This window comes from Silurus aristotelis, assembly GCF_946808225.1.
Source record: "Silurus aristotelis genome assembly, chromosome: 9".
Classification (NCBI taxonomy): Eukaryota; Metazoa; Chordata; class Actinopteri; order Siluriformes; family Siluridae; genus Silurus; species Silurus aristotelis.
Genome location: NC_139582.1, coordinates 16,675,153 through 16,747,241, shown reverse-complemented (window position 1 = coordinate 16,747,241; position 72,089 = coordinate 16,675,153). Strand labels below are relative to the sequence as shown.

The following is a 72,089-nucleotide window of genomic DNA, read 5'->3' as shown; positions in this document are numbered from 1 at the left end:
GATATGTGCTGAGGATGGATGGGATATGTGCTGAGGATGGGTGGGATATGTGCTGAGGATGGGTGGGATATGTGCTGAGGATGGGTGGGATATGTGCTGAGGATGGGTGAGATATGTGCTGAGGATGGATGGGATATGTGCTGAGGATGGGTGGGATATGTGCTGAGGATGGGTGGGATATGTGCTGAGGATGGGTGGGATATGTGCTGAGGATGGGTGGGATATGTGCTGAGGATGGGTGTGATATGTGCTGAGGATGGGTGGGATATGTGCTGAGGATGGGTGTGATATGTGCTGAGGATGGGTGAGATATGTGCTGAGGATGGGTGGGATATGTGCTGAGGATGGGTGGGATATGTGCTGAGGATGGGTGGGATATGTGCTGAGGATGGGTGTGATATGTGCTAAGGATGGGTGGGATATGTGCTGAGGATGGGTGGGATATGTGCTGAGGATGGGTGAGATATGTGCTAAGGATGGGTGAGATATGTGCGAGGATGGGTGAGATATGTGCTGAGGATGGTTGGGATATGTGCTGAGGATGGGTGGGATATGTGCTGAGGATGGGTGAGATATGTGCTAAGGATGGGTGAGATATGTGCTAAGGATGGGTGAGATATGTGCTGAGGATGGTTGGGATATGTGCTGAGGATGGGTGGGATATGTGCTGAGGATGGGTGGGATATGTGCTGAGGATGGGTGAGATATGTGCTGAGGATGGGTGGGATATGTGCTGAAGGTCCCTGTGTCCTTTTTTGTGCCTGTATATATTTACACAACATTTAACTATTTCTTTATCGCTATTTTTGTCAGCTCAAGTGCACAAGTGTTGATGTTTCCAGCCCTGCACGCCACTCAGATAGCTCAAGAATCATTTTCTTTTGTATAATTGGTCTGAAAACACTTAAAGGTGTTTCAACATCGAAAGCTACATTTAAATTAAAAAAAGGCACTTCACAGAAGTTTCCTACATTCTCATGACCTCTTTTATTTACAAACCCAAGAGAGCGGGTACAGTACATGTCGTGATGTAGTGTAGTGAAGAAAATAAAATGTTGCCTGAATGTAAAAATAATATAGGTCCTGTAAAGTAATTATTAGTACCTTTCTACCCATCTATGTGTAATAGAAGAAAGTTAAGATTCTAGAAGTGTGTAATTACACATTTAATGCATGGATGAACCAGTCAAGCTGTGCTGTATTGCACATCACACTCCAGTGAAATTTGGAAGCCTGTGTAATTGCTTCAGGTGTAAATGGGGTGTTGTCTTACATTTTCTGATCTAGTGCCAAAACTTTGAGAGATAATAATGCACCATTAGATATAAAATGTGATTAACTGCTTCTTGCTTCGTTTCCAGTTCTTAAACTATAGAATAACACCAGTCTAGGATCGCCGATTAAACATATTTTTTTGTCTAATTATTAAAACATAATTCCTATTTGCAATATCTTGGCCGTGGTAAAAAAATAAAATAAATGGTATGTTGGCCAATCACGGCAAACAATTTATCCCATATACAACAACAGAATTATTACTCCTGCTGCAAGGATACACAAATGTCACGTGATTCATAATTTCATCAGCTTCCCATAATTACGTTACATCTGAGTTAAATGTTTTAAATGTACCGTATTTTCCGGACTGTAAGCCGCTACTTTTTTCCAACGTTTTGAACACTGCGGCTTAAACAACGAAGCGGCTAATATATGGGTTTTTCCTGGTTTCACAAATTTCAAGATAAAAATCAGAACCCTGTAACATTAGAACAATGAAATTGCCGAACAGGTTCAGGTGAACCAATGAGACTCTTTATATTAAATCAGATGCGCTCACACTGAATCGGGCCGCACCACATCATAAATATGGATGATGTTCCTCTGATGTTTGACCTGCCGCTCCCTCGGACTGTCTACAGGAAATGAGAATCATTTGTCACGCTGAAAACAACCGGGCATGAAAACACACTTCACCTGTGTTCTGAGCTGCATGGCATCGGGAGAAAAACTTCACCGATGGTGATTTTTAAACGCACGACGAGCCAAAAGAAAAACTCTCGAGAGAAATAGTTGTGAAAGGAAGGAGGAAGACAGTGAACAATGACTTTTTAGGTAGGCTACTGTTTAGATACAAGCCGTGTAACAGACACTGTCTTTCATTAAAGCCTGTGTAAAGTTCATTAGTTTTAGTGTAGACACCTGCGGCTTATAGACAGGTGCAGCTTATTTATGTTCAAAATAAACATCTTTGTCAAATTCAGTGGGTGCGGCTTATATATGGGTGCGTTTAATAGTCCGGAAATTACGGTAATCTAAAAACAACAATTCTGGTTTATGTTACTATTTCAACATTTATGTTTGATGACCGACTCGGTCCTCCATGGAATGAAGGATGGCAGTGTTGCACACATTTCTAAAGAGATGTTCTACCATTTTTCAGAAATCTTTTTCTTGCATTGGCTCTTTTATAGATGGGTTGTATTGCTCTGCTTTTTCCTTTTGAAATACCCTGAAGGGATTCTGGGGTGTTACTCATGACCCCAGAATGTGTTACTCAAGGCATTTGCTTTTTTTTTTAATTGCTGCATGGTTTTTGGTTATGTGCTTCTAATCCTTATCATGCTGGAATATTCCACTTCGACCAGTATTTTAGTAAAATCTGCGAACATCAATTAATGTCATCATTATCGTGATAGAGGAGCCCATCTTTCCTGATTAAAAACCTCTCGGTCTCGACAAAGACACTCGCTCTTGTCTGAATCGCTGCACTGAGGCGTCGACGCTCAAAACTAACCTTATATTTTATTTACCAGGTACATTAATTACGGTTTTATAATGAAGGTGTGTCTGAATATGAGGAAATGGTTGACAACTTGTTAGTTGTTGGAATGTAATGAATATTATCATGTACTAGTCATTAGTGTGGCATTGTTGAAATGTTATGGTGTAGTGGACATTTTGTTTTTCATCATTAATAAGTCTATTATATTAAAAATAAGAAGAAGAATTTATGTCCATAGGAATGCGTTGGACTACTGTTGGTTTTTGTTCCTAAACAGTAACTAGTGAACGAATATTGCTGGTGTTGATGGAATATAATCTAGTATCTGAGTGTGTGTGTGTGTGTGTGTGTGTGTGTGTGTGTGTGTGTGTGTGTGTGTATGCGTGTGTGTTCTCTCACTCCTGCATTCTGTATGCACCGTGTTTGTATTGGCGTAGTCATGGAGGAAGCCCTTTCTGAGGAAATTCTGTTTGTGAGTGCCGTTCATTTCCCTGGGATTAAGTGACCCTGCACTGTAAACAGAGTTCTGCGACTGCTCCTGCCAAATATTTACCCTCATCACCATGATAGCACTAAAACCAAGAAGCACTATTCTCCAGCAATGCAAACTTGGCACTGTATGTGAATACGGAACAATGTATATTGGGGATTTAACCAAGAATGCAATCATGCTGTCATGTGCGGGTCAATTGCAAACGTTCTGTAGCTGTATGCGCGTTCCGCGAAGATCTGCGAGTACTCCAGCCTCACAGTGGACTCTTACTCGTGGCTCTTGCTCGCTTCTTCCGTATAAATATACTGTATATACAGTGCATACACACTGTGTATATTTACATTTACCTTTATGGCATTTAGCCAACGTTCGTGTCCAGAGCAACGTACAAAAGTGCTTTGAGTCTCTATTAATAATAAATCTACACTGGTACGCTGGACAAACCTGAAAAAGTTTAGTTAGTTCGTTTAAGTGTCTTGGGGAGATGTAGGTTTTCACCCGTCACATGAAGATAGTCAGGGACTTCGCTGTTCGGACATCTAGGGGAAGTTCTTTCCACCATCTCGGTGTCAGAGAAGAGCCTTGATGTATAGTTAGGATTTAGTGTAGATTTTGTAATGAAATCTTTAATACATTACATTTCAAAATAAGTAGACCCTCCATATAAACAGGCGAAGTGTTTTTGTAATTGTGTATATTAAAAGTCGGCCGATAGTGGATTTTACCTATAACGATAGCTAGGTCGGATCAAACTTGTGGATAACCATTTAAAGTTTAGGATACTGGACAACTCCATAAAACTCCATGAGAAAAAGTACTGAACCTTTCTACAAAAAAAATAAAAAATACTGATTCATGAAAATGTGCGAAATGAATTAAATATGAATGTTTTCATTCATAAATATAAGCATGGAATTAATATATTATAAATAATAAATATGAAATAGCACTCTCCGTGCAGCACACAGTCTCACGTGTAAAAACAAACAGCATGTGGCATCAGTGATTGACCTCTAGAGGCTGCTATCCTAATGGCAGCCAACTGCAAGCCAGAAAAACGATGATAGTGCCAGCAATCCACTATTTGTGCTGATTAATTGGCAAAAACGATGAATCGTTCAACTTGTAGTGTATATGTAAGATTTCTGTAGGGTGGTGTTTCACTGTTTGCGGAAGTCTCCAGTGTCAGCATTTTGTATGAAAGGTAACGATTTCCGATATGAGAAAGTCTTCAGGAAGAAGGTCTTTTTAAAAGCTGATGCTCTTAAAATTGTTATCAAATGTTCCACACTGAACATTTGTTGTTTTTAAGCTAATTCTTTTCAGTCACATCAGTTCTGTTTTTTTCAGAGTAGTGGTGAAATGACGAGTAGACATGTATATGTCTTCTGTACATTAGTTAACAGAGATGATATAAAGTTATGCCCAGTTTAAGAATCCAATTGCTTGTATTCTGGGCAAAAAACAAGACTGTCTAGTGTTGTACCCTTTCCTTGTTAGCTTTTCACACTTTCACCCATTTCCTTCCTCTTTCAGTCATTGATGCTTGCTTTAAAATCTCTGGTCTTTTCATCCTTCGTTGCTGCTTTCTAACTGCTGGAGTGAATCGTCTATAGCTTCAGGCCGTACGTACTCTGGATGAAGTCATATGTGCAGGGAGTCTGGAATTTCTATACAGTAAAACTTCAGGATTGTGAACTGCTGCATTAGGGGGATAATAAAAGCATACATAAAATACAAGCTTGTTTATTAGATTAAAGCGGTGTGGAGTTGATGGCACGACAGTATTTCCAAAATATTCTCCACATTAAAGCTGTTTATTTAAATTTTATTGATGTCTTCCTCTTCTTGCCCAAGAGCTTTTCCAAAGTCAACGAGTTCACCATGGGAAAATTTTCCTATCCAGCAGATTCTCTTACGGCTGATTTAAGTCCCACATTAAACATATCCTAAACGTCTGTGTTTAAAAGGTGGACGTTTTCTCTGTCACGATGAGAAATCTGGAAACTTCCCATGAGTTATGACTTTATTCATAATGCAGAAATCTAACACGATCCACATCTGTAGCCACATGCACTTCCCGAGCTGTGTGAACTAAAGAACTTCTCAATGTATGCATTTCAGGCTGAATTTAGCTCGAATTTGGCATCAGCTAACAAAAGATTAAAATAAGCATATGGATTTTTTTCTCTCTCTCTTTCTCCCTCTTCGTCTCCACCCACCCCCAGTCTGAAATGTTGGTTGTTTAAATAAAGTACCGTTCTGATCCCTGGTCTCACGAGAACATAAGAATTGTCAGTACATTTCCTTGAAATGCTGGCAAATATCTGCAGTTTGTTTTCCGACAGTTTATCTGCTGGACAGTCTGCGTAAACACACCCATCTGAACACACGTCTAGCCTTGCTTCCAAATCATTTACCTCATGTCAGTTTTAATTATTAGGGGTCCAGGCACTGAGGGTTCACAACCCTGTTGTGATGGTTTGGTTTTATTTGATTTTTTTTCCCCTTTATTTTGTGGATATTGTGGTTGTAGTGAATATTGCAGAGACTGTTCGATAAACAGGAAATTAACAATGAGTAACTGACATGTCTGACACTCTGGCCAATGTTTTGTTTAGTTTTGCTCTGACTGCTGAAATCGATCCTGAAGAAGCTCCATTTTGTAGCGAAGCAGTCCAGCTGGTCGGCTTATAGCTGTTTTTTTTTTCTTCTTAATAAATCCAAAATACATTAATTCATGCCTAATTAGTTAATTGTGGTTATTGGAAACTGAGTAATTAGGTATTAATTAGTTATTATTTATTAATTAGATATTAATTAGTAATTATATACACCAGATAATTTGATATGCGTAACCAGATTAACGCATATGAGAACTGATTTTTCCTCTTCATTTGTATATTTTAAACCAGAATTGGTCAAAGGCTGTATCATAACTCAAACCATAAGAACTGATAGCTATGTGTCAAGATACAGTATGTTGTAATGGAGGCCACATTAATCCGGATTGATACGAATTTTCTAAATAAATAAATACCTTTGTTCAACAATCACTCATCCAACCGGAAAAACCGCTTACTCTATAGCACATGAGTAGAAATGTAACCCATGACAGTGTCACATGATTAATAACTATCATTATTTTATAAAACAATTTGTATTTCTACATTTTGGCATTCTGTCTACTCAGATGCTGATTTTTTGCTGTGAAAAACATTTTTATGAACAAATTTATGAGGATTTATGTGGACATAATTGTAAATTAAACCTTTTTTATGCATTATTTTCTTTGATATTTAGCCATTTTAATGTTTTTGCAGGTGTAATTTCAGCGTGCCGATATTTTTTATATCTAATGTTAAAAAAAACGTAGCTTCTGTCAGCAGAAACTGGAACTATCAACCGTCGTGTCCTTGCTATCGCTCTCTGCCTTGAAGACACTAGAGACTCCACACAATTTTTTTTTCTATTTGACTCTAATGGTGAGTCAATTTCTTTAATGTTTCCGTAAAAACATTAACGTATTTGAACAGGTGCATTATTATAATGGTGGGATTTGCAGCTGACCAATTCCCCAGCTTTACTTCATCCACGCAGCCGGTTCTGACGTGCCTGACGAGCTTAAAAAACCACAGGCTACATGAATAGTGAGTAAGGGATCAGGAGATCGGTTAGAAGCTTGACCTGGTCTTAAAGATCAGGTTGCGTTCTCTCGTTTCCTCTTCCACTTATTGATCCTGCTGAGAGCGAGAGCACCTGCCAACTGCATAATCAACAGTACGCTAATGCAATTAAAGACTCCGATACATGTAAAAGGTCACCGACGTGAGCAAGACGCCGAGCAGACGCTAAATCCCCGGCTGATCGTATCTTCTGGCCTTTTGCATTATTACGTGCTTTATGCTCAGCAGTGTGATCACACAAGGTACAGCACCACAGGGACGTGCATTAGCTGAATCAATAGCTACAAACACATGCGGTTCTGACTTCAGATCAATTGTCTGGGGTGATGCTTTTTGTGCCAAGCATAATGTTTTGAAGGATTAAGTTGAATGTACATGAACTTTTGGACGTGCTTCATCAGTATGTAATTGTATTGCTTGGCTATCGCAGACAACTCGTCATTCTTTGATGGAAATACCTTTAACGTTTTATGCTAAAGGATACAATTCAAAAGTGATTTTTTTTTTTTTAAAGAAAGCTTATATCCGAAGCAGATTAAAAACGTTGGCAATGTAACAGAAATATCATATTTTGTACAATACACAAGAATTGTCTTCAAAGATGTTTTTCTTTGATCTTTACCATACCGCCGATATCTCAGAAACTAGTATCACGTTTATCCCAATCCCAATCTTATATCGCACCAACCCTGGTTCTGAAGATGCTTATATGTTTGGTAAAGCCAACTGATTTGTTTCAATGCTTATCAATCTATTTCAAAGGGATTTAACACTTCACATAAGCCATTGTTATAAACAAAAATGGCATTTAGAACAAAGAATAGCATGTGTGTATTAATATAGTGATCTTCCATGGAAGGAGTCTCCAGTGTCTGCAAGTTTTCATGACAGGAACGTTATCAGGACGTCCCTAACATGAAAAAATAAACCAAGAATCTTCGTTAACAAATTGATATCCAACTCTTTTTTTAATTAAAAGCTTTCAAATTTCTTCAGCTGCCAAATTTGGAGGCATTACGAATGATCCGTGTCTCTGCAATAATGATGTGAATATCAACACTGTGGAGATGTGTGAGATGCGGAGACGAAGAAAGAGCGAGTGTGCAGACAGATACGATGAAAGTGTTCCAGCTCTTATTTACAGACACCACTTTGTAGAATAAGTGATGCTCTTCAGCTAATGATGCATAAGTGCTGTCAAACATTTGGCCTCTTTCCTGCCATTCATATTTGCACCTGGGAGAAAAAAAAATCCCACACCGGACACGTAATTACGGTCTCCGCATTCCTCCAGCCGCATCGCACTCACTTATTTTTCTTGATTAAAATCCAAGTCACTGTTGTGCAGGAATAATTAATTACGCCAGTCGCTTTGGCAGGTGCGGCGACTCCACCGCAGATGTTTTCAGCAATCTCGGCCATGCCGCATTGGCTCCTGGAAAATGCAAACGGCGTAAAAAAACGGAATCGTGTTCGTGTCACGGGAAAGCTTGTGCTATACCGATTATTTCCAAGAATTTAATCGTTCAGTAAATCCGTCAGACAAGTGTTCATATGTGTGATAACTTCACACCATCACATACAGACATGCTGTAAAAACCACCTGCCTATCAAACACATCTTTTTCCATTGTAATTATCTCTGACTGCTCCGCGTGCAGGGTCACTGCCACTCAATAACGTGTTCACTTTTAGTAGTGAAAGCTGTAATTAGTGCAAAAAAAAAAATGGTGCAAAAGAAGAAAACAAACTGTCTTTTTTTGGCCTGTAGTTTGAAATAGGAGTGTCTCATGAATACATTTCTGTTCCATTAAATATAAATGTAAAATTCAGAAGTTTCTCTCTAATAAGTGAGTTAGAGATGACCGTGTAAAGAAGAAAACTCCCTGAGATGATATGAGGAGGAAACCCTGAGAGGAACCAGACTTAAATGGTAACACCAGATATTCATTCATTGTAATTCCATCATTGATTTTTATTAACTGTTCACTGATTGAGACTTGAATGCAAAACTGTTCGTGGCACTCGTTCTTTCAAGAAACAACTGTTCATATTAGTTGCAGTGCTCGCAAATATCTTCATGTTTTCCATGTGGATTTTCCGCTGTCAAGTGGACAGCTGTCCTCAGCACAGCTAGCGTGACGAACTTATTTTCTGTTGTGTGTTAAATTAAACGTGAGAATTAACGTTTTGGATGAACTGTTAGCACTTTGATGCCAAATGTTGACTACTAATTTGCGATTGAGAGAAAACAATGTAACTTAAATGTAGTTGAGGTTTGTAACACTGATATAAACTTACTGGCACTAAAGGCACCAACATATAAAATTCTATTTTATAACCTACTCATCCCTGTAAAGTGTCCATTGTTTAAAGCTCTTTACAAATAAAAATTATTGTATATTGCTATTTTTAAGGCAAAAAATATAGACTAACTACAACATTAATACATAATTTATTTAAAATTTAATAGATGCCATTTGTCTTATTGCTTTGCAAACATTCCCTTTTATGTTGTTTTTTTTTTTTTTTTTTTTTAAATAATATGTAAAGTTCAAAGTCTGCCATTTTGAATCCAGTCAAATAGAAACAGCAGAGTCAGGATTTTGCCTGTGTTTTCCTGATGACTGCAGCAAAGTTTAAATCAAGCCTACTAATGTTTAGCACAAATTCAATAAGTCTCCCAGAAACCTACACCTTGAAAGGAAGTAACCCGTACTGCTGGTTTGAGAAGGTTGTGGCGTATACGTAGGCATTAGTGGAGAGGTGGTTCAACAGCGATGTGAAATGTAACACGTTTAATCAATGCACGTTGTCTAGGTATATGCTTCTTTCAAGGAGAGTAAACACTGTCTGCTGGAAAATCGACTGCACGTCTACAAATAATCCTGCACACATTATACAAACTCGCATTGGTCCCATTCTATTTAACATAAATCTGACCTCTGACCTTTTAGATCCAACCCCAAAATCCAGCCTAAGCAGCCCACAGTTTGCATACACAGTATTCGCCAGTTTGTTAGTAACCATGACGACCACACACTTTAATTTACATCTGAAATGTGACCTTGAATCTCAGAAGGATTCAGTCAGCATTACAAAGTGTGTACTCGGAGGTTTGGCCACAAACCAGTAAACATGGTTTTTTATGCACATCGAAAATGTTTGGTATGAAGTGAATCTCTGTGACTCGGATCTGCTTCAGTTTACATTCTTTTAATATTGCACAAACTTCTAGAGATTTCAAATAGCACCATGACAGTGCCAGGATTTGTGTATTTAGCTTACTGAAATGATTCAGGGCCAAAACATTTACACTGTTCTTTGGTGGCCTGAGAAACCCTCTGACATTCTATAGGCTCCTGATCTGTCCCTGTCTGTGGGCTACGGCTCTCACCCTTGTTCTACTTTTTTTCCATGTTTTAAATTTACATTTTTGGCTTTTTCATAACAGGCCAGTTTAAAAATCGTTTCACATCTGGCCCACTTTAAGACCCTTCCACGTCTGGCCAGTTTTTAAACTGTTTCACATCTGGCCTACTTTGCGACCCTTCCGCATATGGCCCACTTTGAGACCCTTCCAGTTTTGGCTCCCTTTGAAACCCTTTAACATCTGGCCCTCTTTTAGACCCTTCCGCAACTATCTTACTTTGAGACCCTTCCACATATTGCCCACTTTGAGACCCTTCCACATCTGGCCCACTTTGGGACAAGTCCACATCTGGCGCACTTTGGGACCATTTTCACTTTCTGTCCTGCTTTGAGACACTTCCACATCTGGCTTACTTTAAAACACTTCCACATATTGCCCACTTTAAGGCTCTTCCACATATGGCCCACTTTGAGACAATTCCACATCTGGCCCACTTTGGGACCATTTTCACTTTCTGTCTTGCTTTGAGACACTTCCACATTTGGCACACTTTGAGACTGTTTTTACATCTGGCCCACTTTGAGACTCTTCCATATTTGACATTCTTTGAGACAGTTCCCACATCTGGCTAGTTTTGAGACTCTTCCTCATCTGGATCATTTGGAGACCCTTCCACATCTGACCAATTTTTAGACCGTTTGACATCTGGCCCACTTTGGGACTGTTCCCACATCTGGCCCGATTTCAGACAGATCCCTGTCTCCAGTTTTGTGACTGTTTTTTAATCTGTCCTGTTTTTATTTTTATTTATTTGTATATGCCATATTGTGTTTGTTTCAGTTTCAAAGCTTATATATATTTTTTCTTTTATTGGATGTATAAAAATGTCTATATAAACTGTTGTATCGTTGTTAAAGTTAAAGGCACTGTTGTAAATAGCCATGTTAGTCCTCATCAATTGGCAAACAACACTCTCAATCTGTTTAGAATGATTCAACATTACACACATTTCAGCCCCAGATAGATTTCAAAGTACAGCTCTCTTTCAGGAAACGTGACTACTTCATTGAAAAGATTTAACTTTAACAGGAACAAACAAGCGTCGTTGTGTTAGCTGTGTGCTGAACAAACACGACGGCTCACACCACGACGGTGGGATTTTGGAGCTAACAGCTGCCAGATTTCCTGAGTGACGGGCGAGAAAACGCCCACAGTGTAGGCGTGGAGATGACGAGGGCTGCCAGCTCGCTCGGTTTGTTGGTAATTAAAGGAAGTCGTGCTCTTTATGTCTAAGGGATTGTAAAATCGTCCTCCAGTGCTGGCGTTGCAGCTTGTTTAACACGCGGGAGGTTGTGAACTGCGTCATTGTTTCCTGCTGAGATAAAGAACACAAAACTTTTCATTATGACGCTTAGGTCATGAGAGGGATTTGAAACGTTAAACATTGATGGCCATTTTATTGCTTTTAAATATCACCATGCATGATTAATTCTAAGGTCTTTAAATGCAGATTACAGATAAGTAAATAAAATCTCCGCTTGCTTGGACGTGAATCGTGCCCGGGATGACGGAAAAGCTGTTTTTAACATCATGCACGCTTAAGCATATTGAATGTATAGCAGGGGGTGAAGACATAAGCCATATAAAACATTATTAGTCCTTTCAATTTAAGGGTAACAGTTCAGAGAGATGCAACCGTGCCAAAAACACTGGCCTGGGACATGCATAAGTTTCTTAAATTACAGCAGGTTTTTGGCAAGGTAGCTCCATGCTGTAACAGGGAGTAACCTTACATAAAATTAAGAAACCGTTTTGTCCGTCTGTCTGAGCTTTACAGCTTCAGAGTGCTGAATAAATTCTGCTGTAATTACAGTCTAATCAGAACGGTGCTCATTTTGTCCGCTAATAGGGGTTTAGTTTTAGTCTGAACCTCAGGATTAGTTATGTATTAGTTAAGGAGGCACAAAGTCTCTGATTTTATTCACATTTAATTTGGAAATGTTGGATTCTTTTTTATCCTTCTGAAAAAAATGTAGGAAAAAAAAACTCTTTTTTGCCACCATTTAAAAGGTTTTCTCCACCCTTTTGACAAATAAAAAAAAAATCCAGTCAATATAAAAAAAAAAATTATAATAAAAACTTTAAAATAAATTACAAATAATATATTTGTAACAAATGTAACAAATAATTTATTGCAAAAATCAGTTGAAAAAGTTGTTACTGATTAATGTAAGCTTTTATCATTGAATATTAACACTTTTATTCTTATTTTAGAAATGAACTAATTAGTGCAGATGTTTACAGATGTGTATCAGTTGCTTTCATTAGCACTTCCGGTCGTTGCATATGCTAGCTCTACTGTAACTACAGCAAGCTGACATTAAATAATTTTGTTTAATTTTTTGAGTAAAATGTTTTCCATTTAATCATAGTTTGAAAACACAAGGTAACTTATTTATTTGTTGTTTTTTTGTCCCAGAAGAAAAACTTTAACACTAAATCAGATCCCCAGCTTCTGTTACATAAATCCTTCAAAAGTTAGAGACAATGTTATGACCTGTTAATGAGCTGGCACAGGACTAAAGCAGAATTATGTCTGGTCTCGCCTGAGCCTCTGTCCAGTTGTAAAGGATTCAGGATTAAAAACCACGTCCTGGCCAAGCTTGGATTAGTATATAACCTCCTCCTCCTTCTCCTTCTCCTCCTGTGCCTGTTCATCCGTAGACTAGTGAAGCTAGTTGCCAGGTCTGGACTTCCCCGCCTGGCTCCCTTTCATGTCTCAGCTCCTTTTCTGCAGGGATTAACTGAAAAGCTGCACCTCTGTGCAATTGTTATGCAGGGAACAGGCTGCGACGCTTTTGGTCAGTACTAGAACAGAACAGGAACAGAACAGAACGATGTGTTCCTTGGTGAAAAAGCGTAAATTGAGACGAGGGAAAGTCTGTGAGATCATGCCGAGTGCTCGATCCAGGTCAACACACCCCAACGTGCAGCACTTTATCATTCCTGATACCATCAGAAGGCTTCTGAGATAACCTACTTAGTGACTTTGTGTGAGGATCAAAAGACTCAGATATACAGACACACACTTTGGGGGGGGGGGGGGGGTGAATCCTTCCTTGTGAGTTTTTCTGGATGGGCTACGGTTGTGAAGGTGCTCTACTTGGAAACATTTCAGCAGAGGGAATGGCTTTACTTGACACATTTGGGCTTTAGCCAGATGAAGAATACGTTATGGTGGTACTCAAATATCTCATATCTGCATGTGTACAGCGTGACATTTAGTGGCAGACACCAGTTAGTTTTAAATTAAATAACAATATTTGCATTTTCTCGCAAGAACTGTGTCAAACTGGTGAGCCACTGACATCACCACTTTCATAATACTTTGGTGATACTTTTCCAGGCTTGTTGTGCAGCATCTTTCAGTTTTTGTTTATGTTTTTTACCTTCTCCCCTTCAGGAGAGCAAATGTTGGGCTAATGATGTTGGGCATGGTCAGACTCAACAAGTCCATTGTTGAGTTTTGAGTCTTTTTTCACCAAGAAGCAATTCGTTTCGTATACCTTTTTTTTTGTTTGTTTGTTTTGCTGATTCTATCATTAGTTTCATCATTAGTAAAGTCTTGTGAATCCATTTCCAAAGCATCATGCAAGTCCAAGCCATGAAACTATCTACCTGTTTTTTAACCGTGAGATTGCATATTTTGGATCTTAATTAGATCCTTTTTTTTTTCTCCACAATTGAACTTTTCCGGCACTTTTGTAGAGGGTCGTCTCAGTTCCAGAACTTTTATGGCTTGTCTCTGTAAATTTCAATCTGACCTTTTAAATCTATTACTGTGGTAGTGATTTTCCATCTGAATTTTCTCTCTCAGAGTCTTCTTGTTTGGTTAATTGTGATTAAATCACTCCTACTCTCTTATAAAGTCACTGACAGTTTGGTTTTTTTTCTTTATAGATTTTACAAGTGCCGTGGTTTTTCTTCGCCGGACTGTTCGATGTCTGGTTGTTAGTTTCACCAGTGGCCCTTTTCTTTTTACAGACATGCCAAATTGTTTGCATTTGCTACGACCAAAGTTTCTGCAATGACCACAGTTGATTTTTTTTTTTTAAATGACTAGTTTTTTTTCCTATAAACATCTCTTTGGTCTTCATGTTGGTTTATCCTTTTTAACAACACATTGTCTTCACATAGCTTGAACAAGGGACATTTTTACGACGGTTTAAATCCGTCATATTTTCATGTACTTTGTTTTAAATATATGGATTGGATGGGATGTGATGGGATGTGTGAAGCTTGAATAGAATATGAAGAACTGATTGTGTAAATAAGTGAAATGCAATGGATTGGGGCTGCAGCTATCGATTATTTTAGTGATCGAGTATTCTATTGATTTATCGATCGATTAATTGAGTAATCGAATAAGTTCTTTTTCTTCAATAAAGAGCACTACTAAATATAAAGAGAATACAAGATGGGTATCCTAAAATTAAAAAGTAATTTGTTTCCTTTATAAGAACAATTAACATTTTTATTGCTGAAATTGCAATCTGTGAAAACTAAACCCATTATTGCATTTAATTGCCATGCAGTGCGTCCGGAAAGTATTCACTTTTTTTTGCATCTGGTTATGTTACAGCCTTATTCATTATTTTCCTCAAAATTCTACAAACAATACCCCATAATGAAAATGTGCAAGATGTTTGTATGAAATATATATAAATATTCACAGTCTTTGTTAAATCCTTTGTTGAAGCTCTTTTGGCACCAATTACAGCCTCAAGTCTTTTTGAGTTTGATGCTACAAGCTTGGCCACCTATTTTCTCCCATTCTTCTTTGCAGAACCTCTCAAGCTCGGTTGGATGGGGAGCGTCAGAGCACATCCAGAGATTTTCAATTGGGTTCAAGTCTGGACTCTGACTATATTAAAAATAACAAACAAAAGGAATTCTAGATCTAATCTAATGTACATAAAAAATTACAGCCTTTGCTTTGACACTCAAAATTTAGCTAAGGTGCATCCTGTTTTTACTGATCATCCTTGAGATGTTTCTATTACTTGATTGGAGTCCACCTGGGGTAAATTCAGTTGATTGCACATATCTGTCTATATGAGGTCCCATAGTTAACCGTGCATGTCAGAGAACAAACCAAGCCATGAAGTCCAAGAAATTGTCTATAGACATCTGAGACATGATTGTATCGAGGTACAGATCTGGGGAAGGCAACAGAAACATTTCTGCACCATTAAAGGTCCCAATGTGCACAGTGGCCTCCATCATCCATAAATAGAAGAATCACCAGTACTCTTGCTAGAGCGAGCCGTCTGGCCAAACTTAACCATAAAGGGAGAAGGGCGTTAGTCAGAGAGGTGACCAGGAACACGATGGTCAATGAGTTTCATACATTTTTAAATAAGGCTGTAACATGAAATGTGGAAGACGTGAAGCGCTATGAATATTTTTCGGGTTCACTGTATTACATCAAAATGTACAGTGTTTTCTTCATGTTTTAGTTCGAAATTTGGAAACTTCTGTTGTGTCCTTTGGCCTGAATCTTCTCCTCGCCCCTCGCTGTTTTCTCTCCGTTCCTCTATTTTTCATTCTGCAGCATCTTCTGTGTTTACCTGTCCTGGGGTCTCATTTATAAACCCCCATTAATTGATAATGAACCCCTTATTCATTTCTGGTTTTATATTACAGTCAAGTTTTTTATTTATTTATAATTTTGAAGGTCTTTACATTTTTGTACAGTTGTGTTGAGTGCATTCTACCTCCACCATCTACAGGTCACTGGGGGCAGACCAGCTCTAAACCTGTAGAGGTTTAAAAAAAAAAAAAAAAAAAAAAAAGAGACGAGAAAAAAATGAAATTTCATGAGGGGTCTCGGTACAATAACATAACGGAGCCACCGCCCATTAAAAGTCAATTTACCCTTTAGTGGCTTGAAAGATTTTTTTTCTTAAGACTTTTCCAACCTAAACACAGCCAGCGTATGTCTTTAAAGGACTTTCTCTGCAGTTTTCTCTGCAGTGCTTCATATATTCACAAGGGACACAATTACTGGGGTGCACAAGTTTGAGTAATAATTTAACAGAGACTCGTGGTGAAGAAGTTTTGTGTGTGTGAGTTGCAGGTCATGTCTGTGTTTGTAGTGACCACCCAGGCACGGTGGGATGTACACTTCAAACTCAGGATCTGCTTTTAAATAACTGCATGTCTGACCAGAGAATGTCCAGCTGTGAAGGAACTGATGTGATTTTTTTTTTAATAAAAATACTCTTGAGCACTATTCGAACAGGCAGCTGTGTGTTTTTGGAGGATGTCTGGAACATTTCTGATAGTAGCCTCTATATTCATCACATGAGCGTGTACTCAATATCACTCTAAACCATTCACAGGTCACATGACCATCACATGTCTATAGGCTGAACCTGTATCCTGTTGTCGTTGTCTGTATTTTACTATTCTGACACTGTTTTATTTTGGTGTTGATGCGCAGTTATAGAAAAGAGAGAAGGAGAATACTTCTTGACACCAATTTCACCAACATGCCAGGTGGTATGGGTATATACATTGCCTGGGGTTATTTCTACTCGCCATTTTAGAGACGATAAAATAATTCATAATCCTTCCAGACTTGCAGGTCGTGAGTGGAAATAGAATCCCAGCGGTAGCTCAATTGCATTACCCACCTCCATATGTAAAATTAAATCCAGTCCAAATAGAGCTTTAGCGACATTTTTGTCACGTTTAGCATAATCGTGGCTTACGCTCGATCCAGTTTGGCCCACATCATCAGCAAGGCATTATGGGTTTCAGGATGAAACACAATAGTGCTGAAATTTCACTTGCAGCTTTTTTTTTTTATTTCTTTGTTTTTTCTGGATCACATCCAAACAGTTTCTCAGTCTCTTCATCTCACTTGTAGTCATATTTAGTCTTGGCCTGACAGACAATTTGTTTCTGTGCATGTTGTTTATTGCTATACCTGCTAAACAAAGAGCTAATAATAAATAAAAGTTTTTCAGTTGGCCAACAATCCGAGGGGCGTTCTGTAGCAGACTCGCTGTTATTTTGCCAAAACAGTTGATGTAGTTATCAGATTTGAAAAGCAGCCAAGTCTCCGAGCTCTTTAGTACGTGACGCCGTCTTGTCCTGAACCATCTCTTTGTCACAGAACCCCTCTGTACTGGCCATGGGAATAAAATGACCGCACTGGCCATGAATTACTCACTTGTTTCAGATTTTGTGTCAATGTCGTAATGAGTGTGTGCATGTGTTTTCCTTTCATGTGGTGCTGGTGCCACTGTCTCAGAGTACAGCACAGTCCTTCATTAGAGACAGGATTTTGGCCAGGACTGAAAAACACACGTGTATGTGTGCAAACACACACAGTCGCTAATGTGTAATGACCAATCACATCAAGTTTTCTCAGAATTAAAGCAAGCATCATAAAACTGAGCGCAGAAGTTACAACTAGCACATTTAATAACAATCTTATGGTATTGATTTTTCAATTCTGAAAGGCCATGTTGATATATTTTCTATAATGGCAGCTCTAAAAGTTATTCAGCTACAAATCCCAGGTTTTCTTCTTAATGTGCTTATTTCTGTAGTAACGGAGTCTCCGGTGTTAGTATTTTGTAACAGTTACTTTTATTTGGTAATGAAACATCCCTGATTTTGGAGAAACAATGTTTTGGAAGACACTTTGGTAGCTTGTTTAGTTGCGCTAACTCTTAGCAGTGGCAGGCCATGCACTTCACCTCTAGGCCTTTAGTTTAGTCCTACATTAAAAGAATCCCCCTCTTAATACCATCATTATACCAGCATGGCTATAGACAACATCGATATTGTAGAGAAACGCAGTAGAACAGAGCACTGTATCATAGACAGGAATCTCACACAGTGAGAATGAATGCGATTACTAAAGCAAGAAACCCACAACACAATACAGCAAGTCTCCTTTCACTGTAGCCACAACTGCACAACTGCATACATCATCTCTAGCAGAAGCATCACCCTGTGTTTTTTCCTTACATTTTTGGATTGAAAATGAAGGCAAATTGTTAGTTTTTGTTCAAATTCTACAGAAAAGAAAACGTTAAAATATTATTGGTTCATAAAAAGCTTAACTGTTTTGGACGACCTTACCACACAATGTCCAGCTTGTCTTATAAGTTATAACTTATAAGTTTATCTTCAAGCAAGTCAATTTCTTCGCTTCCATCAGTCATTGTGAAATGAAAACGCAGCTACTAAATCAACACAAATAGATTTGAGCTTGTGCAGTTTGCTACAGATGTGGTTTGAGAGCTCTGACTAGTGCGCTCTCTGACCTTCCAACCAAAGGATTTTTTTTTTTTATTACATTATTGTACACCTGCTAGATGGCCCCATTGTCACCAACTTTGAAATCTGATTGGTGAAAGCAACAGCACGCTGTACGCTGCAAACACCCATAGTGTTCATTTTTGAAGACCCTGGCAACACTCAATACGATGGCAGAAATCTGACCGGGTGGAAACTCCAACCTAACAAGACACTCATTGTAGAAAAGCTTTGAAATGAAGAGATTAGACTATTGGGAATAATTTGATACATATACATTTACAAAATATATTGAAATGTATGTCAAGACACCCTTGCAGGCCCTGACAGCCCACCACAGGGTCTTAGATAGCCTTCCAGAAAGATCCACAGAGCATCTGGTTGCGAGCAATGATTATATCGAGAGATGTAGATATGACTGTGAAACAGTAGAAGTTAACAGTAGGATATGTTACATGCTGAAAACATATTTCTATATTATGCAAAGGAGAAATGACTACTTTTTACAGCAGTCCTGGGTTTTGTTTGTGTTTCCAGAGACATAATGGTAGGGTTGATGTAACACAATGTACAGATCATGAGTTTATATATGCCTCGCAGGATCTAATAAATGTTAATTAAAAATTTTAAAAAGTTTTTTTTTATTTAGTACTGTCCTATATTGAGATGAAACTTGCTGTCGGAATAAATGAACAATTTTTGCAGACACTTTGGAGTTTTGTTCTGACACGACAAGTCTCTCAGAGGAACGTGTTTTACCCACCCATTTCTCTCAAACGTCTCAGAGCTTCTCAGAAAACAATGGTTATATTTGGCTCTTGATGCTTGTTTTGGCATTATAGAGATGCTTGTTTTTGGCATTATAGAAATACATATTTCACAATGTCATGAGGTTTATTTGATGAAAATTATGCAAGTAATGACAACGCTACAAAGTTACTGATCACAAGAGTTTAAATAAAGAAAAAAATAAACTCGGCTTAGAAATGTGTATTGAGTTGGATTTCTTCTCAGTTGTGGTTGAATGAACATGTTCCCAAGTGACTCTGGTCTCTAAGAATGTCTTTAGGCCAACATTTTTGTAGAGTTTCATGAAGCCAACATTTCCAGCCTCACCCTTCACTGTTTTCTCCTAGCTCCAAGGATGCACACACAAGCAACACTAAAAGCTAGAAAACGCCCTGATATTACACAAAAACCTTACATGTGGCACTTGCTGCTGTTGAATTCTGGATTGTGATTGGTCAGGAAGTGTTGATTAATTGTATATTCTATATTCTATATTCTATTGTATATTCTATATTCTATATCAGCAGCTCTTAAGTTTATGCGAATGCATGTACTGTATGTCATGGCTCTTGGGGGAGTCTTCAGTGTTTCACTTGTATAACTTTTCTGACATCTGGAAGTCTTCAGCACAGAGAAGGACATGCACTGAACGTTCTCAATCGCATGACAAGCTGCGCGTATTTATTTATTAATTATTTTATAAATACAGATGATAGAGAGGAGCATATCACGGTAATGGTGTGTGCAAGCTAGAGCTCCACCGGTTGTTTGGATGGAATGTAAAAACTATTATTATACATAATAAAAAACATACACTCCATGTAAAATAGTACTATACTAATACTATACTAATATATTCATATTAATTAGCACATGATACAGTGCTGTTTTTTTTACTTTGCATTTTTGTAATAAAGTTCAGTACTATTTTACATGGAGTGTATGTTTTTTATTATGTATTATAATAATAATAATTAGCACATTTTTATGATTCAGTGCTGTTTTTTTTATTTTGCATTTCAAATAACAATAATAACTGATGTGATGTCACCAGAGGTGGGAAGTAACGGAGCACAAATACTGTACTTCAGTAGATTTTTCTGGTATCAGTTTTTACTCCACTATTTATTTTTAGAAAACTTTTTACTTTTACTCATTAAATTTTTACACCAATATCTGTACTTTTTACTTCTTACATTTTCAAAAACGGCTCGTTACTTTAGTTTTAATCCATTGATTTGGTGAAATATTTTTTTTATTTTCACTGTGCGCCGATTTCAGCCAAACAACCGATTTCCTGTTACTGCACGTCTTTTTCAATCCGCTGGTGTATAAAGTCCTGACCCTCACTCACCACAGATGTAGACTAGTTTATGGAGATAAGAATCAGCAGGCAGAAGGCAGTAAGAAGTTTGGGGTTAATGTGGATGAGACAGAGGGAGTCAGTGATGAGAACATGACTGAGAACAGACACATTCCTGATCATCATCATCATCTTTTCTCTGCTTGTGTTCTATATGTGGATCTTCAGCCTGAATACATTCATTAGGTAACAACATTTTCAATTAGTTTTGTATTTATATATATGTATGTATGTATGTATGTATGTATGTGTGTCTGTATGTATATGTATATTTGGCTGTCAAAATTAAAATGATTGTAAACGGCACTAAATTTTATTAATGCTATCAATTCTGCGCGCATTTCTGTTTCACCATTTTTATAGAAAATGTAAATACATAAATAAATAATGAAATAAAAAAGAGGTAAAATTAAAACCTTCGGCAAAAAATATGTTTATCCACGACGTCCTTTCTTAGATATAAAAGAAATAAATAAACTCCAGATAAAAATATTTTTAATCAGTAAACTTTTGTTTTATTTCTGCGCCAAGTCTCAAATCAAACACCAAATCCGCCATGTTTTACACAATTTACCCTCTGGGGGGCGTTTTGTGGGTTTTTCACTCATAATGGCGACACAAACTTAAATTACTGTCTTTATTGATCGTACAGATAAAAACAATTCATTATTCAAATCTGTAAAATGTCTATAATTTTATATATATAAGCTTCCTGACTTGACTTGAAGAGGTGCAGTTTCTCCGGTATCACCTCATTAACTGTCCGTGTGGAAACATAGCAAAGGCTCTTAATGATGTCCACACGTCTCTGCACTGATATAGCCTTTATATTTAATCACTGTACATATGCTTACATACATATCACATGCTGTACATATGATACATGGTGAAAACCTCCAAGCTGCCAGTTTTGGGCACCTGAGCAAGCACTTAACTCACTACTGCTCATTTAGTAAATTAGATCATTAAGAGTCGTTCAGGATAAACACTTCCAACAGGAAGTGGCTATATCTCGCTATCTTTGTCTCTCTATTTTCTCTATCTAATTGTCTCTGTGTCTCTTTTAGTAAATGTCTCTGTCTCACTGTATATGTCTCTCTCTTGCTGTCTCTCTATTTGTTTCTAACTCTTTCTAAAGCTGTGTCTGTGTCTCTTTGTCTTTGTCTCTGTCTTTCCTGCTTATTTACATGTCTAACAAAGTTTTGAGTTTTGAAAGTAATGCCATTAGCGATCTATGATGAAAGACTTTCCTGTTTTGATTCTTACCTCTAGTTTCATATTGAACATTATAAGAAGTTTTTAAAAACAGAACAATAAAAGGTCAATAAAATTGGTTGCTGGTAAATCATGGTATATCAGTGGTGCAGGTGTTGGAGATGTGGTTCTTGTACCTGAGTCACTTCTCATAGACTTCGAGTAACTGAGAGAATGTACAGGAAGGAGAAGTTTCGACCCTCTACCATCATGATCTAAGAGAAAACAGTGGTCTCTTAACTATAGAAAAACCAAGAGTCCAATAAGCAAAGCTTTGTTTGTCACCCCTCTGGTAGTGTAGTGGTTAGTGATGCGGCCTCTGCTATCTTACTCACCCAGTTCGATTCCTACCCCTTAGCTTTCCTTTAAATTGTTTAAAGAGTTTTATAAAAGAACCAAAAAAAGGCCTAAAAATCAGGTTTTTGCAGGAGATCCTGTGGCTCAATTGGAAGAGCTTTACCTCTTGGTTGCCGGTTCAAACCCCGGCCAGGGCTCAAAGTTAAGAGTGTGGAAGGTTCCGCTGACCATAGTGAGGAAGGTGTCAGAAATGGTTGCGTGGAAGGTTGGCTGTGGACGGTTTCAGAGGGTGTATCCTGAACCAGGGGGGCAATATGCAGGTGTCCCTTGGCGTCTGAGAAGCCGAAAACAGGGGGTTATGAAGCAAAAACATCCAAAAAAGTTTCAACCTAAGCTCCGGAGAAAACTTTTATTCCACCTTCACTCCTCCCCCAAAATGCAAAATCTTTTTTGTTTTTCTGAGGCTGTAACCCAGCATGTCTTCACAGCCTTTGTTCACAGTCACCCACTCCATTGCTCACCACCCACTAATTTCCACACAACTTACCCAGTGTAGGGACAAGCCAGATTTGAACCAGCAACCTCTGAGCTCAGAGGCAAGGCTTTTACCACAAAGCTATCAAGTCCAACACCTGGCCTTCTTTTTTTGGGGGGTTTATCCTTTGTTTCATGCTTCAAAGCAAAAAAATTCAGACCAGAAAGAAACACAGAAAGCAGGATTCGAACCCTGAACCCCACCAATAGCAAAATACCAGTCTTAACCCACTGAACCATCTGGAAAGACAGGCTGCGGCAATTGTTTAGAGCAGGTCTATCTTTTTTTTTTTCACACCATCAACACAAGAATATAATGTTAAAGACTTAGGAAGCAAACCCATATCATGACTAGCAGGAAAAATGCAGGATTTGAACCCTGATTCACACCATTAGCAAGGCACCAGCATTAACCCACTGAACCATCAGGAAGGAAAAGTTTGTTTAGAGCATGTCTATCTTTCTTTTTAACCCATCAAAACAAGAATATAAAAATGTAGTAATCAGGAATTTAACCTACCTCATGACTAGCAGACAGAAAGCCAGGTTTGAAACCTGACCACCAACATTAGCAAAGTACCAGCCTTAACCCACTAAGCCATCAGGAAAAAACAGGATGGGAAGCTTGATTAGAGCAGGTCTATCTTTCTTTTCAACCATCAACACAAGAATTTAACGCTAAAGATGTAGGAAGCGAATACAGATGTAAGTAGCACAAGTTAAACCCACATTGTAAATAGCAGGAAAATAGCAGGATTCGAACCCTGATCCTCACCACCAGCGAGACACAAAAGTTAACCCATTGACCCATCGGTGGGGACAGGCTAGGAAGCTTATTTAGAGCAGGTCTATCTTTCTTTTCAACCCATTAAAAACAAAAATATATCGCTAAAGAAAAATGTAGGAAGTGAATCCTGATCGTGACTGACAGGCAGAAAGCAGGATTCGAACCCTGAACCCCAACAAAAGCACGACACTTGATTTAACCCACTGAACCATCAGGGAAGACAGGCCAGGAAGTTTGTTTAGAGCAGGTCTATCTACCTTTAAACCATCAACACAAGAATATAAAGCTAAAAAAAGATTTAGGAAGCAGGAACATAAACAACATCGTAACGAGCAGGCAGAAAGCAGGATTCAAACCCTGATCCTCACCATCAGCGAGTCACCAACCTTAATCCGATGAACCATGGAAGAGATCAGACTGAGATGCATGTTTAGATAAGGCACAAGCCTTAAACCACTGAGCGACCACTGCTGAAAAGCATGTTTTTTTTTTTTTTTTTTTTTTTTGGTGGGATTATATTTCATTAAAGACCAGGAACTCAAGAAATTAATCCAACACAGAAAGGACAGAATTGAAATGTTTTCAGAGTGGACAAGGTCCAGAAGTTTTATTTACCAACACAGCAACTACCAGCTCAAGCAGGAATCAAACTCTCAAACTCATCGTCGTGGGGACCCTGACATTATCCCACTAGGCTATCACATCTATCATATCTATCATATCTATCACATCTATCTATCTATCTATCTATCTATCTATCTATCTATCTATCTATCTATCTATCTATCTATCTATCTATCTATCTATCTATCTATCTATCTATCTATCTATCTATCTATCTAATATGATGTGAGGTCCAGTTAACAGCTAAAACAGGTAGCAGTAATAACTACTTTTTACTTAAGTACATGTCTGAGCCAAAACTTCTTTACTTTCACTTGAGTAAAAAAGTATAATCAGTACTTCAACTTTTACTCAAGTATTTTAAAACATGAGGATCTGTACTTCTACTTAAGTAAAGGATGTGTGTACTTTTGCCACCGCTGGATGTCAGTGATTTGCCTCTAGAGGCCGCTCTCGTACTGTATAACTCAACCAGGAAAAACTATTGGTATGTACTGGTACAGTACCAGTTTCAGTGCCGGTTAATCAGTAAAACCGATGAATCGGTCGACCACTAGTGCTCACACTAAGCAAGTTTACAGAGATCCGAATCTGAGCAACACAGCATTGCTGAAGCTTTGCTCTGCTTTCACACTTTAGCGAAAGCTAGTGCAGTTGTGTTCATCTTGCATCATCGCAAACGGACATGAGCATCTCCTAAAGGTAGTCTCGGGTTTGGTACCACGGTCTCGGTTATCTGTGAGCTGTAATACATTACAAAAATATACTGGATTAAAGCATAGTTCATTCAGCTGTAAAAAAAAAAAAAAAAAAAAAAAAAAAAAAAAAAAAAAAAAAAAAAGGACAATTTAATGGAGATAACAGTAGCTAAACTTCAGGATATCTTGCTGTTGACTGTTTTCTTGGAACAGTATGACACAAAGGGTGATGTTCCTTTTTTCAGGCAAGAAGAAAAGACGACATTTTGCACAAAAAATATATAATTCAAACTTGTGACACGTAACTGCCTTTTTCTCATGACCTACAAAACAGTTTGTAACTCAAAGGAAAAATGTGTGTGTGTGTGTGTGTGTGTGTGTGTGTGTGTGTGTGTGTGTGTGTGTGTGTGTGTGTGTGTGTGTGTGTGTAATGCCTAAGCGGATCTTGGATTCATTACAAGATGTGGTCAGTGTGATCAATCTGTGTGCTAGCGAGGCAAATCCCGATCCCAGAGCCGGGCTAAATTTAGCTTGATCTGAAACACATTCCTCGAACTCATTCTTAGCCGTATGCTTGAAACGAGAAATCCTTAGTGTAGGAGAAAACGTCACAGTCGTTACAGATAATGAGCATTGATTATGACATCAATGATATGGAGTTTATGTTCATAATCATTAAGTATAATTAACTGTATTATTACTAATCATGTGATCTGTACAAATCTATGGGTTTCTTTGTTTGTTCCTAGAAGATCAGATGTTTTTCAAGTAGATATTTAACTGGAGCCATTGAGGAATATAATTTAATCAATACAGTATTATTAAAATGTAGAATCAATATTTACACACGTTTAGTTTCTTGCACTTAGATTAAATCCTAATTAATATAAAATTCTGATTAAACAAACAAATAAAACTATATGATGAGTCAGACTAAAAAATTCACATGCAGTTAATGATGATTGTTGTATTTGATGTAAATATCATAAGACTGAATACGTTTCGTTAAATAATCAAAAATACTTAATGGGGGGGGGGGGGGGGGGGCTTGCAATTACTTTTGTCTCAGTCATGAAAAAAAAAAAAAAGATAAACTCTGACCTCATCTGAAAGGTTCTGGAGCTCCTTAGATTACCTCTCTGTGCTCTAAAACTCAATCACAGGAGCTTTTGTCACACTCGAATGTGTGGCGAGAGAGTGAAGAGGACCAGTGTGACCTTTATACAATAGCCGGCGCTCCAAAATATGAAGCGTCGAGCTTAACGGCACAGTATGAAACCCGTTCTTTTTCTAAAGCCACAATTGCATTCACAGGGTGGATTAGTGTCTGCCCTGCAGTCAACCGTCAAGAACATCGGCTTTTGATTCCAACCCAATTCGAGTGTTGCACCTGGTCATCGAGGGGGTCATCTATCATCCTGGAGGAGAGAGACCAGGAGCAGCATGATTCCAAACCCCCCCAAAAACAAGACCTGGTGGCATTGTGGCAGTTCCAGCATCCATGTTCCTGTAATTTACCATTACATTAATAAATGTATTGCAGCATAGTGATGCAACAAAGCAGTTACAGCGCCTGCATTCACGCTCCGTACCTGAGTACACGGGTTTAGATGTGGTTATGGTTCTTGTGCATTTATGGATCTTGTAATTGTTTAAGGTTGTTGTGTGTGTTTGTGGTTCTTTCTTTACAGTTTCTTTATCAGTTCACGGTTCTTTTTGTGTGTTCACGTTTCTTTGTTTACAGGTTTATGTGTTAAAATCTTTTTTGTGTTCATGGTCCTTTTTGTGTGTTTACAGTTCTTTTCGTGTTTTTATGGTTCTTTGTTTACAGGTTTATGTGTCTTCACATTTTTTGTGTGTGTTTATGGTTCATTTTTATATTTATGGTTCTTTTTGTGTGTTTACGGCTCTCTGTTCACAGGTTTGTGTTCACGGTTCCTTGTGTGTGTTTGTTCACGGATTAAACAGAAGTGGAGGAGGACTAAGTTGCTGTCTTGTGTGTGTCTATAAATGAGGTGTGAACACCATGTTTATGTCCTGGAGATGCACTTGTGTTCCCGGGTCAAGTGAACAGAGCAGTGATGGAGTGCGGATGTTTTACAGTGAGCCATGGGATACGTTTCCCGACTCACAAGTAGGATACACTTTTTCTTTTTAGCAAAAACGCTTTATGACCTCACAGTTAGTCTACATAAGCATTTCTGAAGCCCTTATCAAAGACGCGTGTGTGTGACTGCTTTAGTCGATATTAAGTGGCTTATGACTGTGTGTTGTGAGGAATAAAACCGTGTGGTGGTGATGAAGGAAAATATTCAGCACTGAATTGAAGTGAAATGTTTTCCTCTGCCAGAACGCTCTGAAGTGTTTTATTCCCCTCACACTACAGCAATTCATAACTTCATACAGAGAAGTTTCAGATCTGTTCATTCGGAACATTTGCAATAAGAGTCCTTGTGAATGCACGGTTACTATAGAAACAATAAACTTTCTTTCAGCTTCTCCCTTTAGGGGGCGCCAAAGCGGACCACCCGAATGTTTGATTTGGCACGTTTTTACACTGGATGCCCTTCCTAACGCAACCCTCCCCATTTTTCCGGGCTTGGGACCGGCACTAAGAGTGGCTGGGGTTGGTTCCATGACCAGGGATCGAACCCGGCCCGCAGCGGTGAAAGATCCTAACCACTAGACCACCAGGGACCGGGTTACTATAGAAACAATAATGTATTAAAAAGAGCATTCATATAAAACCAGAACCGCTGTCTGAGCTGCTGCTTTTGGATGTGAATCAAAACCTTCTGACAGATTAGAAACCGGATTTGAGAGCAATGGGGTCGAAGGATTTTCTAAAAGGTGCTGCATAGAGAACGTTTCACTCATTATTACCATTTATACCACTTTATAAAGGCATACATGTGAATCCAAGAGCCTCTTGATCATAGTAGCCTTATTGAATGTTTTCTTAACCTCTGTTTCTTCTGTTTTATCAGTTTATTGACTTCGTCGTAAAAACCTATAGATAAATGACTCGGATGATGCGAGCATGAAATAAAAAAACAAATATCTGCTGTGATCCCGTGATCAGAATCTCCTGACTCTGATATAAACTATAGCTGGTTTGAGTGATTTCATGTTCTTGTTTTTTGATCTTAGATCTTAGTTGTTGCAAGTAGCAGCATTTTCCCATTTACTAAACATTTAACAAGGAACTTATAATGGGATTAAAAAAATGGCCAAGGAGGAACGTGAAAAACCGGCAGTGTTCAAATCAATCTTTAATCCGTGGGCGATGTCGGTTCTTCAACCTAATTGGTCAGTGGAGTGATTTTGGCAGCCTTTCCGTGACCTTCACAAACAGCACGACCAGACGAAGAGCAAACGGACAGATGGAAAGGCAGATAAGCAGGAAGGCAGAGAGAAAGACAGACGCCTTGACGTGACATTTGAACACGTTTTTAAGTTGGCCATGATCTGGCTGTAACATCTCGGACCATATGTAGGGGCAGGCTGCGACGTTGAACCTCATACTGAGGAAGATGATTCCATACTAATGTTTTGTAGTTGCGATGATGTATTCCATAGAATTATGAACCTCTTGCTAAAGCTGAAGGCAAACGTAAGCGTCAAGGATTTTTTTTCTGTCAAAGCAGCTGTTTTTGTCCTTGTTAGAACGCCCTCTACTGGACACGATATGTATGTACAACCCCCACATATCCACATATTTTTTTTTACTAACACACCCTTTATGATCAGCTCGAGTAAAAGTCTATCACATACACTGTGTTTGCACACTTTGTGTTATTAAAAAATCTTCGTGAACATCCAGGATTACGCCACATTCCACAAATATCCTTTCGCTGTAGTAATAATTACGTCTCTTGATTTTAACGCAGACAGTTGCACTGGAACTGTCAATCTGCTGGAAAAGAGCTCTAATTTCACTCAAGGTCAAAGCAGTTACTCCTCCAAAAAAAGGAAAATACAAAGCATTGCATTTTTAAAGAGCATACGAAGATATGAACAACAGCAGAGAAGTTTCAGATTCAGTTTATATTTATGTCTCTGCACTAATTTTTATAGTAATGTCTCATTCTTTATTGATCTAAAAATTATTTCTTATCTCGGCGATGTTACGAAGCTGGGGTCAGAGCACAGAGGGCTAAAGGCCTTGCTCAAGGGCCCCAAGAGTGGCAGCTTGGCAACACCGTGGTTTGAACCCCCAGACCAAAACCTTTGTTTTAAAGTTAAAAGCAAAATTCGATTAAATGTGCTTCTAAATCCTATCCTGGACTGCAGGTGTATTGTGAAATGCTGCCCTCGTGTGGATTTCGGTTGTATTGTGGCTATTTTGCATCACTGTTTTAGCAAATAAAATTTTACTAAGTGAAGCACTTTTTTTCCTTCCCGGCTGGGGAATTACACACAAATAGTGGTTTTATTTCTTTTATGGGTGAAGTTTTCAATGAGGAGGGTGAAAAAAAGACACGATATTTTACATGGAGATATCTGAGTGAAACCAAAGCCCTCAAAGATATGCAAGGGTCAGACTGCTAACTCAGTGTGGCGTAAAGCCGGCTCTCTGTTCAACCGGGAAAACCTATTCAGCTTGGAATTGCTCTGAGGAGCTGCTGAATAAGCAGCAATGACACTCTGTTCTGAAGCAGAAATGGGAATTAATGGGACTGACAGAACCTTTTCAAACCACAGAGGAACTGTGGGAATTAAAAGGCTCTGAACAGAGTCACGTTGCCACAGAGATGAAAATTGGGATCATTGTCATTCTTTAGTCTGGTTAATACGACTAATCAGAGCAGCGGCCTGGGATTCTGCTCCAGTTTCAGCGTCGCTCCTCTAATTATTATTGCTCTTACTAAATATAGTAAAGGTTTTTATGTCCGTTTTTTTTTTTTTTTTTTGTCTCTGCTAAGACATTTTTTTCTCATCTGACTAAAGCAGGCACAGATCCCAGGTTTAATTAGTAAACATTATTGCTCTTCTCAGACAGTTTAAAATTCATTCACTGAAAGTTCAAAGCCCTGTCCAGAAACATATCCCAAAACCTTAGTGAAATCTAGTAGGACTGTAAATCATTGCCTTTAGCTGTGTGTGCGTTTTTTTTTTTTATAAATATTTAATTAATGCACATACCACCAGAAACACTCATCACTCCAGACTGGAACCATTCACTAAACTAAAGACGTGTACAGGACTTTTTTTTATATTCCAGCTAATGCAATTTTTATACTGAACCTACCAGGTGTAGATACTGAACTCTATCCAATGTAGCTGGTTCTGTTACCTTAAGCTAGTAGCCTAGTTTAAAACACTGTAACCCTGACCAGGCACTTACTAAGGATGAAGGAAACCAGATTTATTTTGAACGCCCTGAATTAAGTCACTTATTCACACCTGCTATTTCTATCTGCATGTGTTTTTGTTTAGATTCAATCAGCTCATTTCAAACGGTTTCATATTTAGACACGTTTCACGTTTATACGTTATACATTATAATTTTGCTGCAGCTAAACAGTAGCTTACTGCAGCTCAGTAAGCTACTGTTCTATCGATCGTTCCAACAAGTAAACGGATAAGAAGCACTTTTTTTTATTTAAAAGCAATACTAAATATACAAGAGAAAATAAGACGGGTTTCTTAAAATAAACAAAAGTTTCCTTTTAAGGAAAAAAAAAATATTTGCTGAAATCACGCACAAGAATATCTGTGAAAACAAAACCATTTTGGCATTTGATTGTCATATTGCATCAAAATGCATTTACAAATATATAAATAATAATAAATACAAAAAATATATACAAATCTATTTCAAATGACTAAAAAAAGGTAAACACACAGTACAGTGTTTTCTTAATGTTTTTGTCTTCGGTCTGAATCTTCTCTCCTGTCTTGTGCCCACCCTCTTTTTTTTTTTTTTTTTTTTTACACAATTCAATGTACCTTTAACTCTTTATTTAAATTATTCTCACTTACATTTAAATAACTATGAACATGTGATCGCAATCGAGCACATTAACACTCAACATCTCGTGGCCTCCTTTGACACGACCATCTGCAGTTTTATCGTTTTCTTTCCTGTTTTAGAAAATCAGGACATGATCCCTGTGAACACAAATGCATCAGTTCAGTTAGAAAGTCAAATGCTGCTTGTTTGTTTGTGGTTATTTTACTTTATTGAAAAAATCTATGCTCTAAAATCGTCTCAGTCTCTCCATGAGATAATCACAGCCTACAAAAACAAACTGTCAGGAAAAATAATCAAGCACCCAGCAATCAGTTGATCCAAATCAGCTCAGAACTATAAAACACACCATCAGCAGATAAATGGTAACACACACTCGTGTTACCGGCGCTAATGAACGTGTAATCAGCAAACAATCAGGCGTATAATTAACCAAATTTGTAAAATTGTATGAGAACAATAATGATAATGATTTATCCTACTGTAGCAATTAGTACAATTGCACAATTATAGGAAATTAAAAGCTTGTTTTCTTCTTGATGGACCAGAAAAAAAATCATGCAGGCTTTTTCTTCCTAAACACTGAACACCTCGTCTGCAGGAATGAAGAATTTCGTTTCAAACTTCAATCAGGAAACACAAAAATTTCAAACAACAAAGAAAATACAAATATCCCCAAAAAAAGTATTTATTTTATTTGCTAGGAAAAATGATCAGAACAAAAAAACAAAAAAAAAAACAAAAAAAAAAACCACTCATGCTGGTTATTGCAATCACCGTACCCTAAAAACACAGTTAAAGAAAATGTATTCTAATAGTGCAAAACTCCCCGAGACGTCAGATATGTTATAGTTAGTTAAAAAAAAAAAAAAAAAAACATTATACTAAAATTACACTATATTAACACCAAACATAAAAAAATAAACAATACAGTAGAGTTCTTTGCTCCAATATAAACACTGACGATAAGACTTGGGTTTAGTCTTCACTTCTTTTCAATCAGTTCTTTTGAATTTTTTATTCTACAAAATACCACGTTTCAGTGTTAAAAAATAATCTGTCTGGTGTTTAAAGACAAACAGTGTTTTCAAAAATATGCTTAATCATTAAACATTGAACCGAACTTCTGCGTTACTCAACTCATCTACAGAGGCTGTGGAAAGTGTAGAAACACTGAGTCTTTTATGGATTTTAAAACACGTGCGTTGCCTTTTTGTTTCTCTGCAACAAACTCAGTAAAAGGCAAAAAAAACAAAACAAACAAGATCTGGACAGTAAACGAGTGGAAGAAATTTCCATGGAGTCCAAATGGAACATTTTTGTGTCTATCAGAGAAACTTGTGTAAGATGGAGAACATGGAGGTGGAAGCTTAATGGTTTGGGGTTGTTTTGAAGAAGAGAAGGTTGGAGATTATTCCAGGAAAGGAAAGGAATCTTGAACCAACATGGCAACCATTCTATAGTTCAACAGCATGCAATTTTGTCTGAGATTTTGAAATTGTCTGTCTGTCTGTCAATGTTTCTGTCTGTCTGTCTGTCTGTCTGTCTGTCTGTCTGTCTGTCTGTCTGTCTGTCTGTCTGTCTGTCAATGTTTCTGTCTGTCTGTCTGTCTGTCAATGTTTCTGTCTGTCTGTCTGTCTGTCTGTCTGTCTGTCAATGTTTCTGTCTGTCTGTCTGTCTGTCAATGTTTCTGTCTGTCTGTCTGTCTGTCTGTCTGTCTGTCAATGTTTCTGTCTGTCTGTCTGTCTGTCTGTCAATGTTTCTGTCTGTCTGTCTGTCTGTCTGTCTGTCTGTCTGTCTGTCTGTCAATGTTTCTGTCTGTCTGTCTGTCTGTCTGTCTGTCTGTCTGTCTGTCTGTCTGTCAATGTTTCTGTCTGTCTGTCTGTCTCTCTGTCTGTCTGTCTGTCCGTCCGTCCGTCCGTCCGTCCATCTAGACAGACAGACAGACAACCAGACAGACAGATAGATAGATAGATAGATAGATAAAATTAAACACCTGCTGTCATGCTGTTGTAGGAAAACAGTCAAAGACGCAGTGTAATAAAGTGGAGTCACTGTTCCCACTATAACCTCCATCATTCTCCCCAAACACCACAATCCAGAGTGTGTCGTTCCTGCAGTTTCAGCGATTTTGGATTTATTGCTGAATGATGCACTGCACTTGTATGAACGCATTTTATAATTTTTTTGGAACGTCCACAATTCAGAGTTTCCTGCATTAAAAAATTTAATGTGATGTGTGTGTGTGTGTGTGTGTGTGTGTGTGTGTGTGTGTGTGTGTGTGTGTGTGTGTGTGTGAAAAAAAATTGTTTAAAGTGTTTTAAGACTCTATAACAGAATATTCCAGCTTAATCTTGAAATCCTGAAAAAAAAAGTGACAGACATTGACCTCTCGTTGTCTGAATTTAAAGAAATGGGAAAAAAGAATGATGAAAAAGTTAAAATAATAAACAAATAAAAGTGGTATCACTTAACGACTTCATATTTTTGTCTTTTTTTTTTACGCAGACTGAATCCCTGCTAAATCAGAATTCCTGTAATTCCTGTGATTCCTCGCTGCTTCTCCACACCAAACTACTGAATGGTAAAGAAGACCGTTATCACGTGTATACCACAAAGTGAAGCTCAATTACACAGCATGCTTTTTCAGTAATTCAGTACTGTACAAACATCTGATGTGCATCTTAAAAATACTTGGCAACATTAAGGAGCCCTGATGAAACAATATTACATAATACAATGATTTACTATATTATATAAATATAATTTTCCCTCGGGTTCACAGCCGCCCATCCTTACCTCAAACACGTTTATATGCATGGGTTCATGTTGCACGTGGATTATTAACACTGACATTTCTAACGCACTGCTTTTAAATTCTCCTTCCTGATTGGTCAGAACTTGTGAAATGATTTTCTGTAACAGCAGCTCATTATTGTAGAATGTAAGGAAGGAGTCTCCAGTGTCAGATTAAATTTTTTATAACAGAATGACCCTAGATCTTATATAATAAATAATAAAGCCAAGATGTTTGTACACTACTGTAAATTGCATAGGCTGTATATTTTGCTTTGCTTTGAGAACTGAACATACTCAGTTGTCCTGAAAGGTTAGTGTGTCCTGAACCTACAGCTATAAAATGAGTTTCATAACACATACGAACCTTATTTCCAATTTCATTCACTTTAGTCATTGATGCCTAATATGTCCGAACCTCATCTAACATCCTCAGTCCTTTTTTTTTTTTTTTATAATGGTTCAATGTTCATCATTCATTCAAAGTGCAACGTTTAACCCAACAGAAGGTGAAATCAGACACTCCCTTCTTACTGCTGAGCACACCGGCCTGCCTGCTCCTGGTTCTCCATCAAACGCTCGTTCTTTTGCTCGATCTCCACCTTCAAGAGAAAACAAGAAGTGAGGGAATGCTGAGATGTAATGACATCCAGCAGCCACAAGAGGGCAGGCAAATCATGTGCTGGGAAAATGGTGAGTGTTATTTTACAAGTTTGAAGTATTTACTGATTACTAAAACTTATTAAAATATATAAAACAGATAAAAATTCAGGGTTTTTCATGTAGGAACTATTAAAGGGGAAATTAGAGCTTTAAATCTGCAAGTCTTTAATAAACTAATGCTAACAATCAGATCCAGCCAAACATATTTAATCCAGAATCGAAACCAGAGGCTGAAACTGAACATCAACAACATCGAGGACGAGCTCATACATTTTATTCTCTTAATGACACTTATAAAACGTAATTTCCACGTATGTCATCTAAACAATTCGTACTAATGTGTATTCGCACATATGTTGACTGTTTCTTCAAACGTGATGATCTTTCAACAGTCGTGGTACATGTCTCTGGTGTCATACAGTTTTTTTTAATGGAGATAAAACTTATGGTGTTCAGACATTCTCAGGATCAAGGCATATACAAGGTGAGTCTGGGGACTGTTTAAGTGCTCATAGGTACATGAAAGCAGAAATTTTTATCACAATGTTAAATGCAAATATACTAGAGGATAAAACTTCCTGTTTGTTCCAAACCTGCTTTACTTTGTGACTCTGTGTGTTTGTGTTCCATGCCTTTCCTGTATAGCTGATGTGCAAACCTGGCAAGGATATGGCAACCCAAAGTTCAGATTTGACATTACTGCATCCATTGTTCTTGAGGACAACCTGCTGCAATGACACAGAAACCGAGACCCTCCAAACCCTTTTGTCCATAATCCTGAAAGCAGTGTAAGTGTAAGAGCCGTCCATCAACCACAACGCCGTTTCCTGAGCCCTCCTGTGAAGACAAGCCGTTCCCGCCACACGTCTGATGAGCTGTAATGGGAGCGCATGTTTGTGGATGACGGCTCCAGCCACCTCAATGACATGTTTGGATTGCAGCATGGGAAAACAACTCTGGCAGCTGAGACAGCAGGTTGCTGGAGGGCGACTCCCCGTCATTCAGTGACTGTCAAATGGTTGATGAACTTTAGCAGGAACTGATTCGTTCCCAAACGGCGCATGCATCACTCACGCATTCGCAAATATGCCCAGACTGCTGCACAAACCACACACGGGCACTTATTTTATCATGTTACCTCTGGTGTTTAAACAACAAGCGTGTGAGCAGATCCAGCTTGAGCGTGCAGAGCAGCTTCAGAGAGCATAGTTATTAAAAGTGAGCTCAAGGTGCTGGGAATTATACCCTCACAAAGTATCACACGAGGGTGAGAAGAAACTGTCCTGAGCGAGTGCACTTCATATCGGTGAGCACTGAGACACGCCCTTCTGAGTTCATGTTTTAGACGTTGTGGGCAGAGAAAAACAGTTTCTTCTGTAAACAGAGATCTTCATTTTGATTTCTGCACACTCATGTCAGCCGTACTCTACATGAAGATACAATTTAAACACCATGGTAAACACACAGAGACACCCAGAAAAAGTTTACCTGGTAAGAGTAATGTGCTTTGTAAGAGATCCACTTCTTCAGCTCAGCTCGGTCTTGGACAGACAGAGATCGGACAGTGGTCTTGGAAGCTGAAGCAGCAGGCATGTCAAACTCCACCTCCACCATGCCCTGGAACATGTGTGGCACCTCCCAGTCAGAGCCCAGCTCCAAACGGCAGAAGAAGGTGTGAGGGTGACCCAACCCTGGTGAACAAACCAAACAAATTTGACCAAAACTACAGTGGAACCCTGGTGTACGAGATTAATTCGTTCGAAAACTGCTCGTGTTCCCAAATGCTCATATTCGCATGTTAATTTTCCCAAAATAATTCATTCCCAATAATCCGTTCCCAGACCTCAGACGAGCGCTTATTATTTCAGCGATTAATATATGTTTGATGCCGAATTTATCACACAAATATACTTGTAACAAAAGTAATAAATTATAAACATAACATGCCAAATTGCAGACAAAGATCTCGTGTGCGTTCACCAGGTTCATGCTGTTCACCAATTTCTTTATTTATTTCTTTATTCTTTTTACAACCTTCTTTCCAGCACTATCACTATGCTTCTTGGGACCCATGGCGCTAAATTTATAGTTAAATAAAACAAAAACACTTTAAAAACATAAAATATATATATATTTTTTTTTAATATATTAATAATATTCTTAACCTTATTTTTATAATTTATAGTTAGACTTACTTTTAATATACTTTTATACTTTATTTTATTTTTATTATTTTTTTTTATAGTTTTTCTATTTTTTACATTTACATGTTGGACAATTGTAAAAAGCGCAGTTCGCTACAAGTCGTACTCTGTATCAATGTGTATGTGACATAATAAATAATAAAATAATTTGATTATAAAATCCGACTTTAATCACAAAGCACTTTTCCATGACCCTGTGTGTGCACTCTACACTTCTCTTATTCACTTAATCAGATCATTATTGAGCCGCTAAAGAGCTGAATCGTTTTTTTTTTTCCTTTAGTGTGGGACAAACTGAAAACTGTGCATGGTAGGGTTCCAGTGAGATGATGCCTGAGAAGCATAAACTGAGGTGGTGACTGAGAAGTAAAACAGGACTGTGAGTTCCAGGCCGCAGCATGGCGTTACAATACTGGGCCGACTTTCCAGGCACAAATTATGCACGGTCTAAACGGCATGCTCATCAGGGATTCTCTTTGTATTTACAGTCTGAAAAGTAAACGCAAGCTGTTCGGGAAAACAAGCATATGTCTACATCAAGACAACAATCTCAGTATAGTTATTATAGCATGATCGTGGATGGAACATGAACAGATCAAATAACAGGGGAAAAAAAAGAACACAGGAGTATTAAAGAAATGACAAATGAGACTGTCGCAGTGTGTGAAAACGCAAAGGGAGACGCAAAATGAAAAGAAAGGCTGTGGGTGTGTGTGAGACCTAATGAATAACGACAGCTGGGGCTTTGTCTAGCCAATCCGACACACACACACACACACACACACACACACACACACACACACACACACACACACACACACACACACACACACACACACACACACACACACACACACACACACACACACACACACACACACACACACACACACACACACACACCATGCCACTGATAGTTGTGATAAGAAGAGTGGATCATTCGACTGACGTGTATTTTTCAAAAATCTTTACTCAAGTCATTTCCTTCATCAGATCAGAACCACATTAACTTGCCAAACACCTCCAACATTATTCTTAGACATAATTTCGATCACATTCCAAATAATTGATTCACCCCTCGACTCTTTTCTGTACCGTTCATTCTTTTGTCATGTGACAGCCACACAGGCTCTATACAGGAAACAGAAATAATGAGGTCACTGTGCACTGATGTTACATTTCGGGTTTAATAATGCAACTAAAGATACCCCACAGAACCCTCATAACACTGCCCCCTACAGGCTTGTATGATAGACGCATCACTCTGGATCAGAGGCAAACCAGACCAGGTTTTAATGGTGTGTTGGCCAGTTCTTTACCCGATTTGAGTACTTTCAGCAGCATTCTGGTTGTTTTGACTCTGAATCAGAGTAGCATCTTTTCCATGACTAAAGGATTTGTGATTGTTAAGGAAATGAGAAGCTTCTCACTGCATCAGTTTGGGTTAACAGGTGAAACCTATTCATCAGTATTTATCCAATGGAGCTCTTACCTGTTTGTTTAGTTAAATCTAGGTGGTCAGTTGTTTTTGTCCAGGCACAGTGTATTTTAAGAAGACGTTGTGATGTTCGCGGTGTTGCGACAGTAGATTTTGCTTTTAAAAAAGGAGGACGGTGAATTTGATATAAATATTGTGTGTAAAGGAGACTGCAGGTAAAAGTCAATCTGGGCGATTTGTTGCGAGTTGATTCATTTATTTAATATAAAAACTTGCAAAATGTCACGTTCACACTTTTTGGAGGTTTTATTCTGATGACTTTATAAGTCGACAATTTATCAAAATTATTATTTTTTTTTAAGTTGCATTAATATTTCCAAAAATGTCTATTGATACAAAAATAATTGTCAGCTTCCATTTTAGAAATAATCTCAGGATTGTGCTAATTTGTCTTCAATGTTACTGACTTTCTCTGTAAAACCACAGAATTCATAATCCCACAAATAGACAACCGGAAATGGCATAATTTTTTAACAAAAAGTCAAAATTATTAAATTTTTCTTCTTCTTCTTCTTCTTCTTCTTCTTTCGGCTGCTCCCATTAGGGGTCGCCACAGCGGATCATCTGTCTCCATACCACCCTGTCCTCTATATCTGCCTCTTTTACACCAACTACCTGCATGTCTTCCCTCACCACATCCATAAACCTCCTCCTTGGCCTTCCTCTTTTCCTCCTACCAGGTGGCTCCATCCTCAGCATTCTTCTACCAATATAATTCATGTCCCTTCTCTGCACATGTCCAAACCATCTCAATCTCGCCTCCCTCACCTTGTCACCAAAACATCCTACATGCGCTGTCCCTCTAATAAACTCATTTCTAATCTTATCCATCCTCGTCTCTCCCAACGAAAACCTCAACATCTTCAGCTCTGCTACCTCCAGCTCCACCTCCTGTCTTTTACTCAATGCCACTGTCTCTAATCCATACAACATCGCAGGTCTCACCACAGACCTATAAACTTTCCCTTTCATTTTTGCAGATACTCTTCTATCACAAATCACTCCTGTCACTCTTCTCCACCCACTCCACCCTGCCTGCACTCTTTTCTTCACTTCTCTAACACACTCACCATTACTTTGCACTGTTGACCCCAGGTAACTGAATTCCTCCACCTTCTCCAGCTCTTCTCCCTGCAACCGCACAACTCCACTGCCCTCCCTCTCATTCACACACATGTATTCTGTCTTACTCCTACTGAGTTTCATTCCCCTTCTCTCCAGTGCATATCTCCACCTCTCCAGGCTCTTCTCAACCTGCTCCCTACTTTCACAACAAATCACAATATAATCCGCAAACATCATAGTCCAGGGAGACTCCTGTCTAACCTCGTCCGTCAACCTGTCCATCACCACTGCAAACAGGAAAGGGCTCAGGGCCGATCCTTGATGCATTCCAACCTTCACCCTGAACCAGTCTGTCGTTCCTACTGCACACTTCACTGCCGTCACACTGTCCTCATACATGTCCTGCACCACCCTCACATACTTCTCTGACACACCTGACTTCCTCATACAATACCACAACTTCTCTCTTGGCACCCTGTCGTACGCCTTCTCTAAATACACAAATACACAATGCAATTCCTTCTGTCCTTCTCTATACTTCTCCATCAACATTCTTAAAGCAAATAAGGCATCTGTGGTGCTCTTCCTCGGCATGAAACCATACTGTTGCTCAAAGATGGTCACCTCTTCTCTCAGCCTGGCTTCCACTACTCTTTCCCATAACTTCATGGTGTGACTGATCAACTTAATTCCCCTGTAGTTACTGCAAGACTGCACATCTCCTTTATGTTTAAAGATCGGTACCAGCACACTTCTTCTCCATTCCTCAGGCATCTTCTCACCTTCCAAAATCCTGTTAAACAATCTGGTCAAAAACTCCACTGCCATCTCTCCTAAACATCTCCACGCTTCTACCGGTATGTCATCTGGTCCAACCGACTTTCCACTCTTCATCCTCTTAATCGCTGCTCTCACTTCCTCCTTACTAATCCTATCCACTTCCTGCTTCACCAACTCCACATCATCCAACCTTCTCTCTCTCTGATTTTCCTCATTCATCAGCTGCTCAAAATACTCCCTCCACCCTCTCAACACACTCTCTTCACTAGTCAACACATTTCCCTCTCCATCCTTTACTGCTCTAACTTGCAGTACATCCTTCCCAGCTCGGTCCCTCTGCCTGGCCAATCGGTACAAATCCTTTTCTCCTTCCTTAGTGTCCAACCTCTTATACAGCTCCTCATATGCCTTTTCCTTGGCTTTCGCCACATCCCTCTTAACCTGCTGCCGCATCTTCTTGTACTCCTGCCTACTTTTCTCATCACTCTGTCTATCCCAGTTCTGTTTTGCCAACCTCTTTCTCCTTATGCTCTCCTGCAGTTCCTCATTCCACCACCATGTCTCCTTGTCTTGCTTTCTATTTCCAGATGTTACACCAAGTACTTTTCTAGCTGCTTTCCTCATCACTCCTGCAGTAGTTGCCCAATCATCCAACACCTCTTCAACACCACCGAGCCCCAGTCTGACCCCTTCCCTGAACCTCACACTACACTCTTCCTCCTTCAGTTTCCACCATCTAATTCTTCTTTCAGTCCTCATTCTCCTCCTCTTCTTCTTCGCCTCCAAAACCATCCTACAGACCACCATCTGATGCTGTCTAGCTAGCTACACTGTCCCCTGCCAACACCTTACAGTCTCCAATCTCCTTTAGGTTGCATCTCCTGCATAGCACATAGTCCACCTGTGTGCACCTTCCTCCACTCTTATACGTCACCCTATGATCCTCCTTCTTCTTAAAATAAGTGTTCACCACTGCCATTTTCATCCTTTTAGCAAAATCCACCACCATCTGCCCTTCCACATTCCTCTCCTTAAAACCATACCCACCCATCACCTCCTCATCACCTCTGTTCCCTTCACCTACATGCCCATTAAAGTCTGCCACAATTACCAATCGTTCTTTCCTAGGTACACCATCTACCACTTCATCTGATTCACTCCAGAATCTTTCCTTCTCCTCCATCTCACAGCCAACTTGTGGAGCATAGGCACTGATGACATTTATCATCATCCCTTCAACTTCCACCTTCACGATCATCACCCTATCAGAAACTCTCTTCACCACCACTACACTCTTACTGTACTCTTCCTTCAGAATCACCCCTACACCATTTCTCTTTCCATCCACACCATGATAAAACAGTTTAAATCCACCTCCAATGCTCCTGGCCTTACTCCCTTTCCACTTGGTCTCCTGAACACACAACAAATCCACATTTCTCCTCTTCATCATATCAGCTACCTTTCTTTCTTTACCCGTCATAGTACCAACATTGAAAGTACCAACCCGAACCTCCACTCTCCTACGCTGCTCCTTTCCCTGCCGTCTCTGTAGACGTCTTCCTCCTCTTCTTCTCCTCCTTCGGCCAACAGTAGCCCAATTTCCACCGGTACCCTGTCGGCTAACGATACCTGTGGCGGTCGTTGTTAAACCGGGCCTCGACCGATCTGGTATGAAATTCTCGTTTGTGATCCGCATATTTGATTTTCACATGTTTTACGCTGGATGCCCTTCCTAACGCAACCCTCCCCATTTACCCGGGCTTGGGACCGGCACTAAGAGTGCACTGGCTTGTGCATCCATAATGGCTGGGTTTTCAATTTTTATTCAATAAAATAAATTTTTATTCAATAAATTGTGAAATATCTTTAGAATTCTATATTATTGTATATAGCATGTTGAACTAATTAAATACAAACCATGGACAATGCATGGGTGCCATTTCTTTTGGGCACAATGTTTTTTGGGTTGGGGAGATTTTTGGGGGATTTGCGTGGAAAAAGAGAGGTGCAATATGGAAATTCTTCTAAATTCTTGATGGCAAATCACTTTAAATGACAGTTCTGCTCTCTGTTTTATGTGAGGACATAATGTTGAAACCGAGTTTAGAGATATTAAGAATTCTAACACTAGTAATTTATGGACGAGGGTATAAAAGTGAAAAAAGGCAGAAGAAAGCTTGTGAGAGAAATTAATGAGGCTATTAAAAAAATGGTTCCTCGAAAGTTCTTTGGACAAAAAAAAAAAAAATTATAAATAATAAAAAATGTCCTTAGCAGTTTAAACTGGTACTATTAACTTCAGAGAGGGAAAAAATGGAAAGGACAGAAACGTACCAATGAATTTTTCACTAAAAGTACAATGGACTTAAATAATGTCAAAACCCCTTGACCACAGAAGCCTTGTAGAAGTGTTGCAGATAGCAGTCAGATCATTTTTAGCTATAATCTAGACTGAATCAAGAATGACAGAAGTTTTATCTAGAGGATTTACCTTACAGTGGGTTCCATAAACCTATTCAGAAAGCTAGCTGTCTAATCAGGTCCTGATTGGAATGATACAAATGGCATTTTCTTCTAAGAGTAGACATAACAGATCTCAAAGATTTCTAAATACAGCCTCTACAAGTCCTCAAGAATTCTTTGGAAGGCAAAACACCTTTAAATGGGTTCCACTTCAAATCATTCACAATCTATTGTGGTTATGTAGAAGTGTAAAAGGCAGTGGTGGACGAAATCTTACCTGAGTTTTTGTCTGGCAGTCGTCCGATTCTCCACACCACAGCTCTGAATGCTTGTTCGTACTTGGCAGTGCCCAGAGTAATCCGCATAGCTGGTTCTGACCCTGAAGTGCTGGTGGAACCAAAACTAGCTCCTTTATTAAAGCATGCCTTTAAGGACTTTTCCCCTGTCACACTCTCCCTGCGGAGGTTCTTTGCCCATATATCAGGAATGGGGTAACGAACAGCCACGTTTTCACATGGAATTAACATTAAAGGGTCTCTATTGGATGAAAAGCCTGTCGACATAACAAGCCAGGACTGTAGCTCCACCTCCGCACCCCGAACGCTGACCACTGTTTTCAAGGTAAACGGCAGAGTCTTCTCTGCGTACGCTGTCTGGAAACGCAGAAGCTCAAATCTTCGTCCGGATGGGGGCTCAAAGGAGATGGTCCTGGATTCCGTAAACTCGGATTCGTCTGCGCATTCGTGCAGTCGGCAATCGCGCAGACGGATCCAGCACGTGGTAGTGTTGGGGATGATGTCATGCCGGGAAACCACCTCTTTCCCTTTCACCTGGAGATCGTTGAGGCCTAACTGGCAACGGGGTGAGCCTGTTAAAAAGGCGAGCACGGAAACTCGCGTCTTTACCAGCTGCTGTAAAATACGGTTGTCTCCTTTAGACAGAACCCCGTAAAAGCTATCGACAACTTCAACCTGAATCTCCTCTTCGGCGTAAGGCACAGGTGAGGTGATGGCGTCCGCATCGGCCGACATCACCGCCAGTTTTTCCTGCAAAGCATACCTGAAGCTTAGAAAATCCTGGTAGTCCGTTGTCCCCAGCTTTACCACTTGCTCCTTCACAGAGATGTGAACCACACAGACTTTTGGCTGGATCTTTCGCTTCTCCTTGTATACCACCTGGTCCAAGATGAGAGTATGGACACGGCTGCTGTCTTCATAGTGCTGCATTTTGTGTTCGGAGATCTCAAGTTGTGTGTTAAGCTGGAACTCCTTAAAGTGTTTTTCCAGGCCTTTCTCGTAGTATAACCTCAGCTTACCAGCATCGCTAAGTTTAACAAAGATTGGCCCCCAGTGTCGAGAGGACATGATGTTCTTCTTCTCTGGGATGCGCAGGAGCATTGGCCAACCATCTCGAGGAGCCATGTGAGCAGGCTCGTATGGAATCCTCTTGTCGTCCCCTGCACTCTCAGATTCATCTGGTACAGAAGGTTCCTGGTCAGAATTAGAGTTTTGCATGTTTTTGTACTGATCTAGGTCATCTTGAAGGATACCTGAGGAATAAGTTCTAGTCTCACTCTCATTATCTAAACTCCTTGAGGTGGAAAAGAAAAGGAAGGAGTCTTTTTGGGTGGCAATATGAGGCGCAGGGGAATTGAACAAGGACACCGGCGGAGTCTCCTGGGTTTCATGGCTGTTAGATGACGTCTTATTAAAATAGGCACTGAAAGGGTTAATAGGAGAGGGTGGGATGTTTGAAAAATCCTCATGCAGAAATGGATTCTTCTTGGTGTAAGGTGTGCTGCTGTTTAACAGTGGGCTCTCAAAGTCAAACACAGAATCCGTTCCATCTGGGGTTAAATCCAGAATGTGTCTGTTTGTACTCTGGTTTTGGATGGAGGACACAATTAAGTTGCTGTTGGTGTCCTGTAAACGAAAACTGTTCGAGTGGCCAATCTCAATGTTGGATGTTTTGGAGGCATGTTGGTAGTCTTGCTCCTCCACACCATCATCATCATCATCATCAAACGTGACCCAGCTGGCAAAGCGGCTGGAGCTGCTATTAGATTGGCCATTTGTATGTGCGATGTTAGACGTCCAGTTAAGTGTATCCATGTTTATTCTCTCATCCTCGAGGCAGACAGAAGAATCTGCAAAGCAAAAATATTTTTATTTATTTCACTTAAGACCTTTCTATAACGTGATGGAGATGATTACAATTTTATCCTCTTTTATACCAGAGTCAGTATTATTATTCTGACTGTGCTGCTAATTCATGCTCTGCCTTATAAACTGTAGCCATAGCAAAATACAGTTCCAGCCCCATCCAGAGTAATACATATATTTTACATAACTGTTATATATCATATATTTAACATTTAACTTATATGGTAAATATGGTGCTTATCAAAAAATATGTAAAATAAAAAACCAGCAGAAGGTGCTACAGCTTATTTACAAATATGCAATACAAAAACATGTAATTTACACAACCAGACACAAAACCACACCCACACAATAAATGTAAACTTATCGCACTCCAGACATGATGTAATGCGGGCCAAATTCTACATATATTATATATATACTAGAGGTCAACCGATGGATTTTACTGAAAAATATTCAAATAGATACTAAATTAAAAAAAGAGTACTATATTAGGAAAAGCAGGAAAGAGTACTATATTAGATTTACGATATTTTAGACTTACAATGGTGTCGTCATAACGTATCTCCATCGTAAGTAGAGGACTACCTGTATTTATCTTTGTGCAGTTCGACGTGGTGTCAGTGATTTGCCTCTTGAGGCCGCTCTCATAATGACTGCAGACCAAAAGCCGGAAAAAAATCGGTAAAACCGACTAGTAGTTATATGTGAAACTAGTTGTTTCTCAACACCTCTGCAAAGATTCAATTTGTAGATGAATCAAGCTCCTCCTATCAGAGCTCAGAATCTTCAACTACTCAATATCACCTCTAGTTTTATATAGAAATAAACTAACAAAAATGTATATTTAGTTTTGCTGCTAACATCAATGCCTGTTTTAACTATCTTTCTATATGATTAGCCCTGGATTATTCCTTTCCAACAATATGCTCATTTGTTTCCCTCTGCCTCTTTTAATGTACCTTGCTATCTAACACTTTTTAGCTGTCAGTTTCCAAGCAACCAGAACATTCAGGCCAGTACACTAGAGCTTTTACCAGCTAATCAATGTCATTTGTTTGCCCTGTAAATAAACAGGTTGTGATTGAGATCGCTTACAGTTGACCTGCTGTTGTACAATGTTAAGCTTTCAGTCATCTCTTCTCACAGTTCAGTTTCAACAAATCTGCTGACTCAAATATATCACTACACATGACTTCACAGACAAAATTTTCACTAAGTCAGATCCTCGTTTTTGTTCCGTTTAAAAGAAACTCATACCTCAGGCCTCACTGTCTGATACTGAGCTGAATTTCTTAGCAGTTTGAGAAGAAAAAAAAAAAAAAAAAAAAAGACTTCACCTGTTGCTAGGCACCAGCTTTCTGCATTTCAGACCCATTTCTCCTGCCAGTGCAGCAAAGGAGAATGAACTTGCACACTTCAACACACACAAAACAAACTACGGCCTTCACATGCCTCATACAAATTGTCTGGAACAGAAATGAACAAACATAACAGGCTCTTGATATTTTATCGTTCTCTAAAGTTTTGATTCTTATCAGCGAGAAGTAAACCGTTGAGATTCAGTAGCTCAGGCTCTATACAAAACAACTAAGCAAGTCTTTTCATGCTCCAACAAAATCTAAAGTTAGTGTGCCTCAGGCTCAGATCTGAAAGCTTGAATAGCAGAAGAAGTTTTTTCTATTTTCTGGGGAGTGCAGTCTTAAACAACTTTTTTTTCTTTCTTTCTTTTTCCTTGGACATAACAGGACACATGGACTGCTGGTAAAACGGCTTTAGTACTCAGCTAATCTATCTACACTGAGGCAACCAGCTGTTAGTTCTCCTGCTATGTATCATCACGAAGCCAATAAAGCACAATGTGTAAGTAGAAGCTAAATCTGATATTACTTGAAGCAAACTTGGTCCGCATGATTGTTAAAGAAGTTTTAAATGAGCACTTATTACTCAATAAAACAACAGAAAGAGGAATAAAGCACAAAAGAAGGAAGCAAAATTCTTAACAACTTCCTTCATCAAAGTATGAAACAAAAAACTGAGAAAATCTTAAGAATGAGCACAAGCATTTTCTGGTTTATAAATGTAAAAAAAATTAATCTCTGACCCGCAGTTTGAGATGAAGATGATGATAATGATGGAGAGATTCACCAGAGAGCAGAAGAGCAGATGGGACGGTTTCTCTGAGAGCACAATCCTGCAACACCGGATTTAAGAGGAGGTCACGTGAGACTTTGGACATGAAGTTGGCCGCATAGCTGAGCACAGGCATGTAGCTGCCTGCCTGCCTGCCTGCCTGTCTGTCCACCCCCTTTTCACCCGCCCACTCTGTCTCTGACAGCCTGCTCTCCAAAAGGTATCCATACAATCAATAGCTTAACACCACCTTGTTAAGATTATACTAAGATAATGGTTATTTTTATCTTCTGTAAAATGGCACACAAGCTATACAGCAGATATACAGCTGAGTTAAAATAGCATTAAAATAGCAGTAGATAGAAGTCAATTATCAGTAACCTGATTAAGCAGTTTTTAGCAGCAGTGATGCAACTTCATAGTGAATAATTGTGCTTGTACATGTAGTAGTGTATTAGAAAACTAACTGATCCAACTGTCACAGTGTTTGTTCTGAGTTACTCATTCATTGAAAGGGGACTGTTCAAAGTATTAGCCGTGTGAAGTCCAATTAGAAAACTCCTTCATTCTGTGAAAAACCAGCTGTCCATAATTATCCTTTTTTTTTAAGTAAAATCGGCCGTTCCAAAACGTTGTTTCATAGAAACAACAAACAGCAAAGTCGATTGGTGCGTGGAAGACGTATGAAGTAGCAGAGAATTCCTGGATGCTCCGCTAAAATGATCTGAAATGCTTTAAAATGGCAACCCGAAACACGATTAAGAAAACCAACAACTATTGTTAAAACATATTGAATAATCTTCAAAATGGTAGTCATCACCTCCGGGAAGATCAATGATGATCTAATATGACCTGTGATTACAGTTACCCTAAGAAGGCATTTGACTGAAGCTAAACTATCAGCAAGAAGCACCTGTGAAGCATCGTGGAGGAAAAAATGGCACGTGCAGAATCGGTTAAAATTGTTTAAGGAAGACATCAATTGGCCCAAAGAGAAATGGTGTATCTTTTCAGGTCCAGTGGTCCAGCGGACTGTACGTCAGGTGACCTTAAGGTACTGAATTCAAACCACAAAACACCATGAAGACATTAAAGTACAAAAATCATGGTAAGTTTTTCATACCACGGCATTGGGGCATTTTATCGTATACCAGGGATCATGGATCAGTTTTAATGCATCAACATACTTTAAGAGCATGCAGAATGTTGCCCTATGACAGAGAGAAAATGCTGAAAAGACAATGACCCCAAACACACAAGTACGCAAGCAACATCTTGGTTCCAGACTAAAAAAATTGAGGTTCAAGGACCCCATTAAAAAATATTTGGGGAGACACTGAAAATGCAGTTTCTGAAGCAAAACCCAAATATTTACAGGAACTATGGAGTGTAGTTCATTCATCCTGGACAGAAATCCCTGTTTCTAGGTGCCAGAAGTCGTTTGACTCGACGCGACGCTGATGCGCAGCAATGATTATGCAACTAAATGTTAGTTTAGTCATTTAAAGAAGTTCAATCTTAAAAAAAAAAGTGTAAACGCTGCCAATTTTTAAACACAATAATATTTATTTTTTTGCTGCCTTTAAAAGAATAATGTAGACTTGATCAAATTTGTTAATGCTTTGTTTTAAAATTTAATGTTATATTTTCACTGCATTTGAAAAAAAAAATATTCACACTTTTATTGACATACTGCTGTTTATTCGAACTCAACTGTACACGATCACGTGTCTTACTTAGGGATGGGTTCATTTACATTTTAACGATAGTGATGCTGCTTACCGATACCATTATTTATCCACACTGTTATCAATACTACTCTAAAAAAATTTGGTGCAAAAAAGACATGAAAATATGTTGAAAATTTTTCAATTATTTTAATATTAACTTCAAAACTGCAGTTGACAAATCTCTAATCTCTTAGCAAACGAAAAGGGCACATAATAAAGCACATTTCTTTTAAATGAACAAGACCCGTGGAAAAAAAAAAGAGAAAAGAGAAAAACTTATTTAAACATCATGTGCATCAGAGCACAACAGAATGTAATAACAGAATGAAATAAAAGTCTTTAGCAAACTTATATATTGCCTACCTGATCCAGCTCGACTCCACCGTAGTGAAGAACAATAAATCTTTCACTATAAATTTAATTAAAGCCCTATGACACGCTGGCGTTTTTTCCAGGCGTCATCTTCCCACGCATCACTATGGTGAATGGGCTGCTCCTGGGTGACTGATGGGGTTATTCGTATTTGGATTTACATTTTAAAACTGATTTAGTGTCCCCAAGACTACTAGTCCTAAATAAAGACTTATTTTATAACGACTTTTACCTTTGCTCGAAACTGAGGCGGGAGAGTTGCAGTTGGAGATGACGGAGACATAGTAAATACAGCGCATTGCTTGAGATAGATGTTTTTGTTTGAGATAGGTGTGTTTTGTTTGTAAAGGTTTCGTCATTGTTCTAGTGCTGCCTCCATTGTTCACTATCGCACTACTGCATTTATCGATTGTGACACTGGTGTCGCTTAGTTTTGTAACGTGAGCCCACACTATGACCGATTGCCTGCGCACAAACACACACCGCACATGCGCATGGATATCCCACGTACATCGAGCAAACTTCGGCCACGTGATGACATCATTCGAAGATGGAAAATGCAGCTTCTAAATCGCCATTAACACTAATGTATGCACAGATAAAACAAAGCAAGTCTCGAAAAAACCTTATCATTTGTCCTGAAGCTTATCGGTAGTCCGGTATTCACCCAATTACATACCGCTTCTCGGTACCCATCCCTAGTCTTACTGGTTTTAAAACATTATTTTGTGAAGTTCTGATGAATAGGTCTGCAAAGTTTGTCCGAAAATATATTGGGTAGGTGGAAACTAATGTGGGAGGAGACATTTCAAACTGCAGGATTAGGTGGAACTAATCAAAATCTCTCCAGATGCAGATGGGTATGGTCAAGGTTCTGCGCAGTAGCAGGGATTGGGATTGAAAAGACCACCATGCAAACTAAATGTCTGTGAGGGCAGACGGGCGTGTTTGATGAAATGGACGGCAGGATTTATCAAACGTTCTGCAGGTTTGAACTGGTTGGACTTTTTAAAGGAGTGGGCAGGACTGATGAAACTGCTGAAATTGGAATCGCGACAGGGACCGGAATAGTTTTTTCTTTAAAAACACTTCACTGGTGAATTTACTAGTTTCCTGGTCCACTGGTGTCCACTTGTTCATGCTATGTAAGCACCTACACGCCTAAACTCCAGTTTACCTGCTCAGAGTTAATAACAGACAGACGGCTTGTGTCTCCTGGTCTTTATACTCTAATCTGCCCACAGCGCTCTCTCAGCTCACTCTCCTCTTTTTCTATTTATCAGTCTTTAATCCTATACAACCTGCCTCCACATGCACCTTGCCACACACACACACACACACACACACACACACACACACACACACACACACACACACACACACACACACACACACATACTCAGCAGTGCTTAGGGATTAAGGCTAGCTTCTACTGCATTCAAAAGAAACTTCTGAAGAGCTTGAGGGTTTCAGACTCTGCTCTGTGTAATGAAGCTGCTTTGACCACAGTATTGTGAAGCAAATTATTATTTTATTACTCAACCAATCAGGTTGCAAGTTGTATGGAAACAAAACAACATGAGAATTATATATAATATGAGACAGTAACCTGGCTTCATATACACAGCAATGATGATGAAGAGTATCACCAGTCTCATATACCATCTTTAGTTCATAAAGTTCTGCACAAAACTAGATAAACCTAATGAGGGCAGTGAGGACTGATTTCTTTAGACAGGAAAGGTTGAGTAATGCATGCAGGTGTTTCCAGGGGTCAGAGGTCACAGAGAGAAGAAAAGGAAATGTCACAGATGCAGCAGGACAAACTACCACTGATACATCAAAGCTACCTGCTAATGATTAAATATAGAGAAATGCTACAAAACTTTATGCACATTGTTAAAAATTCAGTCACGCTTACCGTCCTCACCATGCTCCAGTTATTGTGTGTGTGTGTGTGTGTGTGTGTGTGTGTGTGTGTGTGTGTGTGTGTGTGTGTGTGTGTGTGTGTGTGTGTGTGTGTGTGAGAGGGAGAGACCGTGTAAAAGTGTGTGAGAGGAAACAGCTGGACGTCTACACGCCTTTATGTGTCCCATGAGTCCTCTCAGCACAGAGCTGTCATGAAGACGTAATGCTCTCCAATACACAACTGCACAGCTGCATCAATAGTGTGTACACACACACACACACACACACACACACACACACACACACACACACACACACACACACACACACACACTCACACACCACGACTTGCACTTTCACACACAAATCCACACCTTCATTCACAAAACACACACCACCATGGTCGTATGTAGGGGCAGTGAAAAGAAACAGAATTAAAAGGAAGACGCTCAGGACCTGCATGATATTGTCTACATGTGAACGTTGACACCTGGACAAAAGACCTGAGTTCAAAACATCTAACTCGTATACAGTTCATCATATTCATCTAATTGATGAGCGTTCACTGTAAAAGCCTTTATAAGAATGGTGATTATCAGCTATGTTTGTGGATTGTGGTGTTGAACAGCCCACGCACCAGAGACTATCGAGGCTGTTCGGGCTGCCATCTTGATCATGCTGTGTCTTTAAAAGAACCCATGTTATATAATTGCATGCAATATATAACTGCATGAACAGATGCGACACGATTATGTTGACAAGTTAGGAATCGAACGCTCGTTTTGTGCACCACTCCACTGCTCCACTATAACCAACGGGGTTCGAAACGAGGTCGCTGTCGCTTCCCTGCGCCACCCTGCATTTATCATATAGATATAAGATTTCACTAAATTTGCAATTTTGTTTCAATTTTAATACGGTAAATGTCGTCTTATCACAGTACAATTTAAAAGATTTAAACCAGCTAATAAACAGGATCTGATGCAAATCATAATCAAACTCATTCAAGCTCAGACTCGTTTACACCCGAGCTCCAAGCGACGCTCGAACAAGCCGAGTCAAACCAAATCAAAAATGTAATACATGGCAACATTTTATTTATCTTAAAAATTGTATGGTTTCACAAAATACAAGGATCTAGGCAGGATCTAGACAAATGTATATTAAAAGGATTACTCGGCTCATAGTCAAGTGTCAACAGTAACTATCACAATTAATGCCTTAAATGCAATATATTCCATTTTCTCAAGGTCACATTCCTTCCAGCAGTGATGTCTCAGTGTTCCAGGAGGAGGAACGACTCCGGCTGCGTTTTCATAAATAAAACTTGTCAAAGTGCCTCGCCCGTCTCCCGTCTCCATAGAAACCCTGTTCTGAGCGTGCGCATGCCGGGCGGCTGAGGTTGAGCGCAGATGGATCGGTCGTCTGTACTAACGGCTCTGCAGTGAATTACCTCAGCGTACGCACGAAAGAGAGATTTCTGACTGCAATCAGGTCGGCGCTGCTGCACGGCGCTGCTGCACGGCGCTCATTACTCACCCGAGGGGAGCGTCAGAGGAACACCTGTCAGGGGGCCAGCAGAATTTGCGCTTCCCAGATCATCCATCATTTTTACATCAAGCTGACAGCTTTTTCCCCAGGACTGCCTGGCAGTTTCACTCACACTTTTGCTTCACCTCGGTCCCTGCGCTTCACTCCAGCCTCGAGGGCTTTAGAAGCATGAATCATGAAATCGGTGTTGGCAAACACTCGACTCACACGCCCTGGGAGTGGCTCAGAGCCACCGAGAGGTCACAGAAATCCTGATAAGAAAACTCAGCTCGGAGCTGATGCTGCTGAAACCATGAAAATATTTTTATTTTACAACAACAAGCAACTCTTCTGGAGAGTGGACACTAGAGACTCGTCCATAAATGTTAAATAAATATCTCATCATGCTTGTCCATTGTTCAAAGTCCCTGTGCATGAGTTATTACTGTGCAAACAATAACCTAATGGAGTGAGCATGTTATTAGAAACATGTTATTTAGAGTTGCAATTGTGTCAGACGTTTATTAAACTAAACACACACCTTCTGACAAGTGAGAACTCAACAGCTCTGTAGATCCAAGGAACCCACAGTGACTTTTTTTTCTTTAGGGGTCCAAGCATAATGTTTTGAGAAAACTAAGAATATAATCAAAACGTTTAAATATTGTTCATGAAATTATATTAAATAGGAATTTATTTTACAGTTAATTGGGTCCATGACTAGAAATAAAAATTACCACTTTGTTGATTCAAGAAAGAGCATGTGCATGTGTTCATTTTTTCCCCACTTGGACTTTATTTACAACAAGATTCTCGGTTCTTTAACCTGAAATGCATTGTTGTGTTCTGGTTGTACTCACGGGGTGAGTGTAGCGGGGAGGTACTGTGACTCAGAGGTTCCTCTGTGCTGGGAGACGGCAGGTCGTAGGACGAGGCGTCCATGCTTGCTGAGCTCAGCTCCTCAGATGGAGCGTCTTCGGAGGGGGGAGCCGAGCTCCAGAAACTGGCTGTGGAACACACACTGTGTCTGAGACCTGAAACACAACATGTCAAGACAAATCATACCTTCAGATGTGGAAACGCTTTAGGAGGTAGATATAAAAAATAGAGGTCAAACGATTCATCAGCACCGATGGTTGATTACTGGAACTATCAGCAAAAATATATGTGATGGTTTTTCCGGGTTGCTGGAGTGGCTGAGAAGCTCCGCTGTCATTCCTAGAGCAGCCTCTAGAGGCAAATAACTGATGCCACATGTTTTGTCGTTTTGTTTTTAAACATGAAACACGTCGGTAAAATCCACTATCAGACGACCTTTATTAAATAAATTAATAATTAATAATAATACATTGTTGGGTTTCTCATTACAGATCCTGAACCTGGTGTTATTTTGCATCACGTTCAATTACTGATTCTGAAATTACTGTTACCACCCAGATGTTGGTTATTTCCAGGTCTTGAGGCGATTGTATTCCTTTTACACCACACAATTTTCAACAGTTACGACTCACCGGACTTCTTATGGCATAGGATTTCAGCTATAAACATTCGTTTTCTCACCTCCCTCTCTCTGTTTCTCTCTTCCTCAAAAAAAAAGAAGGCTTACCATGTTCCTGAGAAACTGCAAGTCAGGAAAACCACTAAAACCCAAAGATTTTACTTTCATTTCTTATTTTAAAGAATGAGCTGTTACTATAGAAGTAATAACTTATTATAACAAAAACAATAACTAGAAAATTAATCAACACCTGCTGAACATGCAAGAGTCCATTACCCATAATTATATAATGCCTCCTATACACGAGCAGTACACGGGACCAGGATCATGCATGTTAAAGCCTTAGAGACCTTGCAACAGTGTGTGTGTGTGTGTGTGTGTGTGTGTGTGTGTGTGTGTGTGTGTGTGTGTGTGTGTGTGTGTGTGTGTGTGCGTGTGCGTTTCCATACCAAACAGGTGTGATCATTGAATTACAAACAGAGACGATTAAATATTCACAGTGGGAGAGAGAGACGAGTGTTTCAACAAATGGATTACGCATCCCGGGTGAGAGAGTGAAGCGTGTGCTGATGGGTATCGAGCCGATTAAACGCCGCTGCAATCAATCAGCTCTGCGTTCTTAATTAGCACCGCTGTAAATGCCATCGCACGAGAGGACTTTTGTTCTGAATTACTGTGTAATAGAGCCTGATCTCTCAGCCTGGCTTTATTAACCGAGACAAATATTGCGCAGAAGCGTCAACAAACCCACAGGCTCCATTTGCATTGAAACAGTAAATAACGCTGTTGCACAGGGCCTAGTCGAAAACCCGGTGCGCTTTTTATCTTGTGCAGTTCTTTGGACTCAGTGCTCGAATTGAGGAGGGGGGGACTGAAGGGATCCTGGGACCCCCCATAAGGCATTAGGGACCCCCCATGACAAGTAAAAAATAGACTTAGGGGGGTCCCCAAGATTATTTTAGGAAAAAAATATATGAATTACACAACAACTGGGAACCCCCCATAAGACTGAACTCAATTCACACACTGCTTAGAAGAAATCACACTTGGATTCTATAGAAAATGTGCAAGAAAGTGCAACAATTCAAGTCAGTGTAATTCATACTTGGGTGATTCATTCATTCATTCATTTTCTCCCGCTTATCCGTAATTCGGGTCGCGGGGGCAGCAGTCTAAGCAGGCTTCGACTGCTGCCCAATCCTCACAGCACCGTCCCTTACGGTCCCTCCTGCAGGTGGTGAGCCCACGGGAAGTACTTGGGTGATTTCTTTCTTTATTTATTTTTTTGATGCTGTACCAATTGTACACAATCTAAACCCAAACGAACCCAAATGAATTTAAAGCCATCATCTCATTGTGGGCTGTACATATATTTTTAATCCTGATATGAAAATTCTGATTTATGTCAGTCAGCTTTTGTAATTATAGGGTCGTATCAAGATTGTACTTATAGATGTATTTCCTCATGAGAACAGCCTCTTACGCTTACTCTAAATCTCAGACGCCATTAATCTCGTCAGCGTTCTCTTGGAAAGGTCATTTTTCCTCCGTAATCCACGCTAATGAAATAAGCGCACGACTCCTATTGTTGCATTTCCTCTTACAATGCTTTAGCAGATGGAGTGATTTATGGAGGTCGCCATGGCAACGTGGCGTCTCCGGCATCCCACACTCGGGTAATTTGTGAGCGCTGTGGACGGCGTGAGTGCTGTGAGCGAGATCACGCGATCGATACACCATGCTCTGCGCTCTACAGGAAGAGACACGAGACGCAGTCAAACAGCTATAAAAACATAACTCTCGGTAATAAAGCGCTCTGTATCACGTTGGACTGGACAGTGATTTGTCCAAAGGGTTTTATTGCTCTTACTATATGACAGTGACTTGTCAATGATTTACTGCATTCTTTCATTTAAAATTACAATTCAACATCCATACTTGTTTTTCTATTACTGTATAAGCTCAATACATAATGGCCTCATTTCCTGCAGGAGGGATGCGAAGCTCCATAACTGAGGCCGATGTGATTCGTATCAATGATACGATACATTAAAGATACATTTGAAGCAGCTACCGATGGCGTGCGATACGATCCCCCATATTACGATGCAGTGTGATCTATTTTGATAATAGATTCAACACAACATGAATAGTGCTTCAGCTATCGATAATTTTAGTAATCAAGCATTCCACCAATTACTTCTTTGACTAATCGAGTAATCGGATAAGAAGTATTTTTCTTTATTTTAGAGCAATGACGGGTCTCTGAAAATAAACAAGTAATTTGTTTTCCTTCGTTTGTATTAGATTTTTATTGCTGAAACTGCACACAAGTATATCAGTGAAAACTAAACCATTTAGTGCATTTATTTGCCATATTACATCATTTCTATGTTTTAGTTTAAAATTATTCCAAACTTAGGAAACAAAGTCGTTTTCTTTGGCCTGAATCTTCTCCATTATTCATTCTGTGTTTATCCTGTCCAGAGCGCTAAAGAGTTAAGTGGGTGGTGCGTCAAAAATAATGGTCCGTGGGGAAACAAAATTTTCCATGTGTTATTTGGTGGTGTCTTTTCCTGTTGTGTCTGCAGGAAGATGCAGCTCTACCTCTGCCATGTTAATCTGTATTCTCACTGAAAATCCAGTGCCAGTAAATGCTGTTATTTTTTTAGAAAATATATCTTTTTTTTTTTCGGGTAAAAACTGAAAGAAAGCATGTGCAATTACACAATACTTTGTACTGTAAAAACAAAGTAATACAAACAATGTAGAAGTGTTTTTTCCCCCCCTTCAAATAGATAAATGATCACGATGTGAAGCAAGCGAGGCCGTTGTGGTGTGTCAGACGAAGCCATGGTGTCTGCCAGGCTGCCGAGTGGCTCCGAGAGCACGGGGAAACAGCAGCGCTCAGACAGCCGAAACGTTCTCATTAACGCCACGCTGAGTTTATCTCTCTGCCTGCACTCGTTTCCAAAGTGCCTGAGGGAAAAGTGATGGAGCGTCACATCTCTCAAGACAAGCTACTGGACTACACAGCATGAGTGTACTGGATTTGTTTAACTGCTTCCTGACTGCCTGAGAGTGTGTTTATAGTTACTTCTATAGAGAGAATGTATTTAAGGTATAAACTGTAGAAGTTATTTGCACCTGCTTTGACGTTCTCTTAGATCTGAACCTTTTCATGGGTTTTTTGTTTGTTTTTAAGTAGAAAGGATCTTCTTCTTCTTCTTTCGGCTGCTTTCATTAGGGCTCACCACATCTGCATCTTTCAAGCCAATCACCTGCATGTCTCACCACAACCTCCTCCTTGGCCTTTTTATTTTCCTCCTGCCTGGTGGCTCCATCCTCAGCATTTTGCATTATACCCCATGTTCCTCCTCTGCACGTGACCAAACCATCTCAATCTCTCCTCCCTCAACTTCTCTCCAAAACGTCCTACACGCGTTGTTCCTTTAATAAACCCGTTTATAATCACGTCCATCCTCGTCACTCTCAATAAAAATCTCAGCATCGCCACCTCCAGGTCCACCTCTGCATCACAGGTTTTACTCCAGTCGTATAAACTTTTCCTTTCACTACTGCAGACTGCTTAGCCTGATACCTACCTAAAACGGATACCTACCGTGAATTTTGTGTGCCGTTACAACCCTAACAAATATATACATATATTATTGTTATCTGTTATCTTGTTTACATTTTCCCCACCAGATAGTAATCTACACTTATGATTCAGGGGAATGACAAACAAACTAAACAGAAAAAAATGCTTGGCAAACGTACAGCGGGTCGTCCCTCGGTGTGTTACCGTGTCTATAAAGATCTCTGCTCTGAACATTTATGGAAGGAGTCTCCGTTACGAGCTCTTTCTAACTTCCAAAAAGATTTGTGCTGGAAATAGGTAATAAATAAACATTCCACGTTGGGTGAAAATGCAATGTGTTGTGTATTATGTATTTTTACTACAAATCAGCAGGTCAGCATCATATCGGAAGGCGTCATACCTTTTACCTGCGATGGCGGATGAAGCGGATGAGGAGAATAAGAAGCAGAAGAAGGTGGAGATGGAGTCCAGGGTTTCTCATCAAACTGCACCCAGCTACTGCGCTGCTGCACCACAGGGCCGGCGACGCAGTTTTCTCCGAACGAGGAGTCGGCAATAGGCTGGGACACACCAGGGGCTTGCATGCCTCTGTGCTTGCCTGGGGAGGGAAACCCACACACACACACACACACACAAACACACACACACACACACACACACACACAGAGTTTAGGGAAAACCGATGGCTGCAGTTAAATCGAGCAGAAGTTCCCACACAGTCCCGCCTTTACAGCAGTTTCGAGAGCAGGAATCTCACAGCAAGCTGACAACTCTTACCCAAATATTTATTATACTGCACATATGAGACTATTCAAGACTAAAGTTTATCTTAAAATTACACTTAAAAATAATTTAATATAAAATATAAAAAAAAATTATAAAATAAAAAAGCTATAACTATAAAAGTAAGTATCAAATTAATAAAACCTGCAACTTAACATTCTACAATAAATAATAAAAAGCAGTTGTTGGTAAAGTGCTGTGGTGTAAAAGGAATAAAACACCAGGATATGCTGTTGGATTTGAATAATTCTGAAGTGTTTTATTGCTTATGTAATATGTATTGACCTTCTCCTTGCATCAGTGCAGCTGTAATAAAACATCTGGTTAGCGGTTACACCTCTTCTCAACGTTCAGATACTTCCATAAGCGTTTTGAGAAATAGAGATGGAGATAAAGATGGAGATGCCTTTGGTGTTTGTCTTGGTTTTAATGTGCAGTAATATGGAAGATGCTCTGATGCAGATGGCTTTAGAAAACCCTGGAGAATATGTAATCATTCTTAACACTACAGATTGGGATCGGGACCGGTCCAGATTGTGGCTTTTACACCATTTAAAAAAAAAAAAAAAAGCTAAGCTGTGTGAATGAGTGATCACTAATCACGCTATACAGGCTTAAACATGATAAAAAAATCTAAAGGGTCAGATGAGAACACGAACACACACACACACACACACACACACACACACACACACACACACACACAGGTAAGTGAGTAATCCAGCTGCTAACTCTACGATGTGTTCTGACCCTGAACATGTATCTACCTGCAAAAGCACATACCTGTGTGCACCGACTCATCGCTGAATGCCACCCACCCAGAGCGGGAGGCGCCAACGTTACTGCTGCCAGTCGAAGCCATCGAGCCGAGACCTGAGCTCCGGTCCTACAGAACCGACACCTCCATAACCACCTGCGGTCGAAAACTTCAGTCAGTAACAGTGCAGGACGACGTGTTCACAATCCGAACAGTCAGATATAAATCCATCTCAAGCCAGGACTTTAGTAACACCATGAATAGCCAAATGTAGCCTACACCTACGCTTGATCTGTACCCATTGCCACGACAACAGCAGCGATGTCCTCTTTTCACATGGATCAAAACTTACAAAGGATTGAACCGTTAAACACCACCATCGCGTAGAGTCATTTGGTCATTTTCGATAACAGCAACACTGCTAGTGGCTTTTTATTGTGCAGCTCCGGAGAAGAAGAATTTTACTTGGCATCTGTTACAATTGTGCCTGCTCAGTGGGCAAGTCCAAGCATGGCACTGTTACTCATCAGAAAGAACAGGAAGTACATCAAAACCCACAGGAAGGAAAGCTTGTCCCTGATATAAAGCTGAACTGAGCTGTGCACTACAACTTCTGATCAGTCAAGTCTCCAGTGAACCCTGTTATCTGTGTTCTCTGAAAACCAACAGGATCTACCTCATCTCAAGACTAGTGAAGCTCCAGAAACATGGGGAAAAACTTGACTGTCTCACTTTTTTTTCCGCTTGTGGACACTTCCTAAACTGGGGGAAAATAAAAAGGAAATAAAGGAAAACTGAGAAAGTCTCTGAAATCATAACCTGTCCCAGATACCAGACCTGAGAGTTTCACAAACCTTCCTCTAGGTCTTTGCACATGTTCTCCTGAAACATTTGTTGCTCTCCCTCCCTTCCTCTCTCGACATCCCAGTGAAACCGTTCACACCCACGGTTTGTTGAATGAGTCGTGAGTTCTGTTTGCTGTTAGAATACACCCAGTAAGTAAAGCCAAAATATGCATTACTTAAACTGATGATGATTTCTAAAGTGTTTTTTTTTATCTCTCAGGACCTTCATGAGACCTCCTGAGACCTGGATCTTAGTCTTTTAACTAGTAGACACTAGAAAAATGCATTATTATACACTATTATATTATTAGTTCATTTTCCTCTACTTTGTCTTACTATTCTTCTTCCTCATTTTCTGCTGACAATGTCATTAAAGTCTTTTTCGTTAAGGTTTAAATCTCGTTCAGGGTTAATCAGACGACTGGTTTGTCGATTAATCGATTAGTCTGATACAAAATACTTTTTTTTTATTCTATGTTTTGCTTATTATAATTATATTAAACCCCAATTCAGGTTATTAGTGTATAAAAGTGTACTTTAAAAAATGCAAAAGGCACATATTGAGCTCACTCATGCTGGGTTGTTTCTTTCTGTAAAAAAAAAACAACAACAAAAAAACCAAAACAAAACAGCATTTAAGTATGAAAGGTGAAGCAATTCGTGTAAAATCAACATTTATATTGTATTTTGCAGATAGTAATTTGAGAATTATGCTTAAAATAGTCAATATAAAATATAATACAACAATGTTTTGACAATTTTGTCAAAATTGTGAATATACTGCATACGCATCTAGAATATATAATTAATTTAATTTTGTATAATAATTAAGTGATATATGCATAAATTCAATATACAAATATTAAAAACGAGCATTCGAACGTAGTAAATTCACAGTAAATCGCGTGTAAAAATGAAACGCAGCAAGCAAACAGGTTCGATTTAAAGAAAGAAAAAAATATGCATTGGTGTACAAATGCATAATCATTGGCTGAAAACCACAACAGTGACTAAAAATGTGGTCATTTATTGCTGCTGTTTTTCGATGTAATGTTTGTTTGCACTGTTTTAATTGAATCCATCATGTCGCGTGTGAACCGATTGCACAACCTGATGCTCGTGAGTTACGGCAGAACAGATTCAGTCCCGAAGTTAGTAAACAAACAGTTTACACAATAGCACTTTATTAAACCGTATCATTTCACATAATGAGAATTATACAGTATTTACTGACCGTGCTGATGTTTTGCTTTCATCTGTAACACCAGTGTGGTACTTTCATCCCACACAAGCTCAAGCATAACTTCCAGGTACAGTTTTCTTTGTTGCGTTTAATATAAAATGCTACTATTGCCTTGGATGACTTGGGACTCACACGTGTTAATTCTGCCAGTTGACCCTGTACTCTGTTTTCTTGAAGTCACGCTAAACGTAAACTTGAACAGCCCAAGTAATCGAAAAACGCCATTCGTTGACAATAAATTTCATTATCGATTATTAGCGATTTTATCGATTAGTTGTTGCAGCTCTACTTTAAAGCAAATCAATTATTAGGTGGACTAATAAAAAAAGATCCCCACATACAGAAAGGTCAGCAAATTGTTGCAGATGCTGGTGCAGTGGCTTCAGGGCCTAATGTTACAGTTAAACCTGTTACATCTGGATTAATATGTATGTGTATTAAGTGTGTAGTGATTTGTTTCCACTACAACCAACATTTTAGTTTCTTAGCACAACTTTACTTGTCCTGAATGTAAAGCAAAATATAAATCCCTATAAAAATGTGCTGTTTATAATGCACAGTTAGCTGAATACAGCATGTGTGCCTGATACACCCACTACAGCCTCGTCACGGAAACATGTTCAATTCAGCACCAGAAGTTTTCAAACGCAAGTGACTTGATCAATAAGGTCTCGATTTGGTACGGTTTTTGGTACTAAAAAAAAAAAGCATTATTTTAGAAAAGTTATATATATATATATATATATATATATATATATATATATATATATATATATATATATATATATATATATATATACAGTGAGGAAAATAAGTATTTGAACACCCTGCTTTTTTGCAAGTTCTCCCACTTAGAAATCATGGAGGGGTCTGAAATTGTCATTGTAGGTGCATGTCCACTGTGAGAGACATAATCTAAAAGAAAAAATCCAGAAATCACAATATATGATTTTTAAACTATTTATTTGTATGATACAGCTGCAAATAAGTATTTAAACACCTGTCTATCAGCTAGAATTCTGACCCTCAAAGACCTGTTGGTCTGCCTTTAAAATGTCCACCTCCACTACATTTATTATCCTAAATTAGATGCACCTGTTTGAGGTCGTTAGCTGCATAAAGACACCTGTCCACCCCATACAATCAGTAAGAATCCAACTACTAACATGGCCAAGACCAAAGAGCTGTTCAAAGACACTAGAGACACAATTGTACACCTCCACAAGGCTGGAAAGGGCTACGGGGAAATTGCCAAGCAGCTTGGTGAAAAAAGGTCCACTGTTGGAGCAATCATTAGAAAATGGAAGAAGCTAAACATGACTGTCAGCTCCCTCGGACTGGGGCTCCATGCAAGATCTCACCTCGTGGGAAAATCAGCCCAGAACTACACGGGAGGAGCTGGTCAATGACCTGAAAAGAGCTGGGACCACCGTTTCCAAGGTTACTGTTGGTAATACACTAAGACGTCATGGTTTGAAATCATGCATGGCACGGAAGGTTCCCCTGTTAAAACCAGCACATGTCCAGGCACGTCTTAAGTTTGCCAATGACCATTTGGATGATCCAGAGAAGTCATGGGAGAAAGTCATGTGGTCAGATGAGACCAAAATAGAACTTTTGGGTCATAATTCCACTGAACGTGTTTGAGGAAGAAGACTGATGAGTACCATCCCAAGAACACCATCCCCACTGTGAAGCATGGGGGTGGTAGCATCATGCTTTGGGGGTGTTTTTCTGCACATGGGACAGGGCGACTGCACTGTATTAAGGAAAGGATGACCGGGGCCATGTATTGCGAGATTTTGGGGAACAACCTCCTTCCCTCAGTTAGAGCATTGAAGATGGGTCGAGGCTGGGTCTTCCAACATGACAATGACCCAAAGCACACAGCCAGGATAACCAAGGAGTGGCTCTGTAAGAAGCATATCAAGGTTCTGGCGTGGCCTAGCCAGTCTCCAGACCTTAACCCAATAGAGAATCTTTGGAGGGAGCTCAAACTCCGTGTTTCTCAGCAACAGGCCAGAAACCTGACTGATCTAGAGAAGATCTGTGTGGAGGAGTGGGCCAAAATCCCTCCTTTAGTGTGTGCAAACCTGGTGAAAAACTACAGGAAACGTTTGACCTCTGTAATTGCAAACAAACAAATATTAACATTGACTTTCTCAGGTGTTCAAATACTTATTTGTAGCTGTATCATACAAATAAATAGCAAAAAAAATCATACATTGTAATTTCTGGATTTTTTTTTTTAGATTATGTCTCTCACAGTGGAAATGCACCTACGATGACAATTTCAGACCCCTGCATGATTTTAAAGTGGGAGAACTTGCAAAATAGCAGGGTGTTCAAATACTTATTTTCCTCACTGTATATATATATGTTTGAATATATATATATATATATATATATATATATATATATATATATATATATATATCAAACAACTTTTTCCCAGATCTATAACCTCCTACGTTCATCCTTTTCACGTTTCTATTCTTAAAGTATGTAAAAGAAAACCTAATGCTGACACTAAAACTAAAAAATATCCTGCAGACCATAAGAGCAACAGAGTGTGATGCTACCTGCTACATCAGTAGTGCTGGAAACACACACCCAATTACTTCTTATTAAACACTATTTTTTTGTTCATGCTGGATGCTGAAGGCAGAAGCAGGTAAAAGAAGATATTCTGCCTAAAACAGAAGGTGCAATCTGTCAGCTCTGATGGCTCAGTGGTGTGAAAGCTATGACTTCTCCCAGGAATGAAGAAGGATCTGCATTTAGATGATTTAAACATCTTTTAAACAGTTTTATACTATTCATGATTTCTAACTGTAACTGTATCTGTAACTGGGGGCTCAGTGGGTCAAGGCCAGGGTCTCCCCAAATATTTAATTCCTGCTTCTGTAATTATCTTTCATTAATAATAATACCAAAGTCATTCACCCTGTTCATGTTCAGGCTTTGACCTGAGGTGTGACTTCCTTCTGTCATCATCTTTCTGTCTTTATTAATAATAATGAAAAATTAACTGTTGGGAAAGATGTTAAATAAAAGATATACCCTCTAAAACAACATGCACTCTGTCAGCTCCAATGGCTCAATGTGTTAAACATCTATATCTTTCAAATATAATACAATATATGGGGGCAGCTGTCCAGATTCTTGCTCCTTTTTTTCTTCACGCCACCCGATACCATCCACTGAACCTTCAGACACCTTCCACAACACCGCATCCAGCAATTCCGAAACTTCCACATTCATATCCCAAAGACCTGGCTGGGGTCTGAACCAGCAACTTCTACATCCAGAGGCAGAGCTCATCCAACTGAGGCACAGGATCTCACACTTACAACCTGCTTTAAAGAACTTTTCACTTTTCTATTTTTAGATCATAACAAATAAACACTGGAAATGGAAATCACACCAGGGACGTCAAGCATCAGAGACCATGACCAATTCCACTTTAAATTCCAAATTCCAGCTGTTTCATTTTGCAGTGTGAGAGAACTTTATTAGATCGGCTGATTGGTTGGAACAACATAACCACGTTCTTAACTAAGCAGAAAAAGGCCATTAACTAACAAAAAAAGTCCCATTAGTCAACTCCAATGGCTCAGTGGGTTAAACGTCGATATCTGATATCGTCTATCATTGGCTTTGACATATAAGCTCTGAACAGGAGATGAGATCCCAAATATTTCCATAGCCATTGTCCTTGATTTCACAGTTTTATATAATTGATTGCTGGAACTATCGGTTATCAGCAAAAATCCACAAGATAGTTTTTCCGGCTTCTGATCTGCTGCCATTACGAGAGCGGCCTCTAGAGGCGAATCACCGCTGCCATGTAAGACTGCGTGCTGCATAAAGAGCTATTTATTAGATTATTACAAGAATGCTATAATATATTTACTATGTACAATTAATTAAATATATAATTATATTTATCAAATAATCATATTTAATTTATTTAGCACATTTAAATGATTCAGTACAGGGTTTTTTTTTTATAAAGTGCAGTACAATTTTAAATGGAGTGTCATTTTTGTTTTTTATTCAGTATCCATTTAAAAAAAATTAATGGCGAGTACGATCTAACCCAGGTATTGGTATCAGTAAAATCCACAATTGGTCGACCTCTTTATAATATCTAAAATCTTAAGGCTGGTGTTTTATAGGAGTTTTGCATGTGTGATAAAAGACGGGAAGGGTCTAAAATGCTTTAATGTGTTCTCCATGTAGACCATGTATGCGCAGCCCTGGTTCATGATGATCACAGTAGGCAGAAGTGTGTCGAAAATGTTTTAAAGCATAAGACATTAATGATATCCTGCTACCTATTGGTTCATCTAGACCTTCCACCAGGCTCGGAGAATACTACCTGCTATTAGCATTAGTAGTAGCAGCTGCAGCAGAAATGTATATTGAGTAAATTAACAATAAATTAATAAACAATAATCCATTGGAAATTCATGCCATTGCCATGAGAAAGTAAACTAGAAAATAACTTGAATACATTTTATGCACTAAACATTCACACAGTATTTCATTAATAATAATAATAATAATAATAATAATAATAATAATAATAATAATAACAACAACAAAGGAACCTGTGCCATTTCTTGTCAGACTTTTTCCTTTTTTTGCCCTTTACACAGAACATCAGAAAAAGAATGAGCATATTAAATATAAAAATCTATTCACTCACACCCACTTTTTCTCTTAATAATTAAAAAAACAGATACCGAAGTTCCAGCGCTGCTCTCATGTCAAACATCACACCTCTGTCATGTTTATCCTATCAGCATATCCTATACGTATCCACTTGTTATCCGAGCAAAAAATACATGCTCCAGGCTCTCCAAATAGCGTGCACACACACACACACACACACACACACACACACACAGTTTTTAAAAACGCTCTGCAGCCTTTATACAATCACTGACTAAAGTACGGGAAACTGGAATGACATCAGCAGTAAGAGTTTTTTGAGAGCAGACGCTCTGTTGTTCCCACCCCAGATTCATTCCCACCCACCAGAACTGAACACACACACACACAACCAACCACCCACACACACACACACAAATCAGACACATTTTAAAGATGATATTTGCTTGAAATTTATACAATTATAAAAACATTAGCATTTATAGATCATGTGTGGATTAAGCAGATGATCATAATCCTGTTTCTGATCACACTGCATGATGGCATATGTCATCTTTTCTCTGTCTGAGGACGGAAAATCTGTGCTGCAGCCAAAATCAACACACAGCCCAGTCCAGTTACTTCAGTTCTTCTGGGAAAACAACACATCCTTGGAAAAACAAAGCAGGATGCAAATGACAGGGGTCACAGCCCCCGCCAACAAAAACTAATTTTCACTCATCTTCTCTTGAGTTCACAAAATTAAATATGAATAAATTTTTTTTCAAAATCAAACATCAGAAATTGTGTGAAAAATTTAAAAATTACCAACTGAGTAATTAAGGGTTAAAGGACGAGCAATGGCAGCGTGGTGAGGCTGGGATTAGATCTCATAAAACCCCACTCAAAACAGCAAACTGAAATAAACCAGAAGCATGAGTCAATCAGTTTGATGAAAAAAACTCGTATTAAAGTGATTAAAAAACTACTGACTCAGTGTAACGTAAATCATAGACTAATCAAACATTATGACAAATTGTTGAATTATTTCGACACAATAGTAACTCGATCCAAAAACCTACTCAAAACGTTGAACACGGTAGCTAGCAACAAACTCGCACACCGCAGTAACTAAGACTAGCATTGGACCACAAGTTAAATGAGTAATTAGTTATAATTAATAACTACCTCATTAGCATTCATCAAATTATTTAAATTGCATTCGATTTCTATATAATAAACCATACACGAGTCAAAACAGATAACACAAACATGGCAAATCCAATTTTCTCATGAAGTCCAGAAATTCTGATTCTGTAATCCTGACAACGCACAAGACAACACGTACACCATGCACCTCCTCCAGAAGACTCCAGGGCACCTGAGACCTTTCCCCTAACAGCAGAGTGAGGTGAAAGTGTGTCCCGGCAGGATGAGCTTCAGGCTTGAGGTTTCCATTCTGACAGCAGCAGCTGCACCGTTTCCCTTCATATGATGGAGCTGATAGATTATAAGCGATGACGTCTCTGGACCAGTGCTCACATGCACAACAAAACCGCTGGCAGTGAGAACGAATAAAACCTTGCAGTTGTACTGCTTTAGGAAAAGAATCCATAGCAGGGTGGTGTGACGAAGCAGAGTTTATTGTAATCACCCAAAAATGCATGTTTGAGAGCTAAAATCTCTTCGACATACTCGCAATTCCATCTTAAGCACCAATTCTAATTCAAGGAGGAGCAAAGACCACGCACACATGTCCCTAATCAGAATCAATATGAAGATCTAAAAACTGGATTGTTCCACAAGTGAGTCAATCCCACGACTGGCACAAGGCCTGGATTATTTGGAACAAGGCGAACAGCAATAAATAATAATACAAACTTTAAATTTTTGTTAGTTTATTGACTTTTGCATTCCATATGAAGGTTTTTTTTATGACCAGTTCCACCTGTGCCAATCTTCTGCTCTCGTTTCAGTCGCAGTTTTATTTCTATGCATTGATAAATTAAGCTCTCACTGATTCTGCATTTAGGGTCTTGCTGGACTCCACAGAACCCCAAAATGTGTATTATGTGTACATGCTACGTGTTTCAAAAACTGTTAAGGAACCCGATACACAACTGACTGAAAAAAAACAACAATCCAATACACAAGAGAATCGAATCTGATATGAAAAACGTGAAGAAAAGCGATTTCAGACCCTGAGTTTTTTTAATAAACCCTGATCAGAAGAAAGGTTGTGGAGGTGGTTCTACTTGTAATTTAAATGTAGTCTTCGAAAACTATATCATTTATATCATATTATTCGCATATTATGACACGTTATCACAATATTAATACTGCACATCAAATCATTATCAAAATAATATCAATAACAATAATTATGCACAATAATAAAACAATTCTAAACAAACCCCCTGAACATACAGGCTGTTGTGTTTTCTCTGATCTACCACACTTCACTTTATGAAGAAGGTAAACACAAGACCATGCGTTCTGGAGTGCAGGAGGTTCTCCAGGAGCAGGATGGGAAACCTTCCAACAATAAGAAGATTCAGCCTGGACTTTATACCAACATGGAATGAAAGTGATGAGAAGGAAAAGATTTCACACCAACTGTCTGCAGGAACTTTGACATGATTTGAAACACAACCGCAAAGTAAACACAGTAAAAACAGCACGTGACGCACTTCAGACGCAACCTGCAGCTGCAACCTGCTCTAGTGTAACGCGCCGCACGCGCCGCTCTCACCAGGCCACCATGAATTAATAATAAAGCGGAAGAAACAGAGGTGTGTGTGTGTGTGTGTGTGTGTGTGTAATAAAAACATGTCTGGTGTGATCGCTCCATTTCTTACCTATTGTGTACAAAGAAACGCAACTCGGACGCAGTTCAGCTTGTTGCGAGAACTTCAGTCAATCTTTGCCGAAACCCCGCCCACTGGTTCCTGATTGGTCAGAGAAGGTTGCCAAAACCAGCGTATATACACAGTATATAATTCCTTTAGTAAAATTTGTATCAGAGACGCAAAAAAAATGGTGTATAAAGTACTGTATATGCAATGCACATGGGGGCGCTATTGCGTGTAGTGTTCCTGTTTTGCATGCATTGTAATTAAGAATTATAGATTTTTACTGATTACTGATTTTTTTTGCATCCAACAGTAGCACAGAAAAGCACAATGCAATCAACAATAATGATGTACGTAAACAACTGTATAACTTCATACCGGCATAAAGCCACAGAGAGCAGTCACGTGACCGTCACATTACCATTTAATATTTATTATTTAGATAATATGACCTTTAAAAACCTCCACAATAACACAAACAAAGAAACAGTGCATTAGAGCTGTTAGTTAACTAGTCAAAAGTGTATTACAAGCACAAAAACTCTCATAACTGCTAGACACTCACATTCACACCGCCATGCTAATTAGTGCACCTAAGTCACGTGACCCATTAACTGCCCCTCAGTAGAGAATTTATAGTTCTCAGGATGTTATACAGCTCTATTTTACTTCATTCTTCATTCTGATTATTCTGATTATTATTATTATTATTATTATTATTATTATTATTATTATTATTAAATAAGTCAATAGGTTGTTGATATTATTATTATTATTATTATTATTATTATTATTATTATTATTATTATTATTATTATTAAGATTAGGATTGTAACAAAGCAGGTTTCACCTGCTCCTGATGTATCTGCGAGCCAAAAAATTACAACCATATTCATAAAACAGTTTTAATTTCACATCTTACACACGTGTCCGTATAAAAGCTTGTGATCAAATGTTGCTAAAGCTGTTATTAAACTTCCTGAGCAGCTTTGATTAATTTATTATTCTTTTCTATGAAAAATCAGATGAATTTTTGAGTTGTGAATCGGTGTGTGTTTTGCGCCATCTGTCGGATATGTGCAGTATCTGCAGCTGAAATCAGACATAAATCTGTCTTAAAGACCCTGCTGTTAATGCAGACTGGATGCACTGAGTGATGCAGTGAGGATTTACTGAGCAATCAATATAAGAGGTTTGGATTACGTAAAACAGACTTTAGGTTTGTTTTTATTACTGCAGACCTGTGTTTACCCAGCAGGGGGCGACACCTATCTGGATATTAGTGCATTTATTCTATTAATTAATGACCATGTTGAGGATATGATACAATATGATAGTTATTTAATCTTTAATTAATGAGCTCGTCCCGCGCAACTCATCTGTGTAACATTCCTCTTAGATGAGCGTAATATGAAGATCATGTTGGTAGAAATAGAAAGTAGTGTATTTATATATAAATGCTCTATCAAGCCCAGCAGAACCTGTCACTGAGTCTCAGTGTGCCCTGGATGCTAAGTGAGACATTATGACTTGTCTCTTGTGAGCTTTAATTTGAAAGCTGATCTAATAAGTCTCATGCTCAATGTCTAATCCGCCGGGCTTCGCCCCACCCCTCCGGCGTTGTTAAAGTCTTATAAACGCAGCTGGTTCTGGAGCTGGCATAAGTCTGTCCGCCTAAATTAGATTGCAGCAATAGATCTGCATCTGTAAACAGGCACAAATGAATCCTGATTTTATAACGCCGCTCCGAATCGCTGTAACTGCAGCTGCGAGCCAAAACGCATTACTTCTCTAAACAACAATTTCTCAATTAAGTCAGGACAATTGGACCAGCCAGTGTTCTGAACTCAGGTGACTCCGACTGCACACCGAACAGACTAATGACAGACCGGGTTTCATTTGAGTTGTGTTTGAGGGATCGATATCAGAAAGTGTTCACTAATACACATCTATATACACCCCTGTTCTCCCCCATACACCCCTGTTCACCCATACACATCTGTATACACCCCTGTTCACCCATCCACATCTGTATACACCCCTGTTCACCCATCCACATCTGTATACACCCCTGTTCTCCCCCATACACCCCTGTTCACCCATACACATCTGTATACACCCCTGTTCTCCACTCATACACACCTGTTTACTAATACACATCTGTATACACCCCTGTTCTCCACTCATACACACCTGTTTACTAATACACATCTGTATACACCCCTGTTCACCCATACACATCTGTATACACCCCTGTTCTCCACTCATATATCCCTGGTTATTAATACACATCTGTATACACCCCTGTTCTCCACTCGTACACCCCTGTTCACCCATACACATCTGTATACACCCCTGTTCTCCCCCACACACCCCTGTTCACTAATATACATCTGTATACCCCCCTGTCCTCCCCCACACCACCTGTTCTCCCACCTTTCATTGCTCAATCCCAGCTTTTTGCACTTTTCCCAACAATATAGCCGATTTCCTGTCTGAACAGGTGGCTGAGGAGTTACACAATGCTGTAGCTTTGCACATTTGGCACTGATGGCAGATCCACACCCAGTGTACCATCCTGTTCTCAAAACCCCTGTCAATAACCCAATCTGCTTATGTACACTTCAATTATACTTAAACAACGCGCTTTATCTCCACAAATCTCAATCTGAGCTCCCAAACACAGCACTTAAGTAAGGAATGAAACATGATCGGTTCTGATTGGTTTTCCTGTGACAGCATGTCTGCTAATGTTTACATTCTCTTATCTGATTCATACTTATTACGCATTTACAGTAAACATGTTGAGAAACATCTTCGAGAGAAGTTCGCAATGTTCAGAAGACAAAAGAAAATTAGCTGAAGATGCCATAAGGACCATAAAGACTTGAACTCATCTTCTAGTTTATAAATGTATCTAAGATGAATCATGTGAGCATTCAGCCGCCAATCACAAACAGGCTTGGGATGAATGACAACCTCCATTTAATTATGTATTACAAATGAAAAGACGTCTTTCAGGGTATTATATGCTACAAGTAGCTTTAGAGCAAGTCGTTTTGAGATATTTCTGCGTTTTTGTTCGTTCCACGGAGTCATTTTATTTTCAGCCATAATCTTTTGGGAGTTGAGAGAAAAATGGAGGCCAAGCAGGCAGTCAGGGACGAGGAAGAGTGTCGAGTCCCCCAGCAGGAGCTCTGGGTACAAGTCCTAATGAAAGATCAAGGGCATTAGCTGCGGCGAGAGAAGAAATGGGGTACCTGCAGTTAGCAGCAGCGTTACAGGACATTAATTCTACCGCAGACTCATTTGTACAAGGCTCGAAGGAGAAGGGGAGAGAGAGAGAGAGAGAGAGAGAGAGAGAGAGAGAGAGAGAGAGAGAGAGAGAGAGAGAGAGAGAGAGAGAGAGAGAGAGAGAAGGGAAGTGGAAATGGGCCAGACCTGGTGGCCAGGCATGAAAACTTCAGCTGAGCTGTGCTATGAGGAGAGAAATGGGAGTCATTCTGCCTGGCATTTCCACCTGCATCGTCAGCACAGCCTGCATGGAAAATGTC

At 39.2% G+C, this 72,089-nt stretch overlaps 1 protein-coding gene and 1 long non-coding RNA gene across 7 annotated transcripts; both read right to left on the bottom strand.

Moving 5' to 3' along the window:
• Positions 1–7,565: 7,565 nt before the first annotated feature.
• On the bottom strand, positions 7,566–13,408 carry LOC310731486. Its single transcript, XR_014535218.1, has 3 exons — positions 10,935–13,408; positions 9,031–10,715; positions 7,566–8,972 (listed from the first exon to the last, which is right to left on the bottom strand). It is a non-coding gene; the product is annotated as an uncharacterized lncRNA (long non-coding RNA).
• An 18,259-nt stretch (positions 13,409–31,667) lies between these two features.
• On the bottom strand, positions 31,668–68,632 carry ston2 (stonin 2). 6 transcript variants are annotated; one of them, XM_083551038.1, is made up of 8 exons: positions 68,542–68,632; positions 58,963–59,092; positions 57,797–57,994; positions 53,158–53,331; positions 42,740–44,608; positions 35,938–36,140; positions 32,931–34,388; positions 31,668–32,760 (listed from the first exon to the last, which is right to left on the bottom strand). In XM_083551038.1, exons 2-7 carry the CDS (start codon positions 59,039–59,041, stop codon positions 34,317–34,319), a joined length of 2,595 nt encoding a protein of 864 aa, XP_083407164.1. In that variant the 5' UTR covers positions 59,042–59,092; positions 68,542–68,632; the 3' UTR covers positions 31,668–32,760; positions 32,931–34,316. The 6 variants fall into 6 exon arrangements, with proteins under 6 accessions (XP_083407164.1, XP_083407165.1, XP_083407167.1 ...); XM_083551039.1 differs by lacking the exon at positions 68,542–68,632 and adding an exon at positions 67,041–67,482; XM_083551040.1 differs by lacking the exons at positions 31,668–32,760; positions 32,931–34,388; positions 35,938–36,140 and adding an exon at positions 41,968–42,616 and having other exon boundaries at positions 42,656–44,608.
• Positions 68,633–72,089: the final 3,457 nt, after the last annotated feature.

Bases quoted from the DNA above. Each gene is read 5' to 3' on its own strand.
- ston2 (XM_083551038.1), bottom strand. From the start codon at position 59,041: ATGGCTTCGACTGGCAGCAGTAACGTTGGCGCCTCCCGCTCTGGGTGG. The intron at 57,995-58,962 runs GTATGTGCTTTT...TTCCCTCCCCAG, and splicing joins CGATGAGTCGGTGCACACAG to GCAAGCACAGAGGCATGCAA. The intron at 36,141-42,739 runs GTAAGATTTCGT...TTTGTTCACCAG, and splicing joins ACTGCCAGACAAAAACTCAG to GGTTGGGTCACCCTCACACC.